The 71,664-nt window shown below is 48.7% G+C and overlaps 1 protein-coding gene across 2 annotated transcripts; it reads right to left on the bottom strand.

Moving 5' to 3' along the window:
• Window positions 1-20,977: 20,977 nt before the first annotated feature.
• LOC103639232 (DUF4378 domain protein) lies at window positions 20,978-25,302 on the bottom strand. 2 transcript variants are annotated; one of them, XM_008662001.2, is made up of 6 exons: window positions 25,056-25,302; window positions 24,699-24,930; window positions 24,547-24,605; window positions 22,703-24,475; window positions 21,922-22,066; window positions 20,978-21,815 (listed from the first exon to the last, which is right to left on the bottom strand). In XM_008662001.2, exons 2-6 carry the CDS (start codon window positions 24,814-24,816, stop codon window positions 21,130-21,132), a joined length of 2,781 nt encoding a protein of 926 aa, XP_008660223.1. In that variant the 5' UTR covers window positions 24,817-24,930; window positions 25,056-25,302; the 3' UTR covers window positions 20,978-21,129. The 2 variants fall into 2 exon arrangements, with proteins under 2 accessions (XP_008660223.1, XP_008660224.1); XM_008662002.3 differs by having other exon boundaries at window positions 25,052-25,269.
• Between the last annotated feature and the right edge of the window lie 46,362 nt (window positions 25,303-71,664).

Here is a 71,664-nt window from a genome sequence, read left to right on the forward strand (position 1 = left end):
GTAGCAAACTTTCTTGGAACGGGATTTGTAATCCTTCCCCTTCCGTTGCTTGAGGATTTGGCGAAAGCTTTTGATGATTAAAGCCATCTCCTCATTGTCGAGCTTGGAGGCGTCAATTGGTTGTCTACTTGGTGTAGACTCCTCCTTCTTTTCCTCCGTCGCCTTGAAGGCCACCGGTTGCGCCTCGGACGTGGAGGGTTCGTCAAGCTCGTTGATCTTCTTTGATCCTTTAATCATACATTCAAAGCTCACAAAATTCCCGATAACTTCCTCGGGGGTCATTAGTGGGTATCTAGGATTACCACGAATTAATTGAACTTGAGTGGGGTTAAGGAAAATGAGAGCTCTTAGAATAACCTTAACCACCTCGTGGTCGTCCCACTTTTTGCTCCCGAGGTTGTGCACTTGGTTCACCAAGGTTTTGAGCCGGTTGTACATATCTTGTGGCTCCTCCCCTTGGCGAAGACGGAAGCGACCGAGCTCCCCCTCGATCGTTTCCCGCTTGGTGATCTTGGTGAGTTCATCACCCCCGTGCGCGGTCTTGAGTAGGTCCCAAATCTCCTTTGCATTCTTCAACCCTTGCACCTTGTTGTATTCCTCCTTGCTTAGAGAGGCGAGGAGTATGGTTGTAGCTTGAGAGTTGAAGTGCTCGATTTGGGCCACTTCGTCCGTATCATAGTCTTCATCCCCTACGGATGGTACCTGTGCTCCAAACTCAACAACATTCCATATACTTTTGTGGAGTGAGGTTAGATGAAATTTCATTAAATCACTCCACCTAGCATAATCTTCGCCATCAAAGGTTGGCGGTTTGCCTAATGGAACGGAAAGTAATGGAGTAGGTCTAGATGTACGAGGATAGTGTAAGGGGATCTTACTAAACTTCTTGCGCTCTTGGCGCTTAGAAGTTACGGACGGCGCATCGGAGTCGGAGGTCGATGTTGATGAAGTGTCGGTCTCGTAGTAGACCACTTTCCTCATCCTCTTGTGCTTGTCGCCTTTCCGATGCGACTTGTGAGAAGAAGATTTTTCCTTCTTCTCTTTGTGGTGAGAAGAAGAGGATCTTTTCTCCTTCCGTTTGGAGGAGTCCTTCTTCTTCTCCTTCCTCTTGGTGCGGGACTCTTCCGATGAAGTGCTCCCTTGGCTCGTAGTGGGTTTGTCGCCAGTCTCCATCTCCCTCTTGGCGTGATCTCCCGACATCACTTCGAGCGGTTAGGCTCTAATGAAGAACCGGGCTCTGATACCAATTGAAAGTCGCCTAGAGGGGGGGTGAATAGGGCGAAACTGAAATTCTCAAAAATGATCACAACTACAAGCCGGGTTAGCGTTAGAAATATAATAGACTCCACGAGAGAGGGTGCAAAACAAATCGCAAGCGAATAATTAAGTGAGACACGCGGATTTGTTTTACCGAGGTTCGGTTCTCTCAAACCTACTCCCCGTTGAGGAGGCCACAAAAGCCGGGTCTCTTTCAACCCTTACCCTCTCTCAAACGGTCCCTCGGACCGAGTGAGCTTTCTTTTCTCAATCACTTGGAACACAAAGTTCCTACAAGGACCACCACAAGATTGGTGTCTCTTGCCTCAATCACAAGTGAGTTTTGATCGCAAGAAAGATTGAAAGAAAGCACGATTGCAAAAGCCAAGCGACAAGAGCGACAAATAACACATGGATCACTTTCTCTCTCAAGTCACTAATCACTAAAGATCTCTTTTCTCAATTGTGAAACTTGGAGAGATGGAGGCTTTGAATGTGTCTTGGAATGGATTGCTAGCTCTTGTATTGAATGTTGAAGGTTGGAATGCTTGGGTGTCGTGAATGGAGGTGGTTGGGGTTGTATTTATAGCCACCAACCACTTCTTAGCCGTTACTTCATTCTGCTGAGCGCGGACGGTCCGCCCGCCAGGTCCGGACGGTCCGCCCCTGTAGATCAACGGCTGAAAATGCAACGGTCAGCAGTAACAGCTATATCAACGGCTATATTGCATTTAATGCGTCGTCAGATGTCAGACAGACCCAGTCGCGGACGGTCCGGTCATGCACCCCGGACGGTCCGCGAGGCCGCTATAATTCATTCTTCCGAACCCGTCACCTTCGGGTTTTTCGGATCCTTGCCTACCGGACGGTCCGCGCCTGAGGCCGGACGGTCCGAGCGAGGTCTCAGACGGTCCGCGCTTATCCTCCGGACGGTCCATAGTGCAGACTCGGATTTTTGCATTGGTTCTGTCCGAGGGTCATCATTGTGCCGCGGACGGTCCGCCGCAAGGGCCCGGACGGTCCGCGCTTGGCCTGTTTTTCCAAAAAGCTTCTCCTGTCCGGAATAATCTACGGTATTCCGGACAGTCGATTTAGTATAGTTGTAGATGAACCTTTGACACCTGTAGAACATATAATCTAGAGCAAACTAGTTAGTCCAATTATTTGTGTTGGGCAATTCAACCACCAAAATTAATTAGGAACTAGGTGTAAGCCTAATTCCCTTTCACTTAAGTTGAGCATTATGACTAGTCACTTCATCATTTAATTTAGAAATGGCAACTAGGTGTTCACTACAAGCATCAACATTAAAATCCTTACACCTATTGCAAATCACAACATGTTCTTCACAAGAGGTTGATTTATTAGTTATTTCCAACTTAGCATTCAAGTCATCATTGATACTCTTTAAGCTAGAAATGGATTCATGGCATGTAGACAATTCACATGAAAGCATTTCATTTCTTTTAATTTCTAAAGCAAGAGAATTTTGCGCACTTACAAATTTATCATGCTCTTCATATAAAAGATCTTCTTGCTTTTCTAAAAGTTTATTCTTCTCATTCAAAGCATCAATCAATTCATTGATCTTATCAATTTTAGTTCTATCTAATCCTTTGAATAAACATGCATAGTCTATTTCATCATCACTAGATTCATCATCACTTGAAGAAGCATACATAGTATTATTTCGAGTACTTACCTTCTTCTCCTTTGCCATTAGGCATGTGTGATGCTCGTTGGGGAAGAGGGACGATTTGTTGAAGGCTGAGGCGGCTAGTCCTTCGTCGTCGGAGTCGGACGATGAACAATCCGAGTTCCACTCCTTGCCAAGGTGTGCCTCGCCCTTAGCCTTCTTGTAGGTCTTCTTCTTTTCCCTCTTCTTTTCTTGATCCTGGTCACTATCATTATCGGGACAATTAGCAATAAAGTGACCAACCTTACCACACTTGAAGCAGGAGCGCTTTCCCTTCGTCTTGCTCTTGTTGGGATGCTCCTTGCGACCTTTGAGCGCCGTCTTGAAACGCTTGATGATGAGGGCCATTTCTTCCTCGTTAAGCCCGACTGCCTCAACTTGCGCCACCTTGCTAGGTAGCGCCTCCCTGCTCCTTGTTGCTTTGAGAGCAACGGTTTGAGGCTCGTGGATTGGGCCATTCAACGCATCATCAACGTATCTTGCCTCCTTGATCATCATCCGCCCGCTTACAAACTTTCCAAGTATTTCCTCGGGTGTCATCTTGGTGTACCTAGGATTCTCACGAATAGAGTTAACTAGATGAGGATCAAGGACGGTGAAAGATCTTAGCATAAGTCGGACGACGTCGTGGTCCTTCCATCGCGTGCTTCCATAGCTCCTTATTTTGTTGACGAGGGTCTTTAGCCTGTTGTACGTTTGGGTTGGCTCCTCCCCCCTGATCATTGCGAACCTTCCTAGTTCGCCTTCCACCAACTCCATCTTGGTGAGCATGGTGACGTCGTTCCCCTCATGTGAGATCTTGAGGGTGTCCCAGATTTGCTTGGTATTGTCCAAGCCGCTCACCTTATTGTATTCTTCCCTGCACAAGGATGCTAGAAGAACAGTAGTAGCTTGTGCATTCTTATGGATTTGTTCATTAATAAACATAGAATTATCCGAACTATCAAATTGCATTCCGTTTTCTACTATCTCCCATATACTTGGATGAAGAGAGAACAAATGACTACGCATTTTGTGACTCCAAAATCCGTAGTCCTCTCCATCAAAGTGAGGAGGTTTACCAAGTGGAATAGAAAGCAAATGAGTATTGGAATTATGCGGAATACGAGAGTAATCAAAAGAAAAGTTCGAGTTAACCATTTTCTTTTTCTCCTCGTATTCGTCGTCCTTTTGAGAAGAGGAAGATTCGTCGCTGTCGTAGTAGACAACCTTCCTGATGCGCCTCTTCTTCTTTCCATCTTTCTTCTTTTGACTCGAGCCGGAGCCATTGACTTTGTCGTCCCTTGGCTCGTTGAAGATGGACTCATTCTCATTGTCGTTGACCACCATCCCCTTTCCCTTAGGATCCATCTCTTCGGGTGATTAGTCCCTTTCTTGAAGAGAACGGCTCTGATACCAATTGAGAGCACCTATAGGGGGGGTGAATAGGTGATCCTGTAAAAACTTAAAACTTAATGCCACAAACTTGATTAAGTGTTAGAGTAATGAAGCCAAGTGGCTAGAAAGGAGTTCTTGCAACACACGATAACCACAAAGATATCAACACAGAGAGGCACAGTGGTTTATCCCGTGGTTCGGCCAAGTTCAACACTTGCCTACTCCACGTTGTGGCGTCCCAACGGACGAGGGTTGCAATCAACCCCTCTCAAGTGATCCAAAGATCCACTTGAATACCACGGTGTTTCTTTTCCTTTCACTATATCCCGTTTGCGAGGAATCTCCACAACTTGGAGTCTCTCGCCCTTACAAAAGATGATCACAAGAGAACACGGAAGTAAGGATGGGATGAGCAACACACACAAGTCCACAGCAAATACACACACACACAACCAAGACTTGAGCTCAAATGACTATCTCAAAGATCTCACTAGAACGGAGCTTAAATCACTAAGAATGTCAAACGAGTGCGCAAAGACGAAGTGTGAATGATCAAGAATGCTCAAAGTGTGCTTGGTGTCTTCCTCCATGCGCCTAGGGGTCCCTTTTATAGCCCCAAGGCAGCTAGGAGCCGTTGAGAGCATTCTAGGAAGGCAAATCTTGCCTTCTGTCGACTGGCGCACCGGACAGTCCGGTGCAGATTTCTTTCCTGTTCTGGCGCAACCGACCGTTGAAGGTTTGGAGCCGTTGGCGCACCGGACAGTACGGTGCACACCGGACAGTCCGGTGTCCCCTTCAGATCGTTGGCCCGGCCACGCGTCACGTGCGGATTGCGCGGCCGACCGTTGGCTCGACCGACCGTTGGCTCACCGGACAGTCCGGTGAATTTTAGCTGTACGCCGCCGACGGATTCCCAAGAGCGGACTGTTCACTAGAGCCAGCCTGGCGCACCGGACAGTTCAGTGCACCCAGACTGAGCAGTGCATTGGCTGCTCGAGCCAAGTCTTTTCCAATTGTATTTTCTCTGATTCTAGCACTTAGACAAATATGTTAGTACACAAAAACTAATGTACTAAGTCTAGAATCATACCTTTGTATTGATTTGTCCTTTGTCCACCATTTGGCATAGTTTATCACTTAACTATTTGTGTTGGCACTTAATCACCAAAATACTTAGAAATGGCCCAAGGGCACATTTTCCTTTCAATCTCTTAACAAAATAATTATTTATTTTTATCATAACTAGTACATGAAAACATCGCCACGTGCAGTTAACAGGTCCCCGCGGAGAACGAGGATGGTGAATGTTTCCCCGTCCCTATCCCCGTTTACCCGTCGGGAGAAAAATTTCCCCAGTTTACATACATGTGGGGAAGAAACTTCCCCATCCTCTAATGGAGGAATTCCCCGCGGAGAATCAGAGATCGGGGCCCTATTGTCATCTCTAGTTGTGGACGAGGATGAACTTATAGCGTACAAGACGCTTTAGGGTCTTTTGCTGGAGACAATCTTAACTCTCTAGCTCACAAATCTTGTATCGCTCCGTTCCAATTTATAATTCGTTTGATTTTTTTACCTTAATTTTAACTAACTCGTCTTATTCAAAAAATCCCAATTATTATAATTTTTATTGTATTATTGTTTTGTCATATAATATACGTTAATTTTGGCTTTAGTTTTTTAGTTTTTCCCGAAAATTTTTTATAAGATGAGTCAATTAAACTTAGTAAAAAAGGTTAAATAAATTATAAATTAAAGTTCTAGCCTGCCTCGCTTGCCGTAGGCCATAATTTTAATCACGGGTGAAGGATTGAACACAGGCGGAAACGGCCATTCCACGTTGTCATTCTCATTCCCCCTCCCCGCAAAGCCCATTCCCCTGTACAACCGACGCCCAGGTAAAATTAAAAAAATGCACATGGCCCCAAAGGGATTTGAACCCACAACCTCTCAAGTAAATGCTAGCGGTAGCTACCACTACAACACATGTGTGTTTATGTCTACAGCTATAACAGAAAACACATCTAGTACATCTCTCCCCAAGCACACCTACTACACTTGCACAATGCATAGTAGTAGATAAGTATCACCGAGATTCTTGAATTATATTTTTGGATGAAGGGAGTAGTATTTAAAGAAGAGACTTGCATGCAATTTCTTTTGTTTGAATAATGTTTTCAACTTAAATTCTTTTTTTGCATGCGTGACATTTATTCTTCGTAATATTTTTTTCATGGATCTGACTTGTGAGTCATTTTTATAAACCAACGCCAAACATGAATTCATGTTTCTTATTTGAAAACCCCGAACAAACACCATTAGCAGGAGGCACTCACGTTAGGGTCGCTCATCGACGACAAGAAGAAACTTGGCGACTGTCAGTTCGACCTCTAGAAACAGTCCTACATGGCCGCATGTGCCGCTATGTACGACAAGCTCCGGCGCAGCCGTCGCTTGGACGCGGTGCAGAGCGGCTGCTCCGCGTTGTCCATCGTCAAGCAGGGGGACCTCATGGTCGTCGCCAATGTCGGCGACTCTCGGGTTGTTTTGGGCACCGCATTCGATGACGACGCCATCACGTCGTCCAGCTCATCGTCCACCTAAAGCCCAACCTGCCACGTAAGTCGCTACTGACTGGCCATGAATTTTTGTGCGCTGAGACGATAGTCGTTGCTGACGTTGTATGAGTATCCTCGAACACGATGTATGTAGAGGAGTAGCACATCCGGTGGTGCAACGGCCAGGGGTACTACCTTGCTGATGAGCCCGGGGTGCACTTTGTTTTACAGCCCAGCCAAGAGTCATCAGTACTCGGTATGTCGCGCGCGTTCGACGACTACTATATCGAGGACTGTGGCGTCATCTTGGCGCCAGAGGTGACGCATGGGAGGACCAACAACAATGACCAGTTTATCATCCTCGCCATCGTTGGGGTAGCTTTTGTGCCGACTTGCCTTTAATTCTTTTCGCAAACACACACTTGATTTTTTGTTTAAGCAAAAGCGTATGGTGGTACGTGTCTGATGACTAACGATGTACGAGGAAATTTCTTCCGGTATGTGTGAAACGTGCTCTCCAATGATGAGACCATACAAATCGTAATATATATCGAAGTCTGCATGATACTGATGGTGGCAATGTAGTGGTGAAACAGATAGATTGTAAATAACAAAATTTATGTAAGACCATAATCATAAATTGGTTATAAAACATTTTCTCATAACGATATTGTCGGCGTTTCGAGACAGGGGGGTCCCAAAGCCGACGAGTGAGTGTGCTGCGTGCCCCAGCCCAGATGGGTCGAGCGCGCGTGGGCGAGCGCGAAGGGGGGAGAGGCGAGGTGGCCGGAGTCGAGCGTGAGAGAGGTGCAAGTCCCGCGGCCTTCGTGTTCGTCCCGCGCCCAGGTCGGGTGCGCTTGCAGTAGGGGGGTTACAAGCGTCCACGCGGGTGAGGGAAACGAGCGGCCCCAAGAGAGCGCCTGTCCCGTCCTCGGTCCCGCGCGGCCAACCTCTTCTAAGAAGGCCCTGGTCCTCCCTTTTATAGTCGTAAGGAGAGGATCCAGGTGTACAATGGGGGGTGTAGCAGAGTGCTACGTGTCTAGCGGAGAGAAAGCTAGCGCCCTAGGTACATGCCAATGTGGCAGCCGGAGAGGTCTTGGCACCTTGCTGGCGTGATGTCGTGGCTGTCGGAGGTGCGACGGAGCCTGGCGGAGGGACAGCTGTTGGAGCGGTCGAGTCCTTGCTGACGTCGCCCTGCTTCCGTAAGAGAGCTGGGGGCCGCCGTCGTCACAGAGCTTGTGGAGCGCCATCATTGCCCACCCGGCGGAGCTGGTCGGATGGGACGCCGGTCTTGTTCTCCGTGACCCGAGTCGATTCGGGGTAGGACGATGATGACGCTTCCTGTTGACGTGGCGGGTCTGTGCCCTAGGCGGGGTGACGTGGGGGCTCCTCCGAAGCCGAGGTTGAGTCTGTCTTCTGTTGCCGAGGCCGAGTCCGAGCCATGGGGTCGGGCGAGGCGGAGGTCGTTTGGCCGAGGCCAGGGCGGAGTCCGAGCCCTGGGGTCGGGCGAGGCGGAGTTTCGTCGTCTTCCGGGTCTTAGCCCGAGTCCGAGCCCTGGGGTCGGGCGGAGCGGAGTTCGCCGTCTTCCGGGTCTTAGCCCGAGTCCGAGCCCTGGGGTCGGGCGGAGCGGAGTTCGCCGTCTTCCGGGTCTTAGCCCGAGTCCGAGCCCTGGGGTCGGGCGGAGCGGAGTTCGCCGTCTTCCGGGTCTTAGCCCGAGTCCGAGCCCTGGGGTCGGGCGGAGCGGAGTTCGCCGTCTTCCGGGTCTTAGCCCGAGTCCGAGCCCTGGGGTCGGGCGGAGCGGAGTTCGCCGTGGCGCCTTTGGCAAGGCCTGACTGTCTGTCTGACTCACCCTTTGCGTTAAATGCTCCTGCAACTCGGTCAGTCGGTGTGGCGATTTAGTCAGGGTCGCTTCTGAGCGAAGCCAAGGCCTCGGGCGAGCCGGTGATGTGTCCGCCGTAAAAAGGGGGGCCTCGGGCGAGACGGAAGTCTCTCGAGGTCAGCTGCCCTTGGCCGAGGCTAGGCTCGGGTGAAGCGTGATCGAGTCACTCGTGTGGACTGATCCCTGACTTAATCGTACCCATCAGGCCTTTGCAACTTTATGCTGATGGGGGTTACCAGCTGAGAATTAGGCGTCTTGAGGGTACCCCTAATTATGGTCCCCGACAGTAGCCCCCGAGCCTCGAAGGGAGTGTTAGCACTCGCTTGGAGGCTTTCGTCGCACTTTTTTGCAAGGGGACCAGCCTTTCTCGGTTGCATTTTGTTCTGGTGGGTGCGCGCGAGCGCACCCGCCGGGTGTAGCCCCCGAGGCCTTGGAGGAGTGGTTACACTCCTTCGAGGTCTTAATACCTTGCATAATGCTTCGGCTGGTCTGGTCGTTCCCTCATGCGAACTGGCCGTAGCCCGGGTGCACGGTCGGGGCCCAAGCTCTCGGGCTGGTATGTTGACGCTGTCAACGGTTTGGCCGGAGCCGGTTTTTGCGAGAGCAGCCCCCGAGCCTCTGCACAAGGCGAGAGGACGATCAGGGACAGACTCGACTTTTTACATACGCCCCTACGTCGCCTTTCCGCAAGGAGGAGGGGGGAGTGCGCCATGTTACCCTCGATGGGCACCGAACATGGTGTCTCCGGTGAGCTGCAAGCGGGTAATCCGAGTGGGCGTCCGTGCCCCGTTCGTTGGGGGTCGGCTAGGGGCCCAGAGGCACGCCCAAAAGTACCTGCGGGTGATTTGCCGGACCCGGTCCCCTGGCGACGGGGTCCGAGGGCTCGATGCCTCCCTCCGATGGGATTCTGTTACAAGATCGTTCCCGCTGGTCTCGGAAATGTCCTAGGGTACCTCGGGAGCGCAGCCCGAGCCTCGGTTATGTATCGAACGTATCCCTGGTCATCCCTCGCTCGGTGTCTGAGGCGACTGTGAACCCTTCGGGGGCCAGCCTTCGAACCCCTGATCAGTAATGGGCGCGGAGCCCGAGTAGCCTGAGGCGGCCATGGAGCCCTTCGGGGGGCTGGCCTTCGAACCCCTGACCAGTAGTGGGTGTCGGGCCCACGCGATCTGAGGCGACTGTTGAACCCTTCGGAGGGCCAGTCTTCGAACCCCTGATCAGTAGGGGGGGCTCGGAGCCCGGTTCCTTCGCGGAAAAGGATCCTTTTCGGGGTATCCCCCTTTCCCGGTACCTGTTTGAAGAGATAGAGAAAGAGGAAAAAGGAAACGAAATCGAACGACGTGGCGTACCTCTTTTTGACGCGGTTATTACGGCGAAGGTGAAGCGTCGCGCGCTTCTCCCGCCAGAGGCGCCGCGTGTCCCGCCGCGGAGTTAATGCGACGGGGCGAGTGGTTGGCGAGGCCTGAACATATATGTAATTTCGGCACGGAGCCGTGTTTTTTCCTCATTTTCGAGCACTAAGTCTCGCCTGTTGGTTATCTGAACCGCTTTACCAAGCATGAGTCGCCCCGTGTCAAGGTGACGAGTGAGGTATCCGTATCCCGGAGGCGTGGGAATCCCTCGGCCCGATCGGCCTTGTTGTCTGGGGCTCCTCTAGCTTAGTTAAAGAGACCCCTCGGCCGCCCTTCGATGAGCCGAGGCCAGGGGTAGCGATATCAGTATGAACAGAGGCGGAGTTGGCTCGAGAATGGGAACCTGGTTGGCCGAAGCCTAGTCGTGTTGTCCGTCAGCGGAGCCGACGCCAAAGTCGATCCGCCGAGGCCTCGGGTCGGGATGGCGCCCTTGGAAGCCGGTTGGCCGAGTCCCCAGGGGTAACCGGCCGGGCCGCCTGCTCGGGCCGGATTCCCGGAGGGGTCCCTGGACCGCGCCGCCGTCCGAGGCTGGGTCGGACATAGCTGAAGACGTCGTCGATGCCGAGGGTGCTACGGCTCCCTTCAGCGTGAAGACCCGAGCCTGCAGGATCAGATCGTCTTGTAGCGTGTGCCTTCTGCGGCCGCCGAGGCCAGAAAACACACCTCGCCGTGCTTGCGAAGCTGCGTCTTTTTTCCTCTTGTTTCGAGCATCTGGACTCTGTCGGTAACAGGGATGTTTGTGTGAGCGAGAGTTACTTCTCGCGGAAGGGACGAGTGAGGTATCCGTATCCCAGAGGCGTGGGAATCCCTCGGCTCGGTCGGCCTTGCCGCTTACGCGTACTTTCACCCGTCCATGAGGCCCTGTCCTCGACTTAGTCGAGAAAGCTTGAAGGACTGCTTCGGCAGGAGAGCTTCCGAGCGTGAAGACTTGTTCGGTCCACGGAGTTGCTTTATCCGAGCGTGAGTTACTTATCGCAGAAGGTGATGAGTGAGGTATCCGTATCCCGGAGGCGTAGGAGTCCCTCGGCTCGGTCAGCCTTGGCTGCTTACGTGTACTCTGTCGTTTCCAGGATCCGCTTTCCGAAGTAGTCAAGAAGCACGAGAGTAATCCTGCTAAAAAGAGATCCTTTTTCGAGGAAAAAATTCGACGCAGAGGGGGTCTCTCCCCTTTTAGCCCCCGAGGGAGGGTCGGGCTTTGCCGGGGCTAGGCCGACCCTTCCTTGACGACTAAACTTTGCGTAGGTGCGAGGTATATGAACAACTTGGAAACATCTTAAGGGTAGAAGCGACGTAGCTGTTTGATGTTCCAGGCGTTGCCGTAGATCTCGCCTTGATTGTTGGCCAGCTTGTATGTTCCGGGCTTCAGAACTTTGGCGATGACGAATGGCCCTTCCCAGGGGGGCGTGAGCTTGTGCCTCCCTCGGGCGTCTTGCCGCAGCCGAAGCACCAGATCGGCCACCTGGAGGTCTCGGGACCGGACCCCTCGGGCGTGGTAGCGTCGCAGGGACTGCTGGTACCGCGCCGAGTGTAGTAAGGCCCTGTCCCGAGCCTCCTCCAGCTGGTCCAGCGATTCTTCTCGGCTAGCTTGGTTGCTTTGATCGGTGTAGGCCCTCGTCCTCGGGGAGCCGTATTCCAGGTCAGTGGGCAAGATAGCTTCAGCCCCGTAGACCAGGAAAAACGGCGTGAAACCCGTGGCGCGACTCGGCGTCGTCCTTAGGCTCCAGACCACCGAGGGGAGTTCCTTCATCCACCGCTTGCCGAACTTGTTGAGGTCGTTGTAGATCCGAGGCTTGAGCCCTTGTAGAATCATGCCATTGACACGCTCTACTTGCCCATTCGACATGGGATGAGCCACGGCGGCCCAGTCCACCCGGATATGGTGATCCTCGCAAAAATCCAAGAATTTTTTGCCTGTGAACTGGGTGCCGTTGTCGGTGATGATGGAGTTCGGGACCCCGAAGCGATGGATGATGTTGGTGAAGAACGCCACCGCCTGCTCGGACCGGATGCTGTTCAGAGGTCGGACCTCGATCCACTTGGAGAATTTGTCGATGGCGACCAGCAGGTGCGTGCAGCCCCCGGGCGCCTTCTGCAAGGGACCGACGAGGTCCAGACCCCATACGGCGAAGGGCCAGGTGATGGGTATCGTCTGTAGAGCCTGAGCGGGCAGGTGGGTCTGCTTCGCATAGAATTGGCACCCTTCGCAGGTGCGGACGATTCTAGTGGCGTCAGCCACCGCCGTTGGCCAGTAGAAGCCTTGCCGGAAAGCATTCCCGACAAGGGCTCGGGGCGCCGCGTGGTGGCCACAAGCCCCCGAGTGTATTTCTTGCAGCAGTTCCCGACCTTCGGCGATGGAGATGCATCGCTGGAGGATGCCCGAGGGGCTGCGATGGTAGAGCTCCTCTTCATCGCCCAGCAAGACGAACGACTTGGCGCGTCGCGCTACCCGCCGAGCCTCGACTTGGTCGGGGGGTAGCTCTCCTCGACGGAGATATTGCAGGTACGGGGCCTGCCAATCTCGATCAAGCGTGGCCCCGCTCTGCTCTTCCTCGACGTCCAGTGCCTCGCCCTCGGGGGCCGAGGGTACCTCGGGCTGAGCCGAGGGTGCCTCGGGCCGAGCTGAGGGCGCCTCGGCTTGAGCCGAGGGTGCCTCGGGCTCGGGCACGTCGTCGATCTTGACAGAGGGTCGATGCAGATCCCGGGAGAAGACGTCCGGGGGGACCGTCGTTCGCCCCGAGGCTATTTTAGCCAGCTCGTCTGCGGTTTCGTTGTAGCGCCGAGCGATGTGGTTGAGCTCGAGCCCGAAGAACTTGCCTTCCAGGCGCCGAACCTCGTCGCAGTAGGCCTCCATCTTCGGGTCGCGGCAGTGGGAGTTCTTCATGACTTGGTCGATGACGAGCTGCGAATCACCACGGGCGTCGAGGCGTCTGACCCCTAGCTCGATGGCGATCCGCAACCCGTTGACCAGAGCTTCGTACTCGGCCACATTGTTGGACGCCGGGAAATGGAGGCGCAGCACGTAGCGCAGGTGCTTTCCAAGGGGAGAGATGAAGAGCAGGCCCGCGCCGGCTCCTTTCTTCATCAGCGACCCGTCGAAAAACATGGTCCAGAGCTCCGGTTGGATCGGAGCCGTCGGCAACTGGGTGTCAACCCATTCGGCCACGAAGTCCGCCAACACCTGGGACTTGATGGCCTTCCGAGGGGCGAACGAGATCGTTTCGCCCATGATTTCCACCGCCCACTTTGCGATCCTGCCCGAGGCCTCTCGGCACTGTATGATCTCCCCCAGGGGGAAGGATGACACCACAGTTACCGGATGAGACTCGAAGTAGTGTCGCAGCTTCCGCCTTGTCAGGATCACAGCATATAGCAGCTTTTGAACTTGTGGGTAGCGGATCTTGGTCTCGGACAGCACTTCGCTGACGAAGTAGACCGGCCTCTGAACGAGCAATGCATGCCCTTCCTCTTGCCTCTCGACCACAATCGCGGCGCTAACCACCTGTGTGGTCGCGGCGACGTAGACCAAGAGGGCTTCTCCATCCGCCGGGGGCACCAAGACAGGCGCCTTCGTAAGGAGCGCCTTCAGGTTGCCGAGGGCTTCCTCGGCCTCAGGGGTCCAAGCGAAACACTCGGCCTTCCTTAAGAGGCGGTACAGAGGCAGACCTCTTTCGCCGAGGCGTGAGATGAAGCGGCTCAGGGCCGCGAGGCATCCCATGACCCTCTGTACACCTTTTAAGTCCTTGATGGGCCCCACGCTGGTGATGGCCGCGATCTTCTCCGGGTTGGCTTCAATGCCTCGCTCGGAGACGATGAACCCTAGGAGCATGCCTCGGGGCACCCCGAAGACACACTTCTTAGGATTGAGCTTGACTCCTTTCGCCTTGAGACATCGGAATGTCACTTCAAGGTCGGAGAGGAGGTCGGAAGCCTTCCTTGTCTTGACTACGATGTCATCGACGTAGGCCTCGACTGTGCGACCGATGTGTTCGCCGAACACATGGTTCATGCACCGCTGGTACGTCGCGCCCGCATTCCTCAAACCGAACGGCATGGTGACATAGCAGCACATGCCGAACGGCGTGATGAAAGAAGTCGCGAGCTGGTCGGACTCTTTCATCCGGATCTGGTGATACCCTGAGTAGGCATCGAGGAAGGACAGGGTTTCGCACCCAGCGGTGGAATCCACGATTTGATCGATGCGGGGCAGAGGGTAGGGAACCTTCGGACATGCTTTGTTGAGACCAGTGTAGTCTACACACATCCGCCATTTCCCCCTTTCTTCCTCACAAACACAGGGTTGGTGAGCCATTCGGGATGGAATACCTCTTTGATGAACCCTGCTGCCATTAGCTTGTGGATCTCTTCGCCAATCACTCTGCGCTTCTCCTCGTCGAATCGGCGCAGAGACTGCCTGACGGGTCGGGCTCCGGCCCGAATATCCAGCGAGTGCTCGGCGACATCCCTCGGTATGCCGGGCATGTCCGAGGGACTCCACGCAAAGACGTCGGCGTTTGCGCGGAGAAAGTCGACGAGCACTGCTTCCTATTTGGGGTCGAGCCCGGAACCGATCCGGACCTGCTTGGTGGTGTCGCCACCGGGGTCAAGAGGGACAGCCTTAACCGTCTCTGCTGGCTCGAAGTTACCGGCATGGCGCTTCACGTCTGGCACCTCCTTGGAGAGGTTCTCCAGGTCGGCGATGAGGGCCTCGGACTCGGCGAGGGCCTCGGCGTACTCCACGCACTCCACGTCGCATTCGAACGCGTGTTTGTACGTGGGGCCGACGGTGATGACCCCGTTGGGGCCCGGCATCTTGAGCTTCAGGTAGGTGTAGTTGGGGACGGCCATGAACTTCGCGTAACATGGCCTCCCTAGTACGGCGTGGTAGGTTCCTCGGAACCCGACCACCTCGAACGTCAGGGTCTCCCTTCGGAAGTTGGAGGGCGTCCCGAAGCAGACGAGGAGGTCGAGTCGCCCGAGGGGCTGGACGCGCTTCCCAGGGATGATCCCGTGGAAGGGCGCAGCGCCTGCTCGGACGGAGGACAGATCGATGCGCAGGAGCTTGAGGGTCTCGGCGTAGATGATGTTGAGGCAGCTGCCCCCATCCATCAGGACCTTGGTGAGCCTGACATTGCCGACAACGGGGTCGACGACGAGCGGGTATTTCCCCGGGCTCGGCACATGGTCGGGGTGGTCGGCCTGGTCGAAGGTGATGGGCTTGTCGGACCAGTCTAGGTAGACTGGCGCCGCCACCTTCACCGAGCAGACCTCCCGGCGCTCTTGCTTGCGATGCCGAGCCGAGGCATTCGCCGCATGCCCTCCATAGATCATGAAGCAGTCGCGGACCTCGGGGAACTCTCCTGCTTGGTGATCTTCGTTCTTGTCATCGTCGCGGGCCCTGCCACCCTCGGCGGGTGGCCCGGCCCTGTGGAAGTGACGCCGAAGCATAATGCACTCCTCGAGGGTGTGCTTGACGGGCCCCTGATGGTAGGGGCACGGCTCCTTGAGCATCTTGTCGAAGAGGTTTGCACCTCCAGGGGGCTTCCGAGGGTTCTTGTACTCGGCGGCGGCGACAAGGTCCGCGTCAGCGGCGTCGCGTTTCGATTGCGACTTCTTCTTGCCTTTCTTCTTGGCGCCGCGCGGAGCAGACGCCTCGGGAGCCTCTTCCGATGGGCGGCCCTGGGGCTGCTTGTCCTTTCGGAAGATAGCCTCGACCGCCTCCTGGCCAGAGGCGAACTTGGTGGCGATGTCCATCAGCTCGCTCGCCCTAGTGGGGGTCTTGCGACCCAGCTTGCTCACCAGGTCGCGGCAAGTGGTGCCGACGAGGAACGCGCCGATGACATCCGAGTCGGTGATGTTGGGCAGCTCGGTGCGCTGCTTCGAGAATCGCCGGATGTAGTCCCGGAGCGACTCCCCCGGCTGTTGCCGGCAGCTTCGAAGGTCCCAGGAATTCCCGGGGCGCACGTACGTGCCCTGGAAATTCCCAGCGAAGGCTTGGACCAAGTCGTCCCAGTTGGAGATCTGCCCCGGAGGCAGGTGCTCCAACCAGGCACGAGCAGTGTCGGAGAGGAACAGGGGGAGGTTACGGATGATGAGGTTGTCGTCGTCCGTCCCACCCAGTTGGCAAGCAAGGCGGTAGTCCGCGAGCCACAGTTCCGGTCTCGTTTCCCCCGAGTACTTCGTGATAGTAGTCGGGGGTCGGAACCAGGTCGGGAATGGCGCCCGTCGGATGGCCCGACTGAAGGCCTGCGGACCGGGTGGTTCGGGCGAGGGACTCCGATCCTCCCCGCTGTCGTAGCGCCCCCCACGCCTGGGGTGGTAGCCTCGGCGCACCCTTTCGTCGAGGTGGGCCCGACGGTCGCGTCGATGGTGCTCGTTGCCGAGGTGGCCCGGGGCCGCAGGCGCGGTGTTGCGCGTGCGCCCGGTGTAGACCGAGGCTTCCCGCATGAATCGGGAAGTCGCGGCATGAGGTTCCGAGGGATATCCTTGCCTTCGGGAGGCAGTGCTCTCGGCCCGTCGGGCCGCAGCGCCTTCCAGGAGATTCTTGAGCTCTCCTTGGATTCGCCGACCCTCGGTGGTTGATGGCTCCGGCATCGCGCAGAGGAGCATCGCTGCGGCTGCCAGGTTCTGACCAACCCCGCTGGATGCGGGCGGCGGCCTGACCCTGACATCGTTGGCGACGCGGTGCTGGAGACCTTGGGGCAGGTGACGTATTTCTCCGGCCAAGGGTTGGTCCGCCCATACCTGCCCGACGTCCCGACGGATCGGCTCAAGCGCTCCTGTTCCCTCGTTGAGCCTGGCCTGCGCCTCGCGGACTTGCTCGAGTTGTGGGTCGTAACCCCCCGCCGGAGCGGGGACCACAGCTAGCTCCCGTGGGATGTCGGCGCGAGGCACCGGCCTAGGAAGATCACCGTCCTCCGGCATGCCGAGACGGTTGCCTTCGGAGGGATCCCCTAGCTCGATGTGGAAACATTCGCGGCTTGGGCCGCAGCTCTCGTCGCCAAGGCTGCGGCTTCCGTCGGAACAGTCGGATAGGCAGTAGTCACATGCGGTCATGAAGTCCCGCATGGCACTGGGGTTGCCAAGTCCGGAGAAATCCCAACAGACGCTGGGGTCGTCATCTTCCTCGGACCCAGAGGGCCCGTAGGTCGAGACGTCCGTCAGCCGGTCCCAAGGCGACCGTATACGAAACCCCAGTGGGGTTGCACTCGCCTCAATGAGAGCGCCCGCCAAAGCGAGGTCGTTTGGCGGGTTGAGGCCGAGTCGAAATGACGTAAGATGGGAGTTAGTTGGTACCTTTTGGTCGACGAGGAGCGACGTAGTCGCATCGGGGACTGGTTGCACCGTCATCTCAGGTACGAGGGCGACGTCCTGCAGGCTTTCCGCGAGCGCGCCGGCGTCGTCTTCTTGCTCGGGGTCAGCGTGTCGCGGGGGGACGGCGCTTGCCTTCGTCTTGAACGCGAGGTCGACGTCCGGCGTGCCTTCCGTCGGGGCGTCGGGGGCGTCGATTCGCTCGACGGCCAACGAAGCGCGGCCTCCCGCTTGGCCTTGATGGCCCCGCTGCCTCCTCCGTTGGCGGGGGAGAGAACGGAGCGAGCTCGAATGTTGTTCTTCCACCACGCGGGGAAGGTGTCGTCGATTCCGCCGCCGGCGAGCGGGTTGTCGGCCGCCATTGTCGTTGTCGCGCGGCGGTGGAAGAAGTATCATGTCGTAGCTGCCGTCGAAGGACATGAACTCAAGAGTCCCGAAACGAAGCACCGCCCCGGGCCGGAGAGGTTGCTGGAGATTGCCCATCTGGAGCTTGACGGGGAGCCGTTCGTCAGCACGCAGCAGGCCCCTACCTGGCGCGCCAACTGTCGGCGTTTCGAGACAGGGGGGTCCCAAAGCCGACGAGTGAGTGTGCTGCGTGCCCCAGCCCAGATGGGTCGAGCGCGTGGGCGAGCGCGAAGGGGGGAGAGGCGAGGTGGCCGGAGTCGAGCGTGAGAGAGGTGGAAGTCCCGCGGCCTTCGTGTTCGTCCCGCGCCCAGGTCGGGTGCGCTTGCAGTAGGGGGGTTACAAGCGTCCACGCGGGTGAGGGAAGCGAGCGGCCCCAAGAGAGCGCCTGTCCCGTCCTCGGTCCCGCGCGGCCAACCTCTTCTAAGAAGGCCCTGGTCCTCCCTTTTATAGTCGTAAGGAGAGGATCCAGGTGTACAATGGGGGGTGTAGCAGAGTGCTACGTGTCTAGCGAAGAGAAAGCTAGCGCCCTAGGTACATGCCAATGTGGCAGCCGGAGAGGTCTTGGCACCTTGCTGGCGTGATGTCGTGGCTGTCGGAGGTGCGACGGAGCCTGGCGAAGGGACAGCTGTTGGAGCGGTCGAGTCCTTGCTGACGTCGCCCTGCTTCCGTAAGAGAGCTGGGGGCCGCCGTCGTCACAGAGCTTGTGGAGCGCCATCATTGCCCACCCGGCGGAGCTGGTCGGATGGGACGCCGGTCTTGTTCTCCGTGACCCGAGTCGATTCGGGGTAGGACGATGATGACGCTTCCTGTTGACGTGGCGGGTCTGTGCCCTAGGCGAGGTGACGTGGGGGCTCCTCCGAAGCCGAGGTTGAGTCTGTCTTCTGTTGCCGAGGCCGAGTCCGAGCCATGGGGTCGGGCGAGGCGGAGGTCGTTTGGCCGAGGCCAGGGCGGAGTCCGAGCCCTGGGGTCGGGCGAGGCGGAGTTTCGTCGTCTTCCGGGTCTTAGCCCGAGTCCGAGCCCTGGGGTCGGGCGGAGCGGAGTTCGCCGTCTTCCGGGTCTTAGCCCGAGTCCGAGCCCTGGGGTCGGGCGGAGCGGAGTTCGCCGTCTTCCGGGTCTTAGCCCGAGTCCGAGCCCTGGGGTCGGGCGGAGCGGAGTTCGCCGTCTTCCGGGTCTTAGCCCGAGTCCGAGCCCTGGGGTCGGGCGGAGCGGAGTTCGCCGTCTTCCGGGTCTTAGCCCGAGTCCGAGCCCTGGGGTCGGGCGGAGCGGAGTTCGCCGTGGCGCCTTTGGCAAGGCCTGACTGTCTGTCTGACTCACCCTTTGCGTTAAATGCTCCTGCAACTCGGTCAGTCGGTGTGGCGATTTAGTCAGGGTCGCTTCTGAGCGAAGCCAAGGCCTCGGGCGAGCCGGTGATGTGTCCGCCGTAAAAAGGGGGGCCTCGGGCGAGACGGAAGTCTCTCGAGGTCGGCTGCCCTTGGCCGAGGCTAGGCTCGGGTGAAGCGTGATCGAGTCACTCGTGTGGACTGATCCCTGACTTAATCGTACCCATCAGGCCTTTGCAGCTTTATGCTGATGGGGTTACCAGCTGAGAATTAGGCGTCTTGAGGGTACCCCTAATTATGGTCCCCGACAGATATAACACACATTCTGTATATAAGTTATCGTAGTATACTGATATCATATATTTCCGTTGCAACGGACGGGCATTCAGCTAGTTACTTCATAAGTTTCATCCACTTCCAACTGCCCTATCCAATTTTACCGTGAACACAAAAAGGCACCAGAGGGGCGGGGGCGGTGAATAAGATTGATAGTAGGGATAAAAGCAATAAAAAAAACAACTATATTGATTTTGTTTTCATATTTTTTAACTATAACGAGACCAAAACGATGAACTATAATCAGAAATACATTTTTTCTAGTTTCTACAAATGCATAATAAAGTGGCATATTGCCTAAATTTTAAGATATTAAAACACACAAACAACTCTTCTTCATCATTCATATTATTTAGAGTAATTACAACTTTTGCTTTTCTCTTATTTATTCACTTGAACACAATAAAAGTTTATACCTTGCATAAATTTCATGCTATATAAAAACAGTATCATAACGACTCGAAAACGAAAAATACGAAAACGATCAATCCGTAGAGACAAAATACTACATATCGAATATTTCGAAAACGAACACGAAAAAACGGTATTCCGAATAGAATGATACAGGATTTCCAGGTTCATTTTCATCCCTAATTGATAGCGTATAAAATACGTTACGGTGTATATATAGAGGAATTAGGAATATTGTTCATCCGGCAGCATACAGAAAAGGGGTAGCTTAGAGGGCTGCACGCTTGTGTTCTCTCAATTTGCTTTAGAGAGAGTTTTAGCGTATACTAAATTCAGATAGCCTAATACTATGTCACAACCCAATCGTGCTAACTAGTTCTTTTTTTACTGCACCACAATGCCAGCTCAGCTGAAAAGCACAACATGGTTCCATACATTCTGACCTGCGAACAGTAACTACCCATTATTAAGGAAGGATCATGTACGTATCCTGACCTGGCATGGACGACGCTGGGACATGGCATGCACACCATACGCACACCTAACTCCTTCATAGTCATAGCTCAACTGGCACACCTGACGTGAACATCGGGGGACATGACAAGAGACGCAACTGGCAGTGGAGGAAGCTCATACTGGAAGACCTAGTAGGGTACACGCGAAAATCTAATGAAAATCACTTTCAAGACAGGCTCCCTGATAGTATGAGCAAATAATGCAGGACAATATATGATGGCTTGTAGCGCCTACTAGACCCGTAAACCCGGCCTCACTCGACCACGTCCAGCTTGACCTGTCGGCGAGCCCATGATCGCGCTATAATGCCACACCGGTTTATGCAGCCCAGCCACGTCATTCTGACACCTGCAACGCACGGCACCACAACGTGGGAGGCACAATTCTTTCTTCCCCAGTAAAAAATGCATGGTTTGCAGTTGCAGCAGAAGCAGGTTAGTTTTGGATCGAATTACGAGTAGAAATGGCCAGAGTTGTTTTGCCTATCACAGAGGTAAAAAGACTTCAGAAACCGTGTCAAGCAGGGCATTCAGTAGCCGAGCTGAAAACGATCGATGAACATTTATCACTGATTTGAACAGCACACTTCTGGGGTGACAAAATAAATTGGGGAGATATGTAACAGCAAAACGAAACAAAATTACAGGGCCCATTCTCAAATCACAAATACTCCTGGCCGCCGCCGTCTCGCGACCATGTCGCCCACCACCTCATCGAGCAGTGAGCTCAGTACGTGGTTCTCCACCTCCTCACCGGCCTCGAACTCCTCCACCCGGAAATCGACCCATGTGCCCAGCCCGCCGCTCATGTCCTTGTCGACGAGCTCGTCCTCCGTCCAGTCTCCCATGCGCTTCCAGCTGGTTACCTCACTGCAGACTTGGGCCTCCTCCATGCCCAGCGTCGCTGCTCCTTTGCTCCATGCCGCATATCCTGCCCGGAAGTAGGTCGTGCGTCTTGTCTCCAGGCACTCATTCACGCAGTCGAACAACAGCCGCCTGTACCCTCGATGGCAAAAGGGCTCTTTCCCTTGTGTGTACGCATGCGTATTCTCCAGTTTCTCGAAGAGGAGGGGGTGCAGAGCTGATCTATCCTGATTGACGAAGAGTGATCCCAGTTCATCTGTTGTCAAGTTCACACTGCTTAGCACATCTGCGATGTACTCCAGCTCTGTGTGTCTTGATCTTTTAGAGCATTGGGTGATATCTGAAACATCCGATGTATCTGCTGATGCCGAAGAGGCTGAGTCTGTTGTCTTTGCCTCGATATCAACTGATGCTGGGTTAATCAAGAAATTCCCCTGACCATTTTTAACATCAAAAAGTGATGGATAAACCTTACCCCCTGTCATAATACAAAAGAACAAAAATGATTATTTGTCAGGGGTAAAAAAAAAAACTGTCAACAGTTCAAGAAGAAGTAGCAGAATTCATGTTATTAGGCAAATTACCACCGCTGCTGTCCGAACACTCAGAAGACCAGCAACTCTCGCTTAGAGAGGTGGTGGGTTCAAGCACAGATAGGGGACTTAGATCTTCATTTTCCTGTTCCTTCCTTGCATTGCTTATGCTGCTGCATTCTTCTTGTTCTTCCACCTAAATGCATGTGAAATATTGTATTAGAATTGCAGCTACACTACAAAGTGACACATAGTAATTTGACACACATAAGGCCACACTTATGACTCTCCAGAATGTATGTCTTATATTACTAACTAAGCTTTAGCACATCCAAAACAAAGAAAAATCCCTGACATTTTCATTATTCCACATGCTAGAACAAAGAAAAGTCCCTGCCATTTTCATTATTCCACATGTTATTTCTCCCTCTTTGATGGGATCATCAGAGCGTCTCGTGTATGTCATGATTATGTTAAACACAATATATTGATGAATCAAATTCAAGATATTGAAGTTGCCATTAGAATAGTCCCCAGAGAATAGCTATAGAGGTGCCTTAAATCATTTCAGAATAAGATTTTTGTAATAACATTAAGCCATAAACAATTAAACATATTGAGAGTGAGCAAGCGCATGGGGTACACTATTCTACTAAGACATCGAATCCTTCCAAATCCACATCTGTAAGAAATTATTGGTGCAAAATGGAAAATGATGGTTCCTATAATTAGATTGTATTCCCGTGCTATCATGTTTTTCGCAAGGATACTTATCATATTTAGGAATTATTGCTGTCATATGTACCATAAGGTAATGCAAACAAATATGTACCTTTATTTTACTGCCTCGAAAATTTTGGCCTTTTGTAGATGACTGGGCTGAAGGGCAATAATCATACTGAGAAGGTTTTAGTTCAGAAGGGCTACAGTCAAATGCTCCACTTTCTGAGCCCCAATTACTGCATGAAGAGGTTGGTGGTTCCTCCAAGGTAAAAGTAGCAGGCGCAAATGTGTCACCCCTCGTAAAGGTGATTGATGGATCAATTTTTGATGTTAGCTCCTTCAGCTTCTTTTCTAGAAGAAGGCTCAATGCATCACCATTTACAAAGTTCAGCCCCACTGATGACAACCCTTGAGCCTTGTTATCTGAATCATCTTTATCACATCCTGCGTCCATATCAAGATTGCTTCTTGTATCCCACTTACCCGCCAGTCTGGACGGTCCTGCCGATGGTTTGACCAAGGGTGAGGTGAAGGTAAATGACACAACATCTGTGGTATCTTTACATTCCTTGTTCCATTTAATGTGCTCGTCCATAACAACATTAGGTTGAACCTGCTTCAGAAGTTTACCCACTGGGTTTTCAGGCACAAATGTACCCTTCTCGTTGGTGGAGTTTCTCTCTATCAACCGTTTCTTCTGCGGGAAGTCCTTGTTGTTCGACGATGATCCTTCTCTATCACCACTAATGCTTTCCACAATGTCTTTTCTGCCAACTTTAGAGTTCTTGCTTCCACTCTTGATCTTCCCAGAAGATGAATCTCCGGCCATCACCTTTCTGCCTTGCTGTGTTGAGACGGTTTTGTTTAGTGCCACCTTGCCTTTGGTCACCAAAGAATTCTGTTTCTGATTATTTTGCCAAAGAACAGGGGAAGAAGTGCCAGATGATGATGGCTTCTTTTGCTGCTTGTTTCTCTGGAGATTAGACTGACTCCTAAATGGTTGGTTTACCCTTTTCTCATCATGTTCTTTTTGTACTCGTGAATTCCTCCCAGAACCAGTTGCGCCTTCCCTCTTCTGGACGTTGTTCTTTGCCTGGACTGCCAATGAAACAGACTTTCCCTTGTTGTTCTTAGAACAACTAGGATTATTAATCTCATAAGAATCAACCGATGGTCTGAATATGACAATATCCTCCTCACTATTCCAGCTTCGGTTCATCTGCTGTGCTCTAGAGATTCTCACATTTGGCAGCTCAGGAGCAGTCCTGGATGATTGCGGTTTCAGAGGCACAGCCCTCTGAGAAAAAGGGATGTTCTCTCTTGGCTCCGAAACTCTCAAAGGAATCCGCGCCGGGCTAAAAGAACATACTTTCTCCCTAGAGCTTGTTTGTGCCCTTGGCTGAAGAATCTTGGCTGCTTCCTCCATGATCTGGACAGCATTCCTCGCTGAAGTGAAACCTGGATTCTTGATGGGGGACAACAATCTATGGTGAGACATTGGTAGAGGCTTTGCGGACCTTGGTGGCAATGCTTCCATCTGGAACCTTTCAATCGGGCTGCTTGGCATCTTTGGTGCTCTGAAATCCAATGGCTTCCTGATATATCCATCAACTCTTCGAGGAACATGACCGAATTGGTCATTCGTTGAGTACTCAGGGCTCCTCTTGAGGCTGTGGCTGTCCCTGAATGATATTGTGTCTCGGAACGGTGTGCAGTACGGTTCTGGAACACCCAAGGTGGGCATGGCGTCCAGGCCCATGAGCCTGGCCACAACACCTGGCGCCTTCATCTCACGCCCTTCCTCATCGGTCACTGAAGACGCACAGCTGTAGTCGCTGCTTCCCTTGAAGCTTGATACACCAATCCCCTCATCTTCATCACCCTACACAAATGCATCCACCTAAACATTAGTGAACGCACGCCCCTTCACAAGACTGCCCAAAGATCACTCACCAAGTGGAGACGCACTGACAGCAAGGTTTCTTCGCTCCTCTTGACAAGCTTAGACGCCTCTGCAAACGGATCATGAGACCAGATTAAAAAAACATTAATCAGATACAAGAGCTCTTCCTTCCAGGAAGCGAGGCATTCTTACAGACCCATACCTGGCGAGTTGGAGAACAGCTTCTTGCGTGACTTTCGCTTCCAATCAAATAGGTTGAAGATCCCGCCTCCTCCTCCACCGCCGCCAATAACCTTGGCTCCACCCTTCTCGGACCCCATAGATCCTAGAATCTCTCTACAGCTGAATCAAAACTCCTCGCCGCTCCGCAGCGTCGGCAAAAGAAGGAGAAAATCACCGATACAGCATGCTCCAGATCAAACAAGAAAATACACCTGCGCAGAACAGACTGTCAGCCCATGAATCTTAAGGTCGATGGCGGCGTCCTCGAACCAAAGCATTCGTCTACTCGTGAAGCGAATCGAGAGAGGGGAAGTCTGGTGCTACTGTGCTTACTGACGTGGTCTACGTAGCGGAGGCTACAAGCGGTGGCGGCGGCGAGGAGGCAGGGAGGCGGCCAGGGGGCATCAGATCGGGGAGGCCTCTAGAGGCCGGGCATTTTAAAACGGGAGGGGTTATTAAACGGACGCTAGAATTAGTGCTTTCGAATTTGGAGGCGCCGCTGGGCCCCGCTCTGCCGTACGATCCAAGCGGAAGGGGAAGGCTGACGCGCGGGGCAGGAGCGGGACTGGGGCCCACCCGGCGGTGGTTTGGAAGCAGATAACGGCTCTTTTTGGAGAAGCACAGCATTTCAAATCCTGATCGATGCGGGCGCGGGGGGATCGGTCACACGACTCGAGGGTGGCAGTTGGCACACGCCGCGCGGATCTTGATGCGTGGGGTGAATGGACGGTTGTGCGGACTGCCGAGGCCAGATGCTGAAACCTCAAGTCAAAGACATCTGGGGGGCCGAGCCTGAGGAGTTTGAAAATCATTGGGCTGGAAGTACAGTAGGGGTGGATATATGACAGCTGGGGCCTGTCTTGCTATCTGTACACAAAAGTTTGTCGCTACGGTATTTAGTCAAACTTTCTTAAATTTAACTAGATATATAAAATATATTAGCAACATTTTATCTTCAAGTATTTTACTAAAAAATAGATTTAAAGATCTATGTAATCAAACTAAATTATAATATGAATATTAATATTTTTATATAATTATGGTCAAAGTTAAAAATAATTAACTCCTGAACGACCAAAATTTATCGTCGTAGCGAGTAGGTGGGGGAGGCACCACGATCGTTGTTGCATCAGCAGGTCAACACGACAACACCTACCAACTACCATTGCCACCAGCGAGACTTCAATCACAACAAATGGACCCTAAAAGTCGAAGGGCGAAATCGAGCTATCAAATGGTATGTATATGTAAGCATCTGCATTAATATTATAGAAACACGATATATTCCACCAGGGCTCATAAGATTCAAGTTATCTAGCATTGGATCAGTGAAGTAATAAAACACTACACCTATTTTGAATTATATGTTATGATAATTTTTGTAGAGTCGAAACATCTTGATTTTGATAAAAAGAATACAAAGAAAAATATAGAAAATGTCTTACATTTTTTTACATCCTCAAATGTCTTATATATTTTTTGTGTTGTTTAATTCGTTGGTCAAAATATAAAAATAGATAGAGTAGAGAGAAGAAAGAGGCTTTATGTAGAGAGAAATAGGTTTTAAAAGACACTGTTAAAATCTATATGTGATGAAATCTTTTCTATGTTTAGAATTGCGTCGAAGACCATCTTAGATAGTGTTTAGTTCTAAATTATGGTAGAACGAAGCCACTTTGTTACTAATTTGTTATTATTTAGATTAGTTCTATATAGGATAGAGTGTTCCTAAAAAACTAGTTAAATATTGAATCACTCGACTTTCCAAAATCTCTCGGTCGAAACAGCTCCTAGAGCCATTCCGTCTTAACTGCCTCGCTGCCTCCGCAATCTAACACTACGGCACTACTTAGAGGGTGTTTGGTTTCTAGGAACTAATTTTTAGTCCCTCCATTTTATTCTATTTTAGTCCCTAAATTACTAAATATAGAAACTAAAACTCTATTTTAGTTTCCTTATTTAACAATTTATAAACAAAAATAGAATAAAGTGAAGGGACTAAAATTTAGTGCCTATAAACCAAACACCCACTTAGAGAGAAAGATTACAAGGGGAGGGAAGGGGACCAGATGCGTACGCTGGGCTGCAGATCCGGCCGACGCCGTCGTGGATATCCACCCCTCAGTGTCGGCCTGGCGGGGAGAATCCTTAACCTTTTTCAGTGCCAATTATAAACAGCTTGCTCCCAGTAGGCAGTAGCAGTGGCAGTGCTTCTACGAGCGGGCCTGACGTCCATGGTGACAGCCGTAGTCCCCCTACTCGACGATTTTCTGATAACGACCTCCCAACACAAGTTGGGGCTAGGAATGATCTGCTTTGCTGAAATTATGTGCTATGTTTCTTTTTTCAATGTAATCTATTTTTTGAACGGCTATGTTTTTACCTTTTCTGTTTTCAGTGCAATATTTTTGAACAAGTGTTTTAAATTTCAGTTTTTTGATGGAATGCTCTATCTGCATAAATTGCCTAAATTATGTGCTCTGTCCAGTTTTCAATTGAATATAATTTTTAGCAGCTCTGGTTTTAGCTTTACAGATTTCAGTGGAATATTTGGACAACTTTTTTTACCTTTTAGTTTTCAAGAATGCTCTATTGCTCTATCTGAACATAAATGTCTATTAATAACTTTGTCTTTTTATTTTGCATGAAGCCTTTTCCCTTGAAAATGGATCTTCTTTCGATTGACTGTTACTTCCAAAGTCATACACAGTTACGAATGCTTCTGGTTATTGGGTTTTTTTATGGCAACATTTATATAGGAAATGAACTGCAGTGTAAGTTAATGGTATTAACAAGTTTTGGAATTTCAGCTCAGTCCCACAGTTCCTTTTGATGCAGAATAAATTAACTGCTATCATGTAATGGTGTATGTAGCGACATTAACAAGTTTTAGCCAAAGTATAAATGTATTAAGAGTTTTAGCCAAAATGCAGCTTTAGGTTATTGTTGACGCCTTTTGGGAGCGCCAAATACTCAAGAAGAACCGGCGGTGGTGCTCTCTGCTCAGGCGCGGACGGTCCGCGACCTGGCGTGAGGCGGCGGTACTCTCTGGTCAGACGCGGACGGTCCGCGGCACAGGGTCGGACGGTCCGCGACCTGGTGCAGAAGCTTAGGTTCCCTGCCTGACGGCCGGACGGTCCACGCGTGCGCAGGGGCGGCGGAAGATCGCCGGCGGCGCCTGGATCTCGCTCCCGGGAGGGACCCCGTCGGGGAGGAGAGATCCTAGGAGTTGTCTAGGCTCGGGCAGGCCGACCTAGACTCCTCTAATCGACGTAGAGTCGAGGAGAGGCGGAGAATTTGGGGATCGAGAGGCTAAACCTAAACTAGACTAGAACTACTCCTAGGATAAAATGCGAAATAGAAGTTGTATTGATTCGATTGATTATTACAAATCGGCCGTAGACCTCTCTTTATATAGAGGAGGGGGGCTGGACCCTTTACACGACTAGATTCCGAGTTAATTCCGCGAATCTAGCCAACAATCATAGCACAAAACTCAAAACCCTAAACTGCTCTGCGCAAGCGCGGACCGTCCGGCCCACAGGCGCGGACTGTCCGGACCACGGACCGTCCGACCTCAGGGCCGGACCGTCAGCCCGCTCAATTTGGTGCTCAACATATGCCCCCTGCCTTTTGGTGGACCTGAGCAAACCAAAAGCAACTAACTCGATGTGATTACATCGGTTCTCTTAGGCATCTTGCCACATACTAGGATGGTACTGTTTGAGGAAACGCCCATTCAAAGCCTTAGGCAAGCCCTTGCCTTGCAATGTTTGTAGCAAATAGGCGTTGCCAGACATCACCTGTTTTACCTTATAAGGACCTTCCCATCTTGGTGACCATTTCCCGAACTTCCGGTCTCTATTCCTTAGAGGCAGAATGGTCTTCCACACCAGATCCCCTACTTGAAATGATTTTGCTTTGACCTTCTTGTTGTAGGCCCTGGCTACCATGATTTTGTCCTTTTCTATTGCTCCCAAAGCTATCATCCTTTTGTCGGTCACATCATCAATATTATCCATCATTGAATCATAATAATCAATAGCAGTTAGATCATTTTGTCTAGCGAACCTGACAGCATTCAAACTTATTTCCACAGGCAACACCGCTTCCTGCCCATAGACAAGCTCAAAAGGAGATACTTTAGTAGCCCTATGTTTAGATATTCTATGAGCCCATAAAGCCTCAGACAAAATCTTATGCCAATGTTTAGGATTATCAGAAATTTTCTTTTTTATCAAATTAATCAATGTCCTATTGCTAGACTCGGCCTGACCATTGGCCTGAGCATAATATGGAGATGAATTAAGCAGCTTAATTTTGTATAATTCAGCAAATTCACGTACCTCCTTTGACATAAAGGAAGTACCTTGATCTGTAGTTAAGGTCTGGGGAATGCCGAATCTATGAATAATATGCTCAGTTATAAACTCGATTACCTCCTTGTGTGTCATGTTCTTTAGAGCAACGGCTTCAGTCCATTTGGTGAAGTAGTCAGTGGCAACTAACACAAACCGATGCCCCTTTGATGATGAAGGATGAATTTCTCCAATAAAGTCTAATCCCCATCCTCTGAACGGCCAAGGCTTGATGATAGGATGTAATTTGGCTGCAGGGACCAACTGTAGGTCGCCGAATTTTTGACACACTTGGCAACCCTTGTAGTACTTGAAACAATCAGCTATCATACTAGGCCAATAAAAACCGGACCTTCGCAACAACCACTTCATCTTTGGAGCTGATTGATGAGTACCACAAATCCCTTCATGTCCATGGCTAATATAGCATCATCTGGGCCCAAGCACTTAAGCAGGATGTCATTGACTGTTCGGCGGTAAAGTTCGTCACTTATCAAAACGTACTTGAAAGCTGTTCGCCGAATGTTCTTATCTGTTTTGATATTGGGATTTCGTAAATAATTAAGTATAGGTGTCCTCCAATCTCTTGCATCGACTTCATTGTCAGCCGAATCGATTAAGAGAACATTTCTGGTAACCCCGGATGGTCCGGCGCCATCACGCGGACGGTCCGCGACCTGGGAATTTGGCTCTGCACTGGTTATCAGATTTTTAGTTTTGTGAAACTTCCCTCTCTTTATCCGATAACCTGATGCATCTTGTGCCAAATCGTTAGCTCTATGATTCTCAACTCTAGAGATATGTCGAATACTGAATTCGTCAAAAGAATGAATTATGCTCCAACATTTCTCAAGGTAACTATTTAGAGTACCATCAAAACATTGATATTCTTCTAACACTTGTTGGACAACCAGCTGAGAATCACCAAATACCTTCACATGTTTTACTCCCATACCATTTAAAAGTTCTAAGCCGAATAGGAGGGCCTCATATTCAGCTTCATTATTAGTGCAATAAGTTTTCAATCGGCTAGAGAAGTCAAAGGAGACATTACTTGGTGAAACAAGCACAATGCCAATTCCTTGCCCTTCATTGCAAACCGATCCATCAAAATATAAAGTCCAAGGAGTAATAGTGAGGTATGACATGTCTAGTTCATGAATATTATTAACCCGATGTTCTACAATGAAATCCGCTATGACTTGGCCTTTCATAGATTTCAATGGTTCATAGGCCAAGTCATATTCTATGAGTGCATAAGCCCACTTACCAATTCTACCACTCATAATTGGGTTATGCAACATGTATTTGATCACATCGGCTTGATCAGAAACAGTGCAATGACTAGACAGTAAATAACATCTACATTTGGTGCATGCAAAAAACAAGCATAAGCATAACTTTTCAATAAAAGTGTACCTTGTTTCAGCATCCACCAACCTTCAGCTTAGATATGTCACCACATGCTCCTTCCCCTCGGTTTCTTGTGTCAGAACAGCCCCAATGACCTTATCCTCAGCTACAATGTATAATCGGAATGGTACTCCTGCTCGTGGTGCTTTTAATACGGGAGCCGAAGATAAGTATTTTTTGATGAGATCAAATGCTTCTTGTTGTTCTGCCCCCAAGCGAATTCGGCATCATTCTTAAGCCGAAGAATAGGGGTGAACGCATCAATCTTCCCGGCTAGGTTAGAAATAAACCTTCGTAAATAATTCACCTTGCCGAGAAACCTCTGTACCTCGACCTTACAGGTCGGAGGTCCCACATTCCGAATAGACTTGATTCGGTCAGGGTCTATCTCTATACCATGTTCATGTATGACAAATCCTAAAAACTTACCAGCCGACACTCCAAAAGCACATTTACGTGGGTTCATTTTCAAACCATACTGACGCATTTTATCAAAGGCTTTGCGCAAATCAGCTATATGAGAACTAAACTCAGCCGATTTGACTATAATATCATCAAGGTAAACTTCCACAGTGTTTCCTAACAATTCATGGAAGATCAAATTCATAGCCCTCTGATAAGTAGCACCAGCATTTTTCAGACCAAATGTCATGACAACCCACTCAAATAAACCAATGAAGCCTGGACATATAAAGGTCGTTTTAGACGCATCTTCTTCGGCCATGAAAATCTGATTATATCCGGCATTACCATCAAGGAAGCTAATAATTCTATTTCCTGATGCATTATTGATTAATGTGTCGGCTATGGGCATGGGATATTCGTCTTTAGGAGTTGCTCTATTTAAATTGCGAAAATCAATGCATACTCTAAGTTTACCTGACTCTTTCTTCTCCACCGGCACAATATTGGAGACCCACTCTGCGTATCTGCAAGGTCTGATAAAATCAGCTTCTAGCAGCCGGTGGATTTCGTCCTTGATGCGTGGGAGAAGATCTGGACGAAATGTTCTAGCTCTTTGCTTGAAAGGTCTGAAACCAGATTTAATAGGCAGCCGATGCTCTACGATCTCTCGGCTTAATCCAGGCATCTCAGTATATTTCCAAGCAAAGCAATCTGAATATTCCTTCAATAGACCGATCATCTCATTTCTAGGATCGGTCTCCAAGGTCTTGTTTACAAAAGTCGGCCTTGGAGTTTTACCATCTCCTATGTCAATCTCCTCCAAAGGATCGGCCGATGTAAACCCATGTCCTAGTTTATCAAGATCTCTGAATTCCTCTATCATGTTCCCCACACAGGAATTAGAAGATCTTTGTGTGACGGCGGACTCTCCGGTCTCGGGGACCGGATCATCCGCAATACTGTCCTTTTGTTGTGATATATGTTCGGTCTTAAAGTCCGAACCCTTTTGCGAAAGACTAGACCATCCGGCCTTGGAGGCCGAACTGTCCGTGACCAGAGACTTATGAACTTTGTGTGTATTCATCATTTAAACTTTATTTAGGATTTAGCCGATTCTCCATTGGCTCTAGCATTACAGGAATGAAACCTTTCTTATCTATACTGATGAATTGATAATCAGAAAAATCTACTCCTGTGAGACATGTAGCAGTCTCATAAGTCCAGAGTATAGGGGCATCGGCCACAGCGATGCAGGCCGATACATCAGCATGTACTTGTTCTATATCATCGCCTACCCATTGTATCAGCATTTGATGTAATGTAGAAGGTATACATTGATTGGCGTGAATCCAATCTCTGCGTAGGATTAAACTATAATTTCCTTCTACATCAGCGACGAAGAATGCAGCAGCGAGGGTCTTAGTCCCGATGGTTAATTCAACGGACGTGACTCCCCTGACTTTGATCGAACTATCAGTTCCAACACCGCTGAGGGTCATGTTGGTCTTGACAAGTTCGTCATCTTGTTTACCTAATTTTCTGTACAATGAATAAGGCATTAGATTTACAGCCGCCCCTCCATCTACCAACATCCTAGCAATCGGTATCCTATCAATGTGGCCGCGCACGAAGAGCGGCTTTAAATGGTTTACCGATTCCTTTGGTTTAGTAAAGGCAGCTTCTTTAGGACCAAAATCAAACTTGGCAACAACAGGTTCATCGTCGCCGATAATAGTACAATCGACAGAAAATGTAATAATATTTACATCCATACCTGGGCGTTCTGGAGAAGCCTCGTAGTCGACCAGGTCTTCTCCCAGCAGGTCGTCCTCCTCCATTGATGTTGTCGTGTCATTGGAGGCCTCCTGGTGAACGGCGGACGGTCCGCGCACGGAGGCTGGACGGTCCGCGCCTGGTGCAGGTTGTCCAGACGCTTCTTGGTGAAAGCCGGACGGTCCGTGCGCCGGGGCCGGACAGTCCGCGCGCAGAGGCCAGACGGTCCGCGCCTGGTGCAGGTTGACTTTCTATTTCCGTGGCCGTTTGTTTTTTCTCGACGGCCTTTGGTCTCCATTTCTTTTGCGGTGGTGGGTATAGTGGATGTGTGTCATTGAATATCTTTTCCGCCTCTTTCTTCTGACTCTCCTTCACTCTTAGGCGCTGTAATTTTCTCTTTTGGGTTCGTGTCAATCCCGCCGGGCACCATCGAGGCATGGAGTATTTTGGATCGGCTGTTTTGACGATAGCCGTATCCTTTTTGGTTGTGTTGGCCGATTCACCAAAAATCATCGGCCCTTTATTGTCCCCCTGTATGACAACATCTGCAGTGCCTATTTTGATGATGTCTGTTTTCGTTGTTCTTTGAGTTGCTACAGGCATATGCCCCCCTGCTGGATTGGTCGGCCTAGGAGGCCGAGTAGTCCGGCAATCTTGTTGGGCCTGTGCCTGGTGACCAGATTCAGCAGCACTCAATCGGTCTTGCACTGGCGGCGCCAACCTATCAAAAACGGATGTTTGGGGTGCCCCCCAGGCGGGGTACTGTGGCATCCCAAATGGATATGGTGGCATGCCCCACATTTGATTTGGGACATATGGTGGAGGTAAGTATGTGTATGGATATGGCATAGATGGATAAGGGGGTGGAGGGGTCCATGTCGGTATGTTAGGTCTCAATTGTACAATAGGACCTTTCATTTCTTCTGATTGGTGAGGTGGTCCAATCGGCCTGACCTGACGTTGCTCATGAATGGGTGAGCGGGGTCGCTTTGGTGGCCAATCATTGGGGCCGGCCTTCTTTTTCACGTATTTAGACAACAATTGATCGAAAGTCGGGCCAGGCTTGATCAGCCGACCAGCTGCTTTAAATGTATTTGTTTTCCACGTACCTATCTCGGGTCGTCGTGGTTTGAAGGTTCGTGGTTGCTGCGGGTCCTGAGCACGGCCGGACCGTCCGCTGGAGTTCGCCGGACCGTCCGGAGAAGCGTCGGACAGTCCGCGTCTGGATGGCGGACCGTCCGCGATGCGCAGAATGGGTTCTTGCGCCTGTCTCCCTGTCTGTGTTTGCCCCCCAGTGCCAGAGGCTGTGATGGTCACCTTCAAGGTCTCCCCTCCATCAGGAGTCTTCTCGGCCACCACTTTTCTGCAAGAAGTTTTATGATTCCCACCGGCCTCTCTTGCATCGCCGATGACTATTTCTTTGCCTTTGCCTTCATCGGCTGTGTTTGGCCGAGTCAGGACTTTCTTGCCCTCAAAGTCGATCATGTTCATTGGAAAGGGCTCCGTGTCCACCTGCATTTCCTGAAATTTCAATCGTCCTTCGTTAATGGCCGATTGAATCTGTCGACGGAATACATTACAATCATTAGTGGCATGAGAAAATGAGTTATGCCACTTGCAATATGCACGACGTTTTAGCTTGTCGGCGGATGGAACAGTGTGATTTATTTTAATGTTGCCATTTTTGAGTAATTCATCAAATATTCTATCACACTTACCAACATTAAATGTAAACTTAACCTCTTCTTGCCGTTTCTTTTGAACCGGCTGTAAGGAGGCACAAGCCGAAGATTTGGCCTGCTTTGGCCAAACCATTTCAGCAGCATACACCTCTGCTGATTCGTCTTCTGAGCTACTTTGGTCGCATTCTACTACATGTACGTTGTGACGAATTGTTTTAGCAGTTTCTTTGCTTCGGCTTTCACAAGCCAAAGCTCTCTGGTGTAATTGTGCTAGTGTAAAGAATTGGATGCCTTCTAATCTTTCTTTTAAATAATATCGTAGACCATTAAAGGCTAATCCTACTAGCTGTTTTTCTGCTAAATGAATTTGAAAGCATCGGTTTCTTGTATCTCGGAATCTCCGGATGTAATCATTAACCGATTCATCTTTTGTCTGTCGCAATGACACTAAATCTACCAAATCCAACTCATAGTCACCGGAGAAAAAATGATCATGAAATTTTTGTTCTAGATCCCCCCATGATGAAATGGAATTAGGAGGTAAAGTGGCATACCATGCAAACGCGGTTCCTGTTAAAGATAATGAAAATAAGCGCACGCGAAATGCCTCTGTGTCGGCCAATTCTCCCAATTGTGCTAAGAACTGACCTATATGTTCACGCGTGTTTTTCCCTTGGTCACCCGAAAATTTTGCGAATTCGGGTATTCTAGTTCCCTGTGGGTATGGGTGGTGATCAAATCGGCTGTCATAAGGTTTCCGATATGATTGCCCCCCAGGGACCATGCTTACTCCGAGCTTATCTCGGAACGCCCCGGCTATTTCTTCCCTCACTATATCAATGGCAGCCGGTGCAAGACCACCGGCTCTCTGGTCAAACATAGGTGGGGTTGGTTGCATGTTGGTATGTTGTCGTTCTCCCCATTGGTTTGAGCTACGTGGTGCATTGCCACTTGCCCTATATGGTTCGTATGTTTGATCGTTCCTTTCCGGCCTTCTAGGTGGGGCCGGAAAGTTTTCCTGGGTTCTAGATCTCGAATTAATAGGTTGATGCATTGTATAGTGCGATGGGAAGTGTTGCTGGGACGGGTGAGGATTCAGGTAGCAATCCTCCTCAAAAAGGTCATGCGCGGACTGTCCGGTCATTGGCCCGGACCGTCCGTGATTATGTGCGGACCGTCCGTCGTTGTACGCGGATGGTCCGACAGGGTAGTTTAGATTCTGTGTCGTGTGTGGTGGTTCGGGCGCATATCTAGGTAACTCATTAAAAATAGGCCCGACTGTTGTTGGCCCGGACGGTCCGCGCTCATGTGCGGACAGTCCGGGCATGTGCAGATCGGCTGATTTGCTGCCGATTTGCGGTTGTTCAGGGTATGTGTCCATCGGCATCCCATAAAGGGGTTGTGACTAGTCGTGACAACCTGTAGCCGATGTGTAACGCGTGTTACCTCCTAACTCAACCTCGTGCGAAGGAAAATTTGTGATACTAGATTTATCAAATGCACGTACTAGTTTTTTAAGATCGCTTTGCATACCCCCTATGATGTTCTGCATTTGTTCACGCTGATCTTCTACATAATTTCTAAGAGATTGCAGATCGTTGGTATTACTTACATTGGGGATATCTGGCGTGGGTTGGAGCGAAGCCGGATCCGTCGCCCGATGTCGGATGACCTTGTTGTTCCTGTCCACTTTGAAGTTGGCCAAGAACTTTGCTTTCGCCTCCTGGATCATCCGCTCCTTGTGCTCCTCGAACTGGATCTGCTCGTCAGCCGGCAAGTTTTCCCAAGTCGGCTCTATGATGTTGCTTGGAGAAATATCAGAGCTATCCCTTGAACCGGCCATTAAGGGCCGATTTGATGAGCTTAGATATGTATGTCCCCAGCGGAGTCGCCAAAAAGTATGTTGACGCCTTTTGGGAGCGCCAAATACTCAAGAAGAACCAGCGGCGGTGCTCTCTGGTCAGGCGCAGACGGTCCGCGGCCTGGGGCCGGACGGTCCGCGACCTGGCGTGAGGCGGCGGTACTCTCTGGTCAGACGCGGACGGTCCGCGGCACAGGGCCGGACGGTCCACGACCTGGTGCAGGAGCTTGGGTTCCCTGCCTGACGGCCGGACGGTCCGCGCCCTAGGGCCGGACGGTCCGCGCGTGCGCAGGGGCGGCATAAGATCGCCGGCGGCGCCTGGATCTCGCTCCCAGGAGGGACCCCGTCGGGGAGGAGAGATCCTAGGAGTTGTCTAGGCTCGGGCTGGCCGACCTAGACTCCTCAAATCGACGTAGAGTCGAGGAGAGGCGGAGAATTTGGGGATCGAGAGGCTAAACCTAAACTAGACTAGAACTACTCCTAGGATAAAATGCGAAATAGAAGTTGTATTGATTCGATTGATTATTACAAATCGGCCGTAGACCTCTTTTTATATAGAGGAGGGGGGCTGGACCCTTTACACGACTAGATTCCGAGTTAATTCCGCGAATCTATCCAACAATCATAGCACAAAACTCGGAACCCTAAACTGCTCTGCGCAAGCGTGGACCGTCCGGCCCACAGGCGCGGACTGTCCGAACCACGGACCGTCCGGCCTCAGGGCCGGACCGTCCGCCCGCTCAATTTGGTGCTCAACAGTTATATTTGATTTATCCTGATATTCTCTTTGGGAACTCATGTGGAGCCAAAAAGCTTGCAACTTGGAACTTAATCAAGAATACCACTCATGCGGAGTTTGTTTCAGACCATACATAGTCTTGTCCAGCTTACAATGATACTTGGACTTAGAAGGAAGGATCTACAAATTAAGGAGATTGTTTCATATAAAATCTTCCTCTAGAACGCTATGAAAAAATGTGTTTTGCACATCTAGCTGACGAAGACTCCAATCCTAAGAAAGCAACAGAGAGTATCGAACGAAGTATGGCAAATTTAACAAGAGGGCTAAATGTGCCATCATAGTCAATATCATAACATTGCTTAAAACCCTTGACAACCAACAGAGCTTTATGCCGATTGATGGATCCATCTACCTTCTTTTTAGTTTCAATACCCATTTGTAATCAATCAGATCACGTCCACTAACAGGAGGAACCAAATGACACATTTTTTGCATTAGTGCTGAAAATTCAGATTCCATTGCTTGTTTCCAATTTGGATCAGATAAAGCAGCAGAGATATTGGTGGGTTCTTCACAGATAGTAAGATTCCCATAACGAACAGTACCATATGTGTAGTTTTTTGTTTTCTGATGCTTGCTTGTAGTCGGGTACGTGAACGCGGAGCTTCATTTGGTAGCACTACAGGACTGGCGCAGCCACAGGGGCTAGTTGGACAGATACCGTATCAGATGGCACAACCTAGTCCTCAGGAGCTATCAGCAATGGTGAAGCCATGATGTGCTGTGCATCGAGAATAGAGGCCTCATGATTAATATGATCGGGAGCCAGACCTACAGGAGAATAATCGACCCCAGTGTTGGTGTACAGCTGAGGATTGGAGGCACCTAGGATTGTTTACTGCTGCAAAAAATTGTTAGGCAACTGATTTAAGGGATTTAAACAGATAACAGGAGGATCATATGCCACATTGGAATCTGTAATTGAAAGGGAAATGTGCCCTTGGGCCATTTCTAAGTATTTTGGTGATTGAGTGTCAACACAAGTGCTTAAATGTGAATCAATGTCCATGGATGAACAAAGTGCAAATCTAGAGCAAAGGTATGTTTCTGAGTCTTAGTACATTGGTTTTGTGTACTAATATACTTGTCTAAGTATCAGAAACAGGAAGAAGAAGAAAAGAGGAGAGTTGGCTGTGTACAGCCAAAAGGCTGTTTTGGTCTAGGGCACCGGACTGTCCGGTGGTGCACCGGACAGTGTCCGGTGCGCCAGGCTGCCTCGGGCGAACTGGCCGCTCTCGGGAGTTAACTGGCGACGTACGGCTAAAATTCATCGGACTGTCCGGTGTGCACCGGACTGTCCGGTGAGCCAACGGTCGGCCGGGCCAACGGTCGGCCGCGCGATCTGCGCGGGACACGTGGCCGAGCCAACGGTCGGAAGGGGGCACCGGACTGTCCGGTGTGCACCGGACATGTCCGGTGCGCCAACGGCTCCCAGATCTGCAACGATCGACTGTGCTGTTTAAGGAAGGAAATCGGGCACCGGACAGTGTCCGGTGTGCACCGGACTGTCCGGTGCGCCCGACGACAGAAGGCAAGGATGGCCTTCTGGATTTGTTCTCAACGGCTCCTAGCTGCCTTGGGGCTATAAAAGGGACCCCTAGGCGCATGGAGGAGGATACCAAGCATTCCTACAACATCCCTAAGCACCAAGACATCGATTCCACGCATTTGGTTCATTGTGATAGCATCTAGAGCTCTTGTTGAGTTGTGAACTCATTGAGTTGTGTTGCGAGCTCTTGTTGCGACTTGTGTGCGTGTTGTTGCTCTGATTTTGAGTCTTGTGTGCGTTGCTAGTTCCCCCTTACTCCGTATTTCTTTGTGAATCTTAAGTGTAAGGGCGAGAGGCTCCAAGTTGTGGAGATTCCTCGCAAACGGGATATTGAAAGGCAAAGCAAAACACCGTGGTATTCAAGTTGGTCTTTGGACCACTTGAGAGGGGTTGATTGCAACCCTCGTCCGTTGGGACGCCACAACGTGGAGTAGGCAAGCGTTGGTCTTGGCCGAACCACGGGATAAACCACTGTGTCATCTCTGTGTTTGATCTCTTGTGGTATTGTGTTTTGTTGTGACTCCTCTCTAGCCACTTGGCAATTATTGTGCTAACACTTAACAAGTTTTTGTGGCTATAAGTTTAAGTTTTCACAGGATCACCTATTCACCCCCCCCTCTAGGTGCTCTCAATTGGTATCAGAGCCGTTCTCTTCACAAAAGGACTAACCGCCCGAAGAGATGGATCCTAAAGGGAAGGGAATCGTGATCAACGACAAGGAGAAGGAGTCCTTCGTCAACGAGCCAAGGGATGACAAGTCCAACGACTCGGGCTCGGGCCACAAACGCAAAGATGGGAAGAAGAAGAAGACAAGACGCATCAAGGAGATCGTCTACTACGACAGCGATGAGTCTACTTCCTCCCAAAAGGATGACGACCACAACGAATACGAGAGAAAGAAACCGGTTAATTCGAACTTTTCTTTTGATTACTCTCGTATTCCTCAAAGTACTAATGCTCATTTATTATCTATTCCACTTGGTAAACCTCCTCATTTTGATGGAGAGGACTACGGATTTTGGAGTCACAAAATGCGTAGTCACTTGTTCTCTCTCCATCCTAGCATATGGGAGATTGTAGAAAGTGGAATGCACTTTGATAGTACGGATAGTCCCATGTTTATTAATGAACAGATTCATAAAAATGCACAAGCTACTACTGTGTTGCTAGCCTCTTTGTGCAGGGACGAGTACCATAAGGTGAGCGGCTTGGACAATGCCAAGCAGATCTGGGACACCCTCAAGATCTCTCATGAGGGGAACGATGTCACCCTACTCACCAAGATGGAGTTGGTGGAGGGCGAACTTGGACGGTTCGCAATGATAAGGGGCGAGGAGCCAACTCAAACATACAACCGGCTCAAGACCCTTATCAACAAAATAAGGAGCTACGGAAGCACGCGATGGACGGATCACGACGTCGTCCGCCTAATGCTAAGGTCCTTTACTGTTCTTGATCCTCATTTGGTGAACAATATTCGTGAAAATCCTAGGTACACCAAGATGTCGCCCGAAGAAGTACTTGGAAAATTTGTTAGCGGGCGAATGATGATCAAGGAGGCAAGATACGTGGACGACGCCTTGAATGGTCCGATCAACGAGCCGCAACCCCTTGCTCTCAAGGCAATGAGGAGCAAGGAAGCGCTACCGAGCAAGGTGGCGCAAGTTGAGGCGGCCGGGCTCAATAATGAGGAGATGGCCCTCATCATTAAGCGCTTCAAGACGGCGCTTAAAGGTCGCAAGGGACAGCCAAGCAAGACCAAGACAAAGGAGAGGCGCTCGTGCTTCAAATGTGGTAAGATTGGTCATTTCATTGCTAACTGTCCTGATAATGAAAGTGACCAGGAAAAGGGGAACAAAAGGGAGAAGAAGAAGCATTACAAGAAGGCCAAGGGCGAGGCACATATAGGAAAGGAGTGGGATTCAGATTGCTCCTCCTCCGACTCCGACAATGAAGGACTCGCCGCCACCGCCTTCAACAAGTCATCTCTCTTCCCCAACGAGCGTCACACATGCCTTATGGCAAGGGAGAAGAAGGTGAGTACTCGAGACTTCACTTATGCTTCTTCTAGTGATAATGAGTCTAGTGATGATGATGACATAGACTATTCATGCTTATTCAAAGGCTTAGATAGATCTAAGATAGATAAGATTAATGAGTTGATTGATGCTTTGAATGACAAGAATAGATTACTAGAAAAACAAGAAGATCTTTTATATGAGGAGCATGATAAATTTGTTAGTGCACAAAATTCTTATGCTTTAGAAGTTAAAAGAAATGAAGTGCTTTCTAGTGAATTATCTTCTTGTCATGAAACCATTACTACTTTAAAGAGTGTTAATGATGACTTAAATGCTAAACTAGAAGGAGCTAGTAAAAATTCTTGTTTAGAACATGTTGAGATTTGCACTAGGTGTAAAGATTTCGATGTTGATACTTGTAGTGAACACCTAGTCTCAATTTCTAATTTGAATGATGAAGTGGCTAGTCTTAATGCCCAACTTAAGACTAGTAAAAGCGAATTTGATAAATTAAAATTTGCAAGGGATGCCTATACGATTGGTAGACATCCCTCAATTAAGGATGGACTTGGCTACAAAAGGGAAGCCAAGAACTTGACAAGCCATAAGGCTCCCATCTCCGCCAAGGAGAAAGGGAAGGCCCCTATGGCTACTAGTGCTAAAAAGAATCATGCCTTTTTGTATCATGATAGGAGACAAACTAGAAATGCTTATAGGAGTTATAATGCCTACGATGATTTTTCTCATGCTATGTTTGCTTCTAGTTCTTCATATGTGCATGATAAAAATGTTGGTAGAAGGAATGTTGTTCATAATATGCCTAGGAGAAATGTTGTTAATATTCCTAGGAAAGTTAATGAGCCTTCTACAATATATCATGCTTTGAATGCTTCCTTTGCAATTTGTAGAAAGGATAGAAAGGTGATTGCTAGGAAGTTAGGGGCAAAATGCAAGGGTGATAAAACTTGCATTTGGGTCCCTAAGACAATTGTGACTAACCTTGTAGGACCCAACAAGAGTTGGGTACCTAAGTCCCAAGCCTAAATTTGCCTTGCAGGTTTATGCATCCGGGGGTTCAAGCTGGATTATCGACAGCGGATGCACAAACCATATGACGGGGGAGAAGAAGATGTTCACCTCCTATGTCAAGAATAAGGATTCCCAAGATTCAATTATATTCGGTGATGGGAATCAAGGCAAGGTAAAAGGGCTAGGTAAAATTGCAATCTCCAATGAGCATTCTATCTCTAATGTGTTTTTAGTGGAGAGTCTTGGATATAATTTGCTATCTGTTAGTCAATTATGTCATATGGGATATAACTGTCTATTTACAAATGTAGATGTGTCTGTCTTTAGAAGAAGTGATGGTTCACTAGCTTTTAAGGGTGTATTAGACGACAAGCTCTACTTAGTTGATTTTGCAAAAGAAGAGGCCGGTCTAGATGCATGCTTAATTGCTAAGACTAGCATGGGCTGGCTGTGGCATCGCCGCTTAGCACATGTGGGGATGAAGAACCTTCACAAGCTTCTAAAGGGAGAACACGTGATAGGTTTGACTAACGTACATTTCGAAAAAGATAGACCTTGTGCAGCTTGTCAAGCAGGTAAACAGGTGGGAGGAGCGCATCACAGCAAGAATGTGATGACCACTTCAAGACCCCTGGAGCTGCTGCATATGGACCTCTTCGGACCCGTCGCCTATCTGAGCATAGGGGGAAGTAAGTATGGTCTAGTTATTGTTGATGACTTTTCCCGCTTCACTTGGGTGTTCTTTTTGCAGGATAAGTCTGAAACCCAAGGGACCCTCAAGCGCTTCCTCAGGAGAGCTCAAAATGAGTTTGAGCTCAAGGTGAAGAAGATAAGGAGCGACAATGGGTCCGAGTTCAAAAACCTTCAAGTGGAGGAGTTCCTTGAGGAGGAAGGGATCAAGCACGAGTTCTCCTCTCCCTACACACCATAGCAAAATGGTGTGGTAGAGAGGAAGAACAGGACACTAATCGATATGGCAAGGACGATGCTTGGAGAATTCAAGACCCCCGAGTGTTTCTGGTCGGAAGCCGTGAACACGGCTTGCCACGCCATCAACAGGGTCTACCTACATCGCCTCCTCAAGAAGACTTCGTATGAGCTACTAACCGGTAACAAACCCAATGTATCCTACTTTCGTGTTTTTGGAAGCAAATGCTACATTCTAGTGAAGAAAGGTAGAAATTCTAAATTTGCTCCAAAAGCTGTAGAAGGGTTTTTGTTAGGTTATGACTCAAATACAAAGGCGTATAGAGTCTTCAACAAATCATCGGGTTTGGTTGAAGTCTCTAGTGACGTTGTATTTGATGAGACTAATGGCTCTCCAAGAGAGCAAGTTGTTGATTGTGTTGATGTAGATGAAGAAGATGTTCCAACGGCCGCTATACGAACCATGGCGATTGGAGAAGTACGGCCACAGGAACAAGATGAACGTGATCAACCTTCTTCCTCAACAACGGTGCATCCCCCAACTCAAGACGATGAACAGGTTCATCAAAAGGAGGCGTGTGATCAAGGGGGAGCACAAGATGATCAAGAAATGGAGGAAGAAACGCAACCGGCACCTCCAACCCAAGTTCGAGCGGTGATTCAAAGGGATCATCCCGTCGACCAAATTTTGGGTGACATTAGCAAGGGAGTAACTACTCGATCTCGATTAGTTAATTTTTGTGAGCATTACTCCTTTGTCTCTTCTATTGAGCCTTTCAGGGTAGAGGAGGCCTTGCTAGATCCGGATTGGATATTGGCCATGCAGGAGGAACTCAACAACTTCAAGCGCAATGAAGTTTGGACACTGGTGCCTCGTCCCAAGCAAAATGTTGTGGGAACCAAGTGGGTGTTCCGCAACAAACAGGACGAGCACGGGGTGGTGACGAGAAACAAGGCTCGACTTGTGGCAAAAGGTTATGCCCAAGTCGCAGGTTTGGACTTTGAGGAGACATTTGCTCCTGTGGCTAGGCTAGAATCAATTCGTATCTTGCTAGCATATGCCGCTCACCATTCTTTCAGGTTATTCCAAATGGATGTGAAGAGCGCTTTCCTCAACGGGCCAATCAAGGAGGAGGTGTACGTGGAGCAACCCCCTGGCTTCGAGGATGAACGGTACCCCGACCACGTGTGTAAGCTCTCTAAGGCGCTCTATGGACTTAAGCAAGCCCCAAGAGCATGGTATGAATGCCTTAGAGACTTTTTACTTGCTAATGCTTTCAAGGTTGGGAAAGCCGATCCAACTCTATTTACTAAGACATGTGATGGTGATTTGTTTGTGTGTCAAATTTATGTCGATGACATAATATTTGGTTCTACTAACCAAAAGTCTTGTGAAGAGTTTAGCAGGGTAATGACGCAGAAATTCGAGATGTCGATGATGGGCGAGTTGAACTACTTCCTTGGGTTCCAAGTGAAGCAACTCAAGGACGGCACCTTCATCTCCCAAACGAAGTACACGCAAGATCTGCTAAAGCGGTTTGGGATGAAGGACGCCAAGCCCGCAAAGACTCCGATGGGGACTGACGGACACACCGACCTCAACAAAGGAGGTAAGTCCGTTGATCAAAAAGCATACCGGTCAATGATAGGGTCTTTACTTTATTTATGTGCTAGTAGACCGGATATTATGCTTAGCATATGCATGTGTGCTAGATTTCAATCCGATCCTAAGGAGTGTCACTTAGTGGCGGTGAAGCGAATTCTTAGATATTTGGTTGCTACGCCTTGCTTCGGGCTCTGGTATCCAAAGGGGTCTACCTTTGACTTAGTTGGATACTCAGATTCCGACTATGCTGGATGTAAGGTCGATAGGAAGAGTACATCAGGGACGTGCCAATTCTTAGGAAGGTCCCTGGTGTCGTGGAACTCTAAGAAACAAACTTCCGTTGCCCTATCCACCGCTGAGGCCGAGTATGTTGCCGCAGGACAGTGTTGCGCGCAACTACTTTGGATGAGGCAAACCCTCCGGGACTTTGGCTACAATCTGAGCAAAGTCCCACTTCTATGTGATAATGAGAGTGCTATCCGCATGGCGGAGAATCCTGTTGAGCACAGCCGCACTAAGCACATAGACATCCGACATCACTTTTTGAGAGACCACCAGCAAAAGGGAGATATCGAAGTGTTTCATGTTAGCACCGAGAACCAGCTAGCCGATATCTTTACCAAGCCTCTAGATGAGAAGACCTTTTGCAGGTTGCGTAGTGAGCTCAATGTCTTAGATTCGCGGAACTTGGATTGAATTGTAGCATACTTGTATTTATGCTTTTGATCATGTTCCTTTTTGCATTTTGTTGCTTATTATGGTGCTCAAGTTGTACAAACACTCCCTGGACCTCACAAGTCCGTTGCAAAGTGATGCACATGTTTAGGGGGAGATGTGCTACAACTTGACCCTTTGAGACTAACCATGTGCTTGAGTTGATGATTTAGTATCGAAGGAGGATTGAAAGGGAAAAGGTGGACTTGGACCATGAAAGACTTCCACTGCACTCCGATGAGAGGGTAACTTATTCCAAGTTCATCTCATGAACTCTTATTGCCATTTGATCTTAATTGAAGACTTTGGTAAGGCAATGGGGTTAAAGGGCCAAGATTGATCCCGTTTTGGTGCTTGATGCCAAAGGGGGAGAAAATAAAGGCCAAAGCGATAAATGGATCAGCTACCACTTGAGAGATTTTGAAAATAGTAGAATAGAGCGTTTTGTTTTGACAAAACTCTTTTATTATTTCTCTTGTCAAAAGTTGGCCTCTTGTGGGGAGAAGTGTTGATTATGGGAAATAGGGGGAGTTTTTGAAATCTTTGATCAATCTCTTTTGGAATGACTCTATTTATGTCTCTACAAGTGGATTTGACTTAGAGATAGGATTTTGTGGTTGATTTGCAAAAACAAACCAAGTGGTGGCAAAGGATGATCCATATATGCCAAAATTGAATCAAAATAAACTTGAGTTTTATTTGAAGTGATATTGCACTTGTTCTAGTTGCTTTATGTTGTGTTGGCATAAATCACCAAAAAGGGGGAGATTGAAAGGGAAATGTGCCCTTGGGCCATTTCTAAGTATTTTGGTGATTGAGTGTCAACACAAGTGCTTAAATGTGAATCAATGCCCATGGATGAACAAAGTGCAAATCTAGAGCAAAGGTATGTTTCTGAGTCTTAGTACATTGGTTTTGTGTACTAATATACTTGTCTAAGTATCAGAAACAGGAAGAAGAAGAAAAGAGGAGAGTTGGCTGTGTACAGCCAAAAGGCTGTTTTGGTCTGGGGCACCGGACTGTCCGGTGGTGCACCGGACAGTGTCCGGTGCGCCAGGCTGCCTCGGGCGAACTGGCCGCTCTCGGGAGTTAACTGGCGACGTACGACTAAAATTCATCGGACTGTCCAGTATGCACCGGACTGTCCGGTGAGCCAACGGTCGGCCGGGCCAACGGTCGGCCGCGCGATCTGCGCGGGACACGTGGCCGAGCCAACGGTCGGAAGGGGGCACCGGACTGTCCGGTGTGCACCGGACTGTCCGGTGTGCACCGGACATGTCCGGTGCGCCAACGGCTCCCAGATCTACAACGGTCGACTGTGATGTTTAAGGAAGGAAATCGGGCACCGGACTGTCCGGTGCGCCCGACGACAGAAGGCAAGGATGGCCTTCTGGATTTGTTCTCAACGGCTCCTAGCTGCCTTGGGGCTATAAAAGGGACCCCTAGGCGCATGGAGGAGGATACCAAGCATTCCTACAACATCCCTAAGCACCAAGACATCGATTCCACGCATTTGGTTCATTGTGATAGCATCTAGAGCTCTTGTTGAGTTGTGAACTCATTGAGTTGTGTTGCGAGCTCTTGTTGCGACTTGTGTGCGTGCTGTTGCTCTGATTTTGAGTCTTGTGTGCGTTGCTAGTTCCCCTTACTCCGTATTTCTTTGTGAATCTTAAGTGTAAGGGCGAGAGGCTCCAAGTTGTGGAGATTCCTCGCAAACGGGATATTGAAAGGCAAAGCAAAACACCGTGGTATTCAAGTTGGTCTTTGGACCACTTGAGAGGGGTTGATTGCAACCCTCGTCCGTTGGGACGCCACAACGTGGAGTAGGCAAGCGTTGGTCTTGGCCGAACCACGGGATAAACCACTGTGTCATCTCTGTGTTTGATCTCTTGTGGTATTGTGTTTTGTTGTGACTCCTCTCTAGCCACTTGGCAATTATTGTGCTAACACTTAACAAGTTTTTGTGGCTATAAGTTTAAGTTTTCATAGGATCACCTATTCACCCCCCCTCTAGGTGCTCTCAGTAATACATGAGGATGAGGAATCAGGCATGAGTAGAACTTCAGATGTATACCGTGCACCGGATGTGGGTTTAGGAGCGGCAAAAGGGAAGACGTTTTCGTCAAACACAACGTCCCGAGAGATATATATCTGACCTGTAAAAATATCTAGGCATTTGTAGCCCTTATGAAGATTTTTGTAACCAAGGAAGGCATAATGAGTAGATCAGGATTGGAGTTTATGGGAGTTGAGTTGCAGGCACAACCAAAAACCCGAAGGTTGGAATAATCTGGTGTGGCTCCGGGGTGTCATAGGCTATGCGTTAGGACGAAGTCCGATTTATGATTTGGGTGGCTGTGATGAAGGCTTGTTCCCAATATTTGAGTGGCATGGAGGTAGTAGCTAGAAGAGCAAGGCCCACCTCAACAATGTGCTGATGTTTTCTTTCTGCAACACCATTCCGTTGATGTGTATGTGGGTAGGACACAATGGGTAATGCCGATGGTGCGAAAAAGAATTGAGGCGCTCATATTCGTCACCCAATCAGTTTGCTTGGCAATGACTTTACGATCAAACATTCGTTCGACATAGCACTGAAATTCTTTAAAGAATGTGAAGACTTCGTATTTGGAAAGCAAGTAAATCCAAGTGAACTTATTATAATCATCAATAAATCTAACACAATATTTCTTACTACCAAAAGAATAAATTGCGGGTCCCCATACATCGGGAAAAACTAATTGAAGAGGGGCAGTGTGACACTCCAGTGTCACCTAGGTTTCTCCTTAGAGCTGACTCAAAACCATTATCACATGTGAACCAAATAGAGGAATGTGAAAGGGAAATGTGCCCTTGGGCCATTTCTAAGTATTTTGGTGATTGAGTGCAAACACAAGGGCTTAAATGTGAAAATATGCTCATGGATGAACCAAGTGCAAATCTAGAGAAAAGGTATGTTTCTAAGTCTTAGTACATTGGTTTTGTGTACTAATATATTTGTCTAAGTGTTAGAAACATATAGAAGAAGGGAAGAGAAGACTTGGCTGTGTACAGCCAAGGGGCTGCTTCGGTCTGGGGCACCGGACTGTCCGGTGGAGCACCGGACAGTGTCCGGTGCGCCAGGCTGCCTCGGCCGAAGAGGCCGCTCTCGGGTTTTTCTCCGGCGACTTCGACTAAAATTCACCGGACTGTCCGGTGTGCACCGGACTGTCCGGTGAGCCAACGGTCGGCCGGGCCAACGGTCGGCCGCGCGATCGGCGCGCGACACGTGGCCGAGCCAACGGTCGGAAGGAAGCACCGGACTGTCCGGTGCGCACCGGACTGTCCGGTGTGCACCGGACTGTCCGGTGCGCCAGATCTGCAACGGTCGGCAACGGTCGGCTTCGCTTTTTATGGAAACAAATCGGGCACCGGACAGTGTCCGGTGTGCACCGGACTGTCCGGTGCGCCACGAGACAGAAGGCAAAGATGGCCTTCCAGATTTGTTCCCAACGGCTCCTAGCTGCCTTGGGGCTATAAAAGGGACCCCTAGGCGCATGGAGGAGTACACCAAGCATTCCTACAACTCTTCTAAGCACCAAGACATCAATCTCACGCATTCGTTTCATTGTGATAGCATATAGAGCTCTTGTGGAGTTGTGAACTCTTTGTGTTGCGTTGCGAGCTCTTGTTGCGACTTGTGTGCGTGTTGTTGCTCTGATTTTCGAGTCTTGTGTGCGTTGCTCATTCCCACCTTACTCCGTATTTCTTTGTGAACTCAATTGTAAGGGCGAGAGACTCCAAGTTGTGGAGATTCCTCGCAAACGGGAAAAGATCAAAGGAAAGAAAAACACCGTGGTATTCAAGTTGATCATTGGATCACTTGAGAGGAGTTGAGTGCAACTCTCGTCCGTTGGGACGCCACAACGTGGAGTAGGCAAGTTTTGTACTTGGCCGAACCACGGGATAACCACCGTGTCAACTCTGTGATTGCTTTCTTGTGGTTATCGTGTTTTGAGCTATCTCTAGCCACTTGGCCATACTTGTGCTAACCCTTAACAAGTTTTTGTGGCTTAAGTTTTGAACTTTTACAGGATCACCTATTCACCCCCCCTCTAGGTGCTCTCAATTGGTATCGGAGCCGTTCTCTTCAAGAAAGGGACTAACCGCCCGAAGAGATGGATCCTAAGGGGAAGGGAATTGTGATCAACGACAAGGAAAAGGAGTCCTTCGTCAACGAGCCAAGGGATGACAAGTCAAATGACTCGGGCTCGGGCCACAAGCGAAGAGATGGGAAGAAGAAGAAGACAAGACGCATCAAGGAGATCGTCTACTACGACAGTGATGAGTCCTCTTCTTCCCAAAAGGACGACGACCACGACAAACAAAGGAAACCGGTTAATTCTAACTTTTCTTTTGACTACTCTCGTATTCCGCAAAGTTCAAATTCACATTTGCTTTCTATTCCACTCGGCAAGCCCCCACACTTTGATGGAGAGGACTACGGATTTTGGAGCCACAAAATGCGTAGTCACCTATTCTCTCTCCATCCTAGCATATGGGAGATTGTAGATAGTGGAATGCACTTTAATAGTTCGGATAGTCCTATATTCATTAATGAGCAAATCCATAAGAATGCACAAGCTACTACTGTTCTTCTAGCCTCATTGTGCAGGGATGAATATAATAAAGTGAGTGGCTTGGATAACGCCAAGCAAATCTGGGATACCCTCAAGATCTCTCATGAGGGAAATGACGCTACCTTGCTCACCAAAATGGAGTTGGTGGAGGGCGAGCTTGGACGGTTCGCGATGATAAGGGGCGAGGAGCCAACTCAAACATACAACCGGCTCAAGACCCTTGTCAACAAGATAAGGAGCTACGGAAGCACGCGTTGGACGGATCACGACGTCGTCCGCCTAATGCTCAGGTCATTTACCGTTCTTGATCCTCATCTCGTGAACAATATTCGTGAGAATCCCAGGTACACGATGATGACGCCCGAAGAAGTACTTGGAAAATTCGTGAGCGGGCGGATGATGATCAAGGAGGCAAGATACGTCGACGACGCGTTGAACGGTCCACTCCACGAGTCTCAACCCATTGCTCTAAAGGCAACAAGGAGCAAGGAGTCGCTACCTAGCAAGGTGGCGCAAATTGAGGCGGCCGGTCTTAATGAAGAAGAAATGGCCCTCATTATCAAGAGATTCAAGACGGTGCTAAAGGGTCGCAATGGACAGCCGAGCAAGACTAAGACCAAGGGGAAGCGATCATGCTTCAAATGCGGTAAGCTTGGTCATTTTATTGCTAACTGTCCTGATAATGAAAGTGACCAGGAAAAGGGAAACAAGAGGGAAAAGAAGAAGCATTATAAGAAGGCAAAGGGCGAGGCGCATCTAGGCAAGGAGTGGGACTCGGATTGCTCCTCGTCCGACTCCGACAATGAAGGACTCGCCGCCACCGCCTTCAACAAATCAACCCTCTTCCCCAACGAGCGTCACACATGCCTTATGGCAAGGGAGAAGAAGGTATGTACTCGCAACTCTACCTATGCTTCTTCAAGTGAGGACGAATCTAGTGATGAGGACGAAGTAGATTATTCATGTTTGTTCAAGGGCTTAGATAGATCTAAGATAGACAAAATTAATGAATTAATTGATGCCTTGAATGAAAAGAATATACTTTTAGAAAAGCAAGAGGATTTGTTGTATGAAGAGCATGATAAATTTGTTGAGGCACAAAAATCCTATGCTTTAGAAGTTAAGAGAAATGAAATGCTTTCTTTTGAACTATCTACTTGTCATGAAACCATTTCTACTTTGAAAGGTGTAAACGATGATTTAAATGCTAAACTAGTAGAAGCAAATAAATCCAACTCTTGTGTTGAACATGCTGAAATTTGCACTAGGTGTAAGGATGTTGATATTAATGCCTGTAGTGAACACTTAGTTTCCATTTCAAAATTGAGTGATGAAGTGGCTAGTCTTAATGCTCAACTTAAGACTAGCAAAAGTGATTTTGAAAAACTAAAATTTGCTAGGGATGCCTACACGGTTGGTAGACACCCCTCAATTAAGGATGGACTTGGCTTCAAGAGGGAAGCCAAGAACTTAACAAGCCATAAGGCTCCCATTCCCGCCAAGGAGAAAGGGAAGGCCCCTATGGCTACTAGTGCTAAAAGGAACCATGCATTTTTGTATCATGATAGAAGACAAACTAGAAATGTAAGTCATGATGCTTTTGATTCATATGTTTATGATTCTCATGCCATGTTTGCTCCTAGTTCCTCTTATGTGTATGATAGAAATGTTACTAGGAGAAATGTTGTTCCTAAAAGAAATGCTATTCATCATGTGCCTAGAAGGAATGTTATTCATGCTCCTAGGAAAATAGCAAATGAACCTTCTACAATTTATTGTGCTTTGAATGCTTCATTTGCAATTTGTAGAAAGGATAAGAAAATTGTTGCTAGGAAGCTAGGGGCAAAATGCAAGGGAGACAAAACTTGCATTTGGGTCCCTAAGGAAATTTGTACTAACCTTGTAGGACCCAACAAGAGTTGGGTACCTAAGTCCCAAGCCTAAATTTGCCTTGCAGGTTTATGCATCCGGGGGTTCAAGCTGGATTATCGACAGCGGATGCACAAACCATATGACGGGGGAGAAGAAGATGTTCACCTCCTACGTCAAGAATAAAGATTCCCAAGATTCAATTGTATTCGGTGATGGGAATCAAGGCAAGGTAAAAGGTTTAGGTAAAATTGCGATTTCTAATGAGCATTCTATCTCTAATGTATTTTTAGTAGAGAGTCTTGGATACAATCTGCTATCTGTGAGTCAATTATGTCATATGGGGTATAATTGTCTATTTACAAATATAGATGTGTCTGTCTTTAGAAGAAGCGATGGTTCATTAGCTTTTAAGGGTGTATTAGACGACAAACTTTATTTAGTTGATTTTGCAAAAGAAGAGGCCGGTCTAGATGCATGCTTAATAGCTAAGACTAGCATGGGCTGGCTGTGGCATCGCCGCTTAGCACATGTGGGGATGAAGAACCTTCACAAGCTTCTAAAGGGAGAACACGTGATAGGTTTGACTAACGTGCATTTCGAAAAAGATAGACCTTGTGCAGCTTGTCAAGCAGGTAAACAAGTGGGAGGAGCACATCACAGCAAGAATGTAATGACCACTTCAAGACCCCTGGAGCTGCTGCATATGGACCTCTTCGGACCTGTCGCCTATCTGAGCATAGGAGGGAGTAAGTATGGTTTAGTTATTGTTGATGACTTTTCCCGCTTCACTTGGGTGTTCTTTTTGCAGGATAAGTCTGAAACCCAAGGAACCCTCAAGCGCTTTCTCAGGAGAGCTCAAAATGAGTTTGAGCTCAAGGTGAAGAAGATAAGGAGCGACAACGGGTCCGAGTTCAAGAATGAAAGGGAAATGTGCCCTTGGGCCATTTCTATGTATTTTGGTGATTGAGTGCCAACACATGTGCTTAATTGGGAATTTATGTACATGGATGAACAAGGTGAAAATCATGAAGTAAAGGTATGTTTCTAAGCCTTAGTACATTGGTTTTAAGTACTAATATATCTGTCTAAGTGTTAGAAACAGAAAGAAGAAGAATAGAGAAAAGGAGAAGGGACTTGGCTGTGTGCTGCCAAGACCCAGCTCGGTCTGGAGCACCGGACTGTCCGGTGTGCACCGGACAGTGTCCGGTGTGCCAGGCTGGCGCGACTCGAACTGGCCGCTCTCGGGAAATTGGCCGGCGGCGTACGGCTAAAATTCACCGGACTGTCCGGTGTGCACCGGACTGTCCGGTGAGCCAACGGTCGGCCAGGGCCAACGGTCGGCCGCGCAATCCGCGCGGGACACGTGGCCGAGCCAACGGTCGGAAGACGGCACCGGACTGTCCGGTGTGCACCGGACATGTCCGGTGCGCCAACAGCGCCAGATCTGCCAACGGTCTGCAACGGTCGTCTTCGCCGTTTAAGGAAACAAATCGGGCACCGGACAGTGTCCGGTGTGCACCGGACTGTCCGGTGCCCCCGACGACAGAAGGCAAAGATGGCCTTCCGGATTTGCTCTCAACGGCTCCTAGCTGCCTTGGGGCTATAAAAGGAGCCCCTAGGCGCATGGAGGAGACACACAAGCAACCTTTGAGCATTCTTGATCATCCACACTAAGTCTCTGCGCATTCGTTTGTGTTTCTAAGTGATTCGAGCTTTGTTCTAAGTGAGAACTCTGAGATAGTCTTGTGAGCTCGATTCTTGGCCGTGTGTGTGCGCTTTTGCTGTGGATTTGTGTGTGTTGCTTCCCTCCCTTACTCTGTGTTTCATTTGTGATCATATACTTGTAAGGGCAAGAGACTCCAATTTGTGGAGATTCCTTGCAAACGGGATAGTGAAAGGAAAACAAAACACCGTGGTATTCAAGTGGGTCTTTGGACCGCTTGAGAGGGGTTGATTGCAACCCTCGTCCGTTGGGACGCCACAACGTGGAGTAGGCAAGCGTTGGTCTTGGCCGAACCACGGGATAAAACCACTGTGTCACTCTGTGCTTGATTCTCTTGTGGTACTGTGTTTTGTTGAGATTGTTGAGACTTCACCTTAGCCACTTGGCAATAATCGTGCTAACACTTAACAAGTTTTTGTGGCTTAAGTTTGAAGTTTTTACAGGATCACCTATTCACCCCCCCCCTCTAGGTGCTATCAATTGGTATCGGAGCCGTTCTCTTCACAAAGGGACTAACCGCCCGAAGAGATGGATCCTAAGGGGAAGGGTATAGTGATCAACGACAAAGAGAAGGAATCCTTCGTCAACGAGCCGAAGGACGATAAGCCTACCGACTCCGGCTCGGGCCAAAGACGGAAGGAAGGGAAGAAGAAGAAGACCAGGCGCATCAAGGAGATCGTCTACTACGACAGCGACGAGTCTACTTCTTCCCAAAAGGACGAGGACCACAACGACTACGAGAGAAGAAAACCGGTTAATTCGAACTTTTCTTTTGATTACTCTCGTATTCCGCAAAGTTCACATTCTCATTTGCTCTCCATTCCACTCGGCAAGCCCCCACACTTTGATGGAGAGGACTACAGATTTTGGAGCCACAAAATGCGTAGTCACCTATTCTCTCTCCATCCTAGTATATGGGAGATTGTAGAAAGTGGAATGCATTTTGATAGTTCGGATAGTCCCATGTTCATTAATGAACAAATTCATAAGAATGCACAAGCTACTACTGTTCTTCTAGCTTCCTTGTGCAGGAATGAATACCATAAGGTGAGCGGCTTGGATAACGCCAAGCAAATCTGGGACACCCTCAAGATTTCTCATGAGGGGAACGACGTCACCTTACTCACCAAGATGGAGTTGGTGGAGGGCGAGCTTGGACGGTTCGCAATGATAAGGGGCGAGGAGCCAACGCAAACATACAATCGGCTCAAGACCCTTATCAACAAGATAAGAAGCTACGGGAGCACGCGATGGACGGACTACGACGTCGTCCGTCTAATGCTAAGGTCATTTACCGTTCTTGATCCTCACTTGGTGAACAATATACGTGAAAATCCCAGGTACACCAAGATGTCGCCCGAAGAAGTTCTTGGGAAATTTGTTAGCGGGCGAATGATGATCAAGGAGGCAAGGTATGTGGACGACGCCTTGAATGGACCGATCAACGAGCCGCAACCTCTCGCTCTCAAGGCAACACGAAGCAAGGAGGCGCTACCTAGCAAGGTGGCACAAATTGAGGCGGCCGGACTCAACGATGAAGAGATGGCTCTCATCATCAAGAGATTCAAGACGGCGCTAAATGGTCGCAAGGGGCAGCCAAGCAAGACCAAGACCAAGGGGAAGCGCTCATGCTTCAAATGCGGTAAGCTTGGTCATTTTATCGCTAACTGTCCCGATAATGAAATTGACCAGGAAAAGGGGAACAAAAGAGAAAAGAAGAAGCAATACAAGAAGGCAAAGGGCGAGGCGCATCTAGGAAAGGAGTGGGACTCGGATTGCTCCTCCTCCGACTCCGACAACGAAGGACTCGCCGCCACTGCCTTCAACAAATCGGCTCTCTTCCCCAACGAGCGTCTCACATGTCTTATGGCAAGGGAGAAGAAGGTGAGTACTCAAGACTCCACTTATGCTTCTTCTAGTGATAGTGAGTCTAGTGATGATGACATAGATTATTCATGCTTGTTCAAAGGCTTAGATAGATCTAAGATAGATAAAATCAATGAATTGATTGATGCATTGAATGAAAAGGATAGGCTTTTAGAAAAGCAGGAGGATTTATTGTATGATGAACATGATAAATTTGTAGAGGCACAAAAATCATATGCTTTAGAAGTAAAAAGAAATGAAATGCTTTCTTATGAACTATCTACTTGTCATGAAACCATTTCTACTTTACAAGGTGTTAACAATGATTTAAATGCTAAGTTAGAAGTAGCAAATAAATCTAATTCTTGTGTAGAACATGTTAAGATTTGCACTAGGTGTAAGGATTTCGATGTTGATGCCTGTAGTGAACATCTAGTTTTAATTTCCAAATTAAATAAGGAAGTGGCTAGTCTTAATGCCCAACTTAAGACTAGCAAGAATGAAGTTGATAAAATAAAATTTGCAAGGGATGCCTATACGGTTGGTAGACACCCCTCAATTAAGGATGGTCTTGGCTTCAAGAGAGAGGCCAAGAACTTAACAAGCCATAAGGCTCCCATCTTCGTCAAGGAGAAAGGGAAGGCCCCTATGGCTAGTAATGCTAAAAAGAACCATGCTTTTATGTATTATGATAGAAGAAATGCTAGAAATGCTTATAATGATTTTGATTCACATGTTTATGATTCTCATGCCATGTTTGCCTCTAGTTCTTCTTATAAGCATGATAGGGATATGCCTAGGAGAAATATTGCTCATGTGCCTAGAAAGAATGTTATTCATGCTCCTAGGAAAGTAGTGAATGAACCTTCTATAATTTATTGTGCTTTAAACACTTCCTTTGCTATTTGTAGAAAGGATAGGAAAATAGTTGCTAGGAAGTTAGGGGCAAAATGCAAGGGAGACAGGACTTGCATTTGGGTCCCTAAGGACATTTGTGCTAACCTTGCAGGACCCAACATGAGTTGGGTACCTAAGACCCAAGCCTAAATTTGCCTTGCAGGTTTATGCATCCGGGGGTTCAAGCTGGATTATTGACAGCGGATGCACAAACCATATGACGGGGGAGAAGAAGATGTTCACCTCCTACGTCAAAAATAAGGATTCCCAAGATTCAATTATATTCGGCGATGGGAATCAAGGCAAGGTAAAAGGGCTAGGTAAAATTGCAATTTCTAATGAGCATTCTATATCAAATGTATTCTTAGTGGAGAGTCTTGGATATAATTTGCTATCTGTCAGTCAATTATGTCAAATGGGATATAATTGTTTATTTACAAATGTAGATGTGTCTGTCTTTAGAAGATGTGATGGTTCACTAGCTTTTAAGGGTGTACTAGACGGCAAACTTTATTTAGTTGATTTTGCAAAAGAAGAGGCCGGTCTAGATGCATGCTTAATGGCTAAGACTTGCATGGGCTGGCTATGGCATCGCCGCTTAGCACATGTGGGGATGAAGAACCTCCACAAGCTTCTAAAGGGAGAACATGTGATAGGTCTAACAAATGTACATTTCGAAAAAGATAGACCTTGTGCAGCTTGTCAGGCAGGTAAACAGGTGGGAGGAGCGCATCACAGCAAGAATGTGATGACCACGTCAAGACCCCTGGAGCTACTGCATATGGACCTCTTCGGACCCGTCGCCTATCTAAGCATAGGAGGAAGTAAGTATGGTTTAGTTATCGTTGATGACTTTTCCCGCTTCACTTGGGTGTTCTTTTTGCAGGATAAGTCTGAAACCCAAAGGACCCTCAAGCGCTTCCTCAGGAGAGCTCAAAATGAGTTTGAGCTCAAGGTAAAGAAGATAAGGAGCGACAACGGGTCCGAGTTCAAGAATCTTCAAGTGGAGGAGTTTCTTGAGGAGGAAGGGATCAAGCACGAGTTCTCCGCTCCCTACACACCACAGCAAAATGGTGTGGTAGAGAGGAAGAATAGGACGCTAATCGATATGGCGAGGACGATGCTTGGAGAGTTCAAGACCCCCGAATGCTTTTGGTCGGAAGCTGTGAACACGGCTTGCCACGCCATCAACAGGGTCTACCTTCATCGACTCCTCAAGAAAACGTCATATGAGCTGCTAACCGGTAACAAACCCAATGTATCTTACTTTCGTGTTTTTGGGAGCAAGTGCTACATTCTAGTGAAGAAGGGTAGAAATTCTAAGTTTGCTCCCAAAGCTGTAGAAGGGTTTTTGTTAGGTTATGATTCAAATACAAAGGCGTATAGGGTCTTCAACAAATCATCGGGTTTGGTTGAAGTCTCTAGCGACGTTGTATTTGATGAGACTAATGGCTCTTCAAGAGAGCAAGTTGTTGATTGTGATGATGTAGATGAAGAAGATGTTCCGACAGCCGCTATACGAACCATGGCGATTGGAGAAGTGCGGCCACAGGAACAAGATGAGCAAGATCAACCCTCTTCCTCAATTATGGTGCATCCCCCGACTCAAGACGATGAACAGGTTCATCATAAGGAGGCGTGTGATCAAGGGGGAGCACAAGATGATAACGTGATGGAGGAAGAAGCGCAACCGGCACCTCCAACCCAAGTTCGAGCGATGATTCAAAGGGATCATCCCGTCGACCAAATTCTGGGTGACATTAGCAAGGGAGTAACTACTCGATCTCGATTAGTTAATTTTTGTGAGCATTACTCCTTTGTCTCTTCTATTGAGCCTCTCAGGGTAGAAGAGGCCTTGCTAGATCCGGACTGGGTGTTGGCCATGCAAGAGGAGTTAAACAACTTCAAGCGCAATGAAGTTTGGACACTGGTGCCTCGTCCGAAGCAAAATGTTGTGGGAACCAAGTGGGTGTTCCGCAACAAACAGGACGAGCACGGGGTGGTGACGAGGAACAAGGCTCGACTTGTGGCAAAAGGTTATGCCCAAGTCGCAGGTTTGGACTTTGAGGAGACCTTTGCTCCTGTGGCTAGGCTAGAGTCCATTCGTATTTTGCTAGCATATGCCGCTCACCATTCTTTCAGGTTGTACCAAATGGATGTGAAGAGCGCTTTCCTCAACGGGCCAATCAAGGAGGAGGTGTACGTGGAGCAACCCCCTGGCTTCGAGGATGAACGGTACCCCGACCACGTGTGTAAGCTCTCTAAGGCGCTCTATGGACTTAAGCAAGCCCCAAGAGCATGGTATGAATGCCTTAGAGACTTTTTACTTGCTAATGCTTTCAAGGTTGGGAAGGCCGATCCAACTCTTTTTACAAAGACATGTGATGGTGATTTGTTTGTGTGCCAAATTTATGTCGATGACATAATATTTGGTTCTACTAACCAAAAGTCTTGTGAAGAGTTTAGCAGGGTGATGACGCAGAAATTCGAGATGTCGATGATGGGCGAGTTGAACTACTTCCTTGGGTTCCAAGTGAAGCAACTCAAGGACGGCATCTTCATATCCCAAACGAAGTACACGCAAGATCTGCTAAAGAGGTTTGGGATGAAGGACGCCAAGCCCGCAAAGACGCCGATGGGAACCGACGGACACACCGACCTCAACAAAGGAGGTAAGTCCGTTGATCAAAAAGCATACCGGTCAATGATAGGTTCTTTGCTTTACTTATGTGCTAGTAGACCGGATATTATGCTTAGCGTATGCATGTGTGCTAGATTTCAATCCGATCCTAAGGAATGTCACTTAGTGGCGGTGAAGCGAATTCTTAGATATTTAGTTGCTACGCCTTGCTTCGGACTCTGGTATCCAAAGGGGTCTACCTTTGACTTAGTTGGATACTCAGACTCCGACTATGCTGGATGTAAGGTCGATAGGAAGAGTACATCGGGGACGTGCCAATTCTTAGGAAGGTCCCTGGTGTCATGGAACTCTAAGAAACAAACCTCCGTTGCCCTATCCACCGCTGAGGCCGAGTATGTTGCCGCAGGACAGTGTTGCGCGCAACTACTTTGGATGAGGCAAACCCTCAGGGACTTTGGCTACAATCTGAGCAAAGTCCCACTCCTATGTGACAATGAGAGTGCTATCCGCATGGCGGAAAATCCTGTTGAACACAGCCGCACAAAGCACATAGACATCCGGCATCACCTTTTGAGAGACCACCAGCAAAAGGGAGATATCGAAGTGTTTCATGTTAGCACCGAGAACCAGCTAGCCGATATCTTTACCAAGCCTCTAGATGAGAAGACCTTTTGCAGGCTGCGTAGTGAGCTAAATGTCTTAGATTCGCGGAACTTGGATTGAATTGTAGCATACATGTGTTTATGCATTTGATCAGGTTCATTCTGCATTTTGTTGCTTATTGTGGGGCTCAAGTTGTACAAACCCTCCCTGGACCTCACAAGTCCGTTGCAAAGTGATGCACATGTTTAGGGGGAGATGTGTTACAACTTGACCCTTTGAGACTAACCTTGTGCTTGAGTTTGACAATTTAGTCTCGAAGGAGGATTGAAAAGGAAAAGGTGGACTTGGACCATGAAAGACTTCCACTGCACTCCGATGAGAGGGTAACTAATTCCAAGTTCATCTCATGAAATCTTATTGCCATTTGCTCTTAATTGAAGACTTTGGTGAGGCAATGGGGTTAACGGGCCAAGATTGATCCCGTTTTGGTGCTTGATGCCAAAGGGGGAGAAAATAAAGGCCAAAGTGATAAATGGATCAGCTACCACTTGAGAGATTTTGAAAATAGTAGAATAGAGTTTTTGTTTTGTCAAAAACTTTTATTGTCTCTTATTGTCTCTATTTTCAAAAGTTGGCTTCTTGTGGGGAGAAGTGTTGATTATGGGAAAAAGGGGGTGTTTTTGAAATCTTTGATCAATCTCTTTTGGAATGACTCTCTTTATACTTCAACATGTGTGTTTGACTTAGAGATAGAGATTTGAGTTTGATTTGCAAAAACAAACCAAGTGGTGGCAAAGGATGATCCATATATGCCAAAATTGAATAAAACTTAAATTTATTTTATTTGAAGTGAGTTTGCACTTGTTCTAGTTGCTTTATGTTGTGTTGGCATAAATCACCAAAAAGGGGGAGATTGAAAGGGAAATGTGCCCTTGGGCCATTTCTATGTATTTTGGTGATTGAGTGCCAACACATGTGCTTAATTGGGAATTTATGTACATGGATGAACAAGGTGAAAATCATGAAGTAAAGGTATGTTTCTAAGCCTTAGTACATTGGTTTTAAGTACTAATATATCTGTCTAAGTGTTAGAAACAGAAAGAAGAAGAATAGAGAAAAGGAGAAGGGACTTGGCTGTGTGCTGCCAAGACCCAGCTCGGTCTGGAGCACCGGACTGTCCGGTGTGCACCGGACAGTGTCCGGTGTGCCAGGCTGGCGCGACTCGAACTGGCCGCTCTCGGGAAATTGGCCGGCGGCGTACGGCTAAAATTCACCGGACTGTCCGGTGTGCACCGGACTGTCCGGTGAGCCAACGGTCGGCCAGGGCCAACGGTCGGCCGCGCAATCCGCGCGGGACACGTGGCCGAGCCAACGGTCGGAAGACGGCACCGGACTGTCCGGTGTGCACCGGACATGTCCGGTGCGCCAACAGCGCCAGATCTGCCAACGGTCTGCAACGGTCGTCTTCGCCGTTTAAGGAAACAAATCGGGCACCGGACAGTGTCCGGTGTGCACCGGACTGTCCGGTGCCCCCGACGACAGAAGGCAAAGATGGCCTTCCGGATTTGCTCTCAACGGCTCCTAGCTGCCTTGGGGCTATAAAAGGAGCCCCTAGGCGCATGGAGGAGACACACAAGCAACCTTTGAGCATTCTTGATCATCCACACTAAGTCTCTGCGCATTCGTTTGTGTTTCTAAGTGATTCGAGCTCTGTTCTAAGTGAGAACTCTGAGATAGTCTTGTGAGCTCGATTCTTGGCCGTGTGTGTGCGCTTTTGCTGTGGATTTGTGTGTGTTGCTTCCCTCCCTTACTCTGTGTTTCATTTGTGATCATATACTTGTAAGGGCAAGAGACTCCAATTTGTGGAGATTCCTTGCAAACGGGATAGTGAAAGGAAAACAAAACACCGTGGTATTCAAGTGGGTCTTTGGACCGCTTGAGAGGGGTTGATTGCAACCCTCGTCCGTTGGGACGCCACAACGTGGAGTAGGCAAGCGTTGGTCTTGGCCGAACCACGGGATAAAACCACTGTGTCACTCTGTGCTTGATTCTCTTGTGGTACTGTGTTTTGTTGAGATTGTTGAGACTTCACCTTAGCCACTTGGCAATAATCGTGCTAACACTTAACAAGTTTTTGTGGCTTAAGTTTGAAGTTTTTACAGGATCACCTATTCACCCCCCCCCTCTAGGTGCTATCAACCTTCAAGTGGAGGAGTTCCTTGAAGATGAAGGGATCAAGCACGAGTTCTCCGCTCCCTACACACCACAGCAAAATGGTGTGGTAGAGAGGAAGAACAGGACGCTCATCGACATGGCGAGGACGATGCTAGGAGAGTTCAAGACCCCCGAGTGCTTTTGGACGGAAGCCGTTAACACTGCTTGCCACGCCATCAACAGGGTCTACCTTCATCGCCTCCTCAAGAAGACGTCGTATGAGCTACTAACCGGTAACAAACCCAATGTATTGTACTTTCGTGTATTTGGGAGTAAATGCTACATTCTAGTGAAGAAGGGTAGAAATTCTAAGTTTGCTCCCAAAGCTGTAGAAGGGTTTTTATTAGGTTATGACTCAAATACAAAGGCGTATAGAGTCTTCAACAAATCATCGGGTTTGGTTGAAGTCTCTAGCGACGTTGTATTTGATGAGACTAATGGCTCTCCAAGAGAGCAAGTTGTTGATTGTGATGATGTAGATGAAGAAGATGTTCTGACAGCCGCTATACGAACCATGGCGATTGGAGAAGTGCGGCCACAGGAACAAGATGAGCAAGATCAACCCTCTTCCTCAATTATGGTGCATCCCCCGACTCAAGACGATGAACAGGTTCATCAAAAGGAGGCGTGTGATCAAGGGGGAGCACAAGATGATAACGTGATGGAGGAAGAAGCGCAACCGGCACCTCCAACCCAAGTTCGAGCGATGATTCAAAGGGATCATCCCGTCGACCAAATTCTGGGTGACATTAGCAAGGGAGTAACTACTCGATCTCGATTAGTTAATTTTTGTGAGCATTACTCCTTTGTCTCTTCTATTGAGCCTTTCAGGGTAGAAGAGGCCTTGCTAGATCCGGACTGGGTGTTGGCCATGCAAGAGGAGTTAAACAACTTCAAGCGCAATGAAGTTTGGACACTGGTGCCTCGTCCGAAGCAAAATGTTGTGGGAACCAAGTGGGTGTTCCGCAACAAACAGGACGAGCACGGGGTGGTGACGAGAAACAAGGCTCGACTTGTGGCAAAAGGTTATGCCCAAGTCGCAGGTTTGGATTTTGAGGAGACTTTTGCTCCTGTGGCTAGGCTAGAGTCAATTCGAATCTTGCTAGCATATGCCGCTCACCATTCTTTCAGGTTGTTCCAAATGGATGTGAAGAGCGCTTTCCTCAACGGGCCAATCAAGGAGGAGGTGTACGTGGAGCAACCCCCTGGCTTCGAGGATGAACGGTATCCCGACCATGTGTGTAAGCTCTCTAAGGCGCTCTATGGACTTAAGCAAGCCCCAAGAGCATGGTATGAATGCCTTAGAGACTTTTTACTTGCTAATGCTTTCAAGGTTGGGAAGGCCGATCCAACTCTTTTTACAAAGACATGTGATGGTGATTTGTTTGTGTGCCAAATTTATGTCGATGACATAATATTTGGTTCTACTAACCAAAAGTCTTGTGAAGAGTTTAGTAGGGTGATGACGCAGAAATTCGAGATGTCGATGATGGGCGAGTTGAACTACTTCCTTGGGTTCCAAGTGAAGCAACTCAAGGACGGCACCTTCATCTCCCAAACGAAGTACACGCAAGATCTGCTAAAGCGGTTTGGGATGAAGGACGCCAAGCCCGCCAAGACTCCGATGGGGACCGACGGACACACCGACCTCAACAAAGGAGGTAAGTCCGTTGATCAAAAAGCATACCGGTCAATGATAGGTTCTTTGCTTTACTTATGTGCTAGTAGACCGGATATTATGCTTAGCGTATGCATGTGTGCTAGATTTCAATCCGATCCTAAGGAGTGTCACTTAGTGGCGGTGAAGCGAATTCTTAGATATTTGGTCGCTACGCCTTGCTTCGGGCTCTGGTATCCAAAGGGGTCTACCTTTGACTTAGTTGGATACTCAGACTCCGACTATGCTGGATGTAAGGTCGATAGGAAGAGTACATCGGGGACGTGCCAATTCTTAGGAAGGTCCCTGGTGTCATGGAACTCTAAGAAACAAACATCCGTTGCCCTATCCACCGCTGAGGCCGAGTATGTTGCCGCAGGACAGTGTTGCGCGCAACTACTTTGGATGAGGCAAACCCTCAGGGACTTTGGCTACAATCTGAGCAAAGTCCCACTCCTATGTGATAATGAGAGTGCTATCCGCATGGCGGAAAATCCTGTTGAACACAGCCGCACAAAGCACATAGACATCCGGCATCACTTTTTGAGAGACCACCAGCAAAAGGGAGATATCGAAGTGTTTCATGTTAGCACCGAGAACCAGCTAGCCGATATCTTCACTAAGCCTCTAGATGAGAAGACCTTTTGCAGGTTGCGTAGTGAGCTAAATGTCTTAGATTCGCGGAACCTGGATTGAATTGTAGCATACATGTAGTTATGCTTTTGATCATGTTCCTTTTTGAATTATGTTGCTTATTATGGTGCTCAAGTTGTACCAACACTCCCTGGACCTCACAAGTCCGTTGCAAAGTAATGCACATGTTTAGGGGGAGATGTGTTACAACTTGACCCTTTGAGACTAACCGTTTGCTTGAGTTTGCTTGATTGAGTCTCGAAGGAGGATTGAAAGGGAAAAGGTGGACTTGGACCATGAAAGACTTCCACTGCACTCCGATAAGAGGGTAACTAATTCCAAGTTCATCTCATAAAATCTTATTGCCATTTGCTCTTAATTGAAGACTTTGGTGAGGCAATGGGGTTAATAGGCCAAGATTGATCCCGTTTTGGTGCTTGATGCCAAAGGGGGAGAAAATAAAGGCCAAAGCGATAAATGGATCAGCTACCACTTGAGAGATTTTGAAAATAGTAGAATAGAGTTTTTGTTGTGTCAAAAGCTTTTAGTGTCTCTCTTGTCAAAAGTTGGCTTCTTGTGGGGAGAAGTATTGATTATGGGAAATAGGGGGAGTTTTTGAAATCTTTGATCAATCTCTTTTGAAATGACTCTCTTTATGCTTCAACATGTGTGTTTGACTTAGAGATAGAGATTTGAGTTTGATTTGCAAAAACAAACCAAGTGGTGGCAAAGGATGATCCATATATGCCAAAATTGAATAAAACTCAAAGTTAGTTTTTATTTGAAGTGATTTTGCACTTGTTCTAGTTGCTTTATGTTGTGTTGGCATAAATCACCAAAAAGGGGGAGATTGAAAGGGAAATGTGCCCTTGGGCCATTTCTAAGTATTTTGGTGATTGAGTGCAAACACAAGGGCTTAAATGTGAAAATATGCTCATGGATGAACCAAGTGCAAATCTAGAGAAAAGGTATGTTTCTAAGTCTTAGTACATTGGTTTTGTGTACTAATATATTTGTCTAAGTGTTAGAAACAGATAGAAGAAGGGAAGAGAAGACTTGGCTGTGTACAGCCAAGGGGCTGCTTCGGTCTGGGGCACCGGACTGTCCGGTGGTGCACCGGACAGTGTCCGGTGGAGCACCGGACAGTGTCCGGTGCGCCAGGCTGCCTCGGCCGAAGAGGCCGCTCTCGGGTTTTTCTCCGGCGACTTCGGCTAAAATTCACCGGACTGTCCGGTGTGCACCGGACTGTCCGGTGAGCCAACGGTCGGCCGGGCCAACGGTCGGCCACGCGATCGGCGCGCGACACGTGGCCGAGCCAACGGTCGGAAGGAAGCACCGGACTGTCCGGTGTGCACCGGACTGTCCGGTGCGCCAGATCTGCAACGGTCGGCAACGGTCGGCTTCGCTTTTTATGGAAACAAATCGGGCACCGGACAGTGTCCGGTGTGCACCGGACTGTCCGGTGCGCCACGAGACAGAAGGCAAAGATGGCCTTCCAGATTTGTTCCCAACGGCTCCTAGCTGCCTTGGGGCTATAAAAGGGACCCCTAGGCGCATGGAGGAGTACACCAAGCATTCCTACAACTCTTCTAAGCACCAAGACATCAATCTCACGCATTCGTTTCATTGTGATAGCATATAGAGCTCTTGTGGAGTTGTGAACTCTTTGTGTTGCGTTGCGAGCTCTTGTTGCGACTTGTGTGCGTGTTGTTGCTCTGATTTTCGAGTCTTGTGTGCGTTGCTCATTCCCACCTTACTCCGTATTTCTTTGTGAACTCAATTGTAAGGGCGAGAGACTCCAAGTTGTGGAGATTCCTCGCAAACGGGAAAAGATCAAAGGAAAGAAAAACACCGTGGTATTCAAGTTGATCATTGGATCACTTGAGAGGAGTTGAGTGCAACTCTCGTCCGTTGGGACGCCACAACGTGGAGTAGGCAAGTTTTGTACTTGGCCGAACCACGGGATAACCACCGTGTCAACTCTGTGATTGCTTTCTTGTGGTTATCGTGTTTTGAGCTATCTCTAGCCACTTGGCCATACTTGTGCTAACCCTTAACAAGTTTTTGTGGCTTAAGTTTTGAACTTTTACAGGATCACCTATTCACCCCCCCCCTCTAGGTGCTCTCAGAATGAACATCAAAAATTAAGAACAAAGGGTTAAGTAAGTCCTTTAATCTTAAGAAATTCTCCTTAATCATGCCATGCACCTCAAGGTAAGAAGAACTCAGAAACCCTAATTAATCCTAAGTGGACCATTTAAGCACATAAAGGGAAATTGGGAAAAGACTTGGGAAAAATACAAATTTTTGGTATGAACCAAATAACAAAGTTCTAGTGCACTAAATAACCAACAAAATATAGTAAGAAAGTTTGGCCATTTGAATTTTCCAAAATCCCCAAATCAACCCATGAACTAATGCCCTATGGGAAAATTCAGAAATTCAGAAAACTGAATTTCAAACCCTTTCCCAAAGTTCAGAAGTGTTCCCTGTCTTCCAAGGCTCGAATCCATAAAGTCCAAATATCAAAGTAGCGCCAAAATACCCTAGGAACACTCTGGAGAAGTTTGAAATCAAACCAAAATCGTTTGACACGACTTGACACAGGTTTTGTCTCGGTTTGGGCAGTGGTGACAGAGCTATCTTCAGGCCATCATATCTTCTCACCCAGGCCATATCTTCACTCGGGACTCACACACGACAGGAAGACCTTGGCACGGTGAAGAGACGCTACACAGGACCCTTGGCAAGATATGCACGTTTAGGTCGGTCAACAGGCGTTTGAACTCGGGCAGAATCACACTTCCACGTGTTCGATCGCGTGCTCAAGCGCTCGGCCGCGCACTGGCTGCCCTCTACGCGCGCGCCGCACACGGTCAGCTCCTGTCCCCCGCGCCTGCGCCTAGCCATGCCCGAGGGCGCCTATAAGTACCTCGGGTGCGCAACGGTCTGCTCTTCACTCTGCCTCACGCCTCGAGCAAGAACTCCAACTCCGACGAGCTCTCCTTCGCCCATCATCACTGCCCGAGCCTCGGCCACCGCGGCCAGCTCCCTCCAGCCACTTCCAAGCCACGCCAGTCGCTCGGTTAGCTTCGCCAGTGGCCCGTGAAGCTTTCCAAGTCCTCGGACCCGACAGATCCTCACCGGAGACCTAGGATCGCCCTCGCCGGACTTCGGTCGCCCGCAGCCGCGCGTATACCGAGCAATCCGGTGAGCCATTCTCAAATTCTTCGCGCACATGTCTTCCTTGACCTCTGGTGAAGCTCCCTGACCCGTTCAATTGGACTATTGCGCCGTGAGCAGGCCGGATCCCTCGCCGCCGACGAGCTCCTCCGCCTGCACACATGGACCAACCTACTCCGACCACCACCGCCGACGATCCGCACCTCGACGTGATCGCCAGAGACCCCTAGACCTCACCCGACCCCTCACCGGAGCAACCTCACCGCCGATTGCAATCTCGCTGACGGAGACTATGTGCTCATCCCTGAGCAAGGAGATGTCCATGAGGAAGACCAGGACCAAGCTCCCGAGACTGCCATCGAGGATCTCCCCGCATCCCCAGCATTTGAAAGGCAAGCCCCAGTTTTATGCATAACCGTTTATATATGCTACTTTACTACACTTAATGTTTGTAGGCTTGGAATGTGCACTTAATTGTAGGAGTTGCTTGAAACCTTTAGTTGCATGAACTCAGAATTCCTTTTTGAGATAGATACTAGTATGCTAGGTCGAATAGCTACTTGGCTAATTAGGATCTCAGTAGAAGTCGAGTGATTTTTCTAGCACTCGCGCGAGGTCAGGAATTGGTTGTATTCATCTTGATAACGAGATCTATGATGGTCTATGGACTTGGATCCAGGGTGGATGCCTTGTCCATGAGACGGGAAAAGGAATTAAGGATTAATGTGTGGATACCTGAGTCAAGCGTTTGAACGTACTAAACACATATCGGGAAATATGGTAACCGGTAAACCTAGTACCTGAGTGAAGCTAGGCGCGGACTTTTCTCCTCACTTGTCCTGAGACTGGGTCTTTCATGCTAGATATGGTGGGTACAAGTGCGGTCACTGCATGGAGGCAGGCAGGGTCAGTGGAGCATTGTATGCCAAGGCGGTGAGCCCTAGCCGCGAACGGGGAATCGATGGGGATGGTTGACGTGTGTGGGGACGGAGTACCCCTACATGTCGTGTGTTTAGGTTTACCTTGCAAGGTTAAAACTCGATTCGAATCATCTGCTTCTCGTAGCTAATGAGACTGCTTGACCCCTTGTACTTGAAAGTCGCCTAGAGGGGGGGGGTGAATGGGCAAATCTGAAATTTACAAACTTAAAGCACAACTACAAGCCGGGGTTAGCGTTAGAAATAAAGTCGAGTCCGAAAGAGAGGATGAAAACAAATCACAAGCAAATGAAGAGTGTGACACGGTGATTTGTTTTACCGAGGTTCGGTTCTTGCAAACCTACTCCCCGTTGAGGTGGTCACAAAGACCGGGTCTCTTTCAACCCTTTCCCTCTCTCAAACGGTCACTTAGACCGAGTGAGCTTCTCTTCTAAATCAATTGGAACACTAAGTCTCCACAAGGACCACCACACAATTTGTGTCTCTTGCTTTGATTACAAATGTCTTGGGAACAAGAAATGGGGAAGAAGAAAAGCGATCCAAGCAAGAGCTCAAAAGAACACAATAAAACTCTCTCTTCTAGTCACTAATTGCTTTGAGTGGAATTGGGATTTGGAGAGATTTTGATTCAATCTATTTGTGTCTCGTATTGAATGCACTAGCTCTTGTATTGAATGTGCTGGCTGAAAACTTGGATGCCTTGAAGTGTGGTCGTTGGGGGGTATTTATAGCCCCAACCACCAAAGTGGCTGTTGGGGAAGGCTGCTGTCGAAGGGCGCACCGGACAGTCTGGTGCACCACCGGACACTGTCCGGTGCGCCAGCCATGTCACCTAACCGTTAGGGTTCGACCGTTGGAGCTCTGACATGTGGGGCCACTGGATAGTCCAGTGGTGCACCGGACAGTCACTGTTCACTGTCCGGTGCGCCTTCTGGCGCTTGCTCTGACTCTGCGCGCGCTGTCCGCACACTGTAGCTCACTGTTCACCTTTTGCAGACGACCATTGTGAGAGCACCTAGAGGGGGGGGGTGAATAGGTGATCCTGTAAAACTTAAACTTAATGCCACAAAACTTGATTAGGAGTTAGCACAATAAAGCCAAGTTGCTAGAGAGGAGTTCTTGCAAGACACGATAACCACAAGAAGATCAACACAGATAGGCACAATGGTTTATCCCGTGGTTCGGCCAAGTCCAACACTTGCCTACTCCATGTTGTGGCGTCCCAACGGACGAGGGTTGCAATCAACCCCTCTCAAGCGGTCCAAAGACCCACTTGAATACCATGGTGTTTTGCTTTGTTTACTATATCTCGCTTGCGAGGAATCTCCACAACTTGGAGCCTCTCGCCCTTACAATTTGATGTTCACAAAGAAGCACAGAAGTAAGGCTGGAATGAGCAACGCACACAAGACACAAAATCAGAGCACAAACACGCACACAAGTCACAACTCGAGCTCACAACACAACCCAAAGAGTTCTCTACTCAAATGGAGCTCTAGTTGCTATCACAAAGAATCGAATGCGCGGAATTTGAGTCTTGGTGCTTAGGAATGCTTGATATACTCCTCCATGCGCCTAGGGGTCCCTTTTATAGCCCCAAGGCAGCTAGGAGCCGTTGAGAGCATTCCAGGAAGGCAATTCTTGCCTTCTGTTGCCTGGCGCACCGGACAGTCCGGTGCACCACCGGACACTGTCCGGTGCGGATTTCTTTCCTTTTTTGGCAAAGCCGACCGTTGGAGATTCAGAGCCGTTGGCGCACCGGACAGTCCGGTGCCCCCTTCTGACCGTTGGCTCTACCATGCGTCGCACGCGGATTACGCGACCGACCGTTGGCCCGGCCGACTGTTGGCTCACTGGACAGTAAGGTGCACCACCGGACAGTCCGGTGATTTATAGCCGTACGCCACCGACGAAACCCGAGAGCAGCCAGTTCTCCAGAGCCAGCCTGGCGCACCGGACACTGTCCGGTGCACCACCGGACAGTCCGGTGTACCCAGACTACGCAGAGCCTTGGCTGCTCAGCCAAGTCTTTTCCAAATTGGTCTTTTCCTGTTTCTAGCACTTAGACACAATATATTAGTCTCCAAAACAATGTACTAAGTCTTAGAAACCTACCTTTACTCTTGATTTGCACTTTGTCCATCATTTGGCATAGATTAACACATGAACACTTGTGTTGGCACTCAATCACCAAAATACTTAGAAATGGCCCAAGGGCACATTTCCCTTTCAATCTCTCCCTTTTTGGTGATTTATGCCAACACAACAAAAAACAATTCAAAGAAGTGCAACATCAATGCAAATGAGAACACAAATTTGACATATTTGGATCACCCTTTGCCACCACTTGGTTTTGTTTTTGCAAATTAAACTCAATTTCCTATCTCTAAGTCAAACACACTTGTTGAGACATAAAGAGAGTTGTTCAAAGAGAAATTTATCAAAGATTTCAAAAACTCCCCCTTTTCCCATAATCAACCATTCTCCCCACAAGAGGCCAACTTTTGTCAAAAGAGACAATAAGAGATTTTTGACAAACCAAAAGCTCTATTCTACTATTTTCAAAATTCTCAAGTGGTAGCTGATCCATTTGTTGCTTTGGCCTTATTTTCTCCTCCTTTGGCATCAAGCACCAAAACGGAATCAATCTTGGCCCTTAAACCCCATTGCCTCACTAAAATCTTCAATTAAGAGTTAAAAAGACAATAAGAGCATGAAGATGAACTTGGAGTTAGTTACTCTTTCATCGGAGTGCAGTGGAAGTCTTTCATTGTCCAAGTCCACCTTTTCCCTTTCAAACCTCCTTTGAGACTAAATTAAGAAAACTCAAGCACATGGTTAGTCTCAAAGGGTCAAGTTGTAGCACAACTCCCCCTAAATATGTGCATCACTTGCAAATGGACTTGTGAGGTCCGGAGAGTACTTGTACAACTTGAGCACCATACATAAACAACAATATGCATAAGGAACATGATCAAGGCATAAACACATGTATGCTATAAATCAATCCAAGTTCCGCGAATCTAAGACATTTAGCTCACTACGCAGCCTGCAAAAGGTCTTCTCATCTAGAGGCTTGGTAAAGATATCGGCTAGCTGGTTCTCGGTGCTAACATAAAACACTTCGATATCTCCCTTTTGCTGGTGGTCTCTCAAAAAGTGATGCCGAATGTCTATGTGCTTTGTGCGGCTGTGTTCAACAGGATTATCTGCCATGCGGATAGCACTCTCATTATCACATAGGAGTGGGACTTTGCTCAGATTGTAGCCAAAGTCCCTGAGGGTTTGCCTCATCCAAAGTAGTTGCGCGCAACATTGTCCTGCGGCAACATACTCGGCCTCAACGGTGGATAGGGCAACGGAAGTTTGTTTCTTAGAACTCCATGACACCAGGGATCTTCCTAAGAATTGGCATGTCCCCGATGTACTCTTCCTATCGACCTTACATCCAGCATAGTCGGAGTCTGAGTATCCAATTAAGTCAAAGGTGGACCCTTTTGGATACCAGATCCCGAAGCAAGGCGTAGCGACTAAATATCTAAGAATTCGCTTCACGGCCACTAAGTGACACTCCCTTGGATCGGATTGAAATCTAGCACACATGCATACGCTAAGCATAATATCTGGTCTACTAGCACATAAATAAAGTAAGGACCCTATCATAGACTGATATTCCTTTTGATCAACGGACTTACCTCCTTTGTTGAGGTCGACGTGTCCGTCGGTTCCCATTGGAGTCTTTGCGGGCTTGGCGTCCTTCATCCCAAACCTCTTGAGCAAGTCTTGTGTATACTTCGTTTGTGAGATGAAGGTGCCATCCTTGAGTTGCTTCACTTGGAACCCAAGGAAGTAGTTCAACTCGCCCATCATCGACATCTCAAATTTCTGAGTCATTACCCTGCTAAATTCTTCACAAGACTTTTGGTTAGTAGAACCAAATATTATGTCATCGACATAAAT

The sequence above is a fragment of the Zea mays genome, chromosome 9 (assembly GCF_902167145.1).
Source record: "Zea mays cultivar B73 chromosome 9, Zm-B73-REFERENCE-NAM-5.0, whole genome shotgun sequence".
In the NCBI taxonomy this organism is placed as follows: Eukaryota; Viridiplantae; Streptophyta; class Magnoliopsida; order Poales; family Poaceae; genus Zea; species Zea mays.

What these genes read in the sequence shown, in the direction of transcription:
- LOC103639232 (XM_008662001.2), bottom strand. Translation starts at nt 24,816, where the DNA reads ATGGGGTCCGAGAAGGGTGGAGCCAAGGTTATTGGCGGCGGTGGAGGA. An exon ending in GCTGTTCTCCAACTCGCCAG is followed by an intron (nt 24,606 to 24,698) that starts GTATGGGTCTGT and finishes ATCCGTTTGCAG; the next exon opens with AGGCGTCTAAGCTTGTCAAG. An exon ending in GTGTTCGGACAGCAGCGGTG is followed by an intron (nt 21,816 to 21,921) that starts GTAATTTGCCTA and finishes GTATTATGACAG; the next exon opens with GGGGTAAGGTTTATCCATCA.